Source organism: Ranitomeya imitator, chromosome 1 (assembly GCF_032444005.1).
Source record: "Ranitomeya imitator isolate aRanImi1 chromosome 1, aRanImi1.pri, whole genome shotgun sequence".
In the NCBI taxonomy this organism is placed as follows: domain Eukaryota; kingdom Metazoa; phylum Chordata; class Amphibia; order Anura; family Dendrobatidae; genus Ranitomeya; species Ranitomeya imitator.
The window spans coordinates 914,078,323-914,150,411 of record NC_091282.1 but is presented as its reverse complement, the minus strand read 5'-3'; the positions used below and the strand labels follow the sequence as shown (position 1 = coordinate 914,150,411).

The following is a 72,089-nucleotide window of genomic DNA, read 5'->3' as shown; positions in this document are numbered from 1 at the left end:
TTTCACCAGTTTTAATAGGTGAAATATTACATATCGCTCTGATTGGCAGTTTCACTTTCAACAGCCAATCAGAGCGATCGTGAAGCCAACCCCCCTGGGCTGTACTACCACTCCCCCTGTCACTGCAGATCAGGTGAAATTGGAGTTAACCCTTTCACTGGCTCTGCAGGGACGCGATCTTTCCATGACGCCACATAGGCGTCATGGGTCGGATTGGCACCGACTTTCATGACGCCTACAAGGCGTCATGGGTCGGGAAGGGGTTAAAAAAAAGACTTACCCTCCCATTCTCTTGTGAAGCCAGCAGCTGACTTAATTGTGAAAGCAACAGGAGCGTATGATATCACTGCCATGCACCCCCGATCATATGCATGCCGACGTCAACTGCTGGCCCCTGATTGGTAGTGTGTAATGCCACACATGACCTGATTTCATGCACATATTTCTGCTGGCATCAGCAGGCCTCTCAACTGCACAAGTCTGGTCACGATCGCAACCTCTGCGACAGCGTTCATTATGCCCCTGGCACTGTTCATTAATAGTGACTCCACCACTCTTCCCCTCTGATGACTTCAACTTCTCGGCATCCCAGTCTCATTTCATATCATCACCAGCATACTTGGATCACAGTTGTGTCAGACTGTGAAATGTCCTGAGCTCCATGACTCATTTCCATCAGATTTGTCTTAATTCAGATTGAGCTTGGTATTGCTATCGCCGGCATGGCTGGTGATAGCAGTACTGGTAGTGTTGCTTATGCTGTTAGTGGCTCCTACACATTGTTTTTTCTCTTAAACTACCACATCCATTGCCAGAGCCAGTCCCATTTTACCTAAAAGCAAGTAAAGAGAAATGACTGGTAGGCATACAATATAAAAGCCAGCAGGCCACTGAATTCGTGTGGTTTATATGGGTGCAATATTAGACAATTAAAAAAGTTTAAAAAAATGTAAACATGCACACTTAGACAACTGACACTTGCATTTAAATTTCTAAAATGCTGGAAATTTTCCTTTTTCTTTTTAGAAAAAAAAATAAAAAAACATATAAAGAAATGTAAAAAACAAGATGTTGTCTATGGCTTGTCCATCTCACAAGCCATGAAGCGCATATTCCACAGCAGAAAAGCTTTCGGCTGAATGTATTTAAATGACTTAACAGTGAATGATGGGCATAATTCATCATAAGCGGGTGTCAGTTCCCGCTATACCCATGATGTCTCCAAGCTGTCACTGTGTGAAAACACCTACAGGGACAGCATTGTGCCAAAAGTAGTCACTGACAGCTGCGGGGACACATTTCAGTGGTCCTCACTGTCTGATTGCTGTGATCTGTCAGTCAATCATGTGAAAGGCAGGAAGTGCTGAAAAATCAGTACTTCCCTGCATTATTATTGCTGTGAGCTCAACACATCTGAGAGCCATTCCTGACTGATTAACCCTCCACATGCCCTGATCTTTTATATCCTACGCCCAAACTGCCACCTTTTTCATACTGCGACCACCCCATGCTGCCTCTTTCCATACTGAGCCCACCGCACGCTAATCCTTTTCCATACAGAGCCCACCATGCTTTTCCTTTTTGCCATTCTGAGCCCGCCCCGTACTCCATGTTTTATACTGAGCCCACCCCATGTTGCTCCCTTTTCCACTCTGAGCCCTCTCCGTTCTGCCCCTTCTGTATTCTGAGCCCAACTCACACCGTTCCCTTTTCCATATTGAGCTCCTTTTCCATACTGGGCTGCTCCTTAACAATACTGAGTCCGCTGCCCCTTGGGTATACTGAGACTACCTCATGCAGCCCAAATGTATCTTTGACTTTATTAGCGCTTACATGCTCTTGACTCCTGTGAATTCTCCTACCCTGTGGCACTCAGCAGGTGAACTCATCAGGGAGCTACTGGGAGCTTTTCTGGTCACGCACATATACTGTATATTAGTGTCTTCTCTGCAAAGACTCCTTTTTTTATAGAGTCTGGAGGAGAGGAATGAAGATTTTAAAAACTTTTTTAAAAATATTGATCATGTTGTCGTTACTGCAACATGCTGCCCTATGCACTGAACCTCTAGTGCGTAATAATAAATAGAGAACTCATTGTAAAATATAAAAAAATGCAACTTTAATTAGTAATGTGCTCGTATTAACAAACATTTTGCAATTTACTTGTAATAAATATTACTCTCTTCATTTACTGCTCATTGCATACATTTCTGAACACCTTCGCATTCTATTTTTCCAATGTAGCTCGTGAACACTGCACTGAAGTTGAATGTACGCCTCTTGTATAATCAGTTGAGCAGTACAGTGGTTCACTCTTGCAGAAGTAGTGGAAAAGACCCATTTAAAGGATGCAATTCACAAAATATGTGACCTACATAATACAAGCTCTTATAAATTTGACAGTCAAAAAATAAAAATAAAGAAAAAGGAATGGCACTTGGAATGTGGAGATGAAAAACAAAAAATAAATAATTGTAGCAGCCATTGTTAATTGTATGTCTGATTGGAATGTTTCTCTTTTGAATTACATCAGCTTGACCTGATATGCGAAAAGTACAATTGGATTAAATTTTCATTTTCATCTCATTATTTGCTATAAAAATACTTATTGATGTTTTGTATAATAGTAAGCAATAAGCTAGGCCAAATGGGGATATATTACAGAACCTATGAATGCATAATCATTCACTAATGTTTTATGAAATTAAATCTTTTACTTTTCTTTATTTTAATGTTATTCTGGTTCAATATTGTGATATATGAAGTGCTGAATTGCCATTGCTTCCACCGATATAGCTATCTGTTGCATATAAATTGCATGTGCCTAGGAGACATTGTTTGTTGTCCAGGAGAACATTAACTTATTGAGGGAAACATCTGCTCTTATATTCATCAGACAGCTATTTTTCAGTCCTTATCACTTTACAGCGGAGGATAAAAGATACAATTTGCTCAAGTGAAAGGCACTTTAAAGATAGGTCATTCTCTTAAAAAATCAATGAATCCATGCAATGAAACAATTAATTTATGTTGCCATACTGAGCACATAAAAGTGACATTTGGATTTAAAAGCATAAAAACTGAATGTAATGTCTATCATCTCTTTAGGTTTATTTCGTCAAGACTTAATGAAACACCAGGGACTTAACACCGTTAGTTACAAAGTCTTTTACCTCTAAATTATTGCAGACATTTTTTTCTTATGTTACTTCTATCGCTTAAGTAAAAAGGTATATCTAAATAAGTGTACTAACGAAATAATGCTACCTATATTACTTAAATAAAACCTTAAATAATAGTGAATGCAATGAAACAATATAATATGTTTTCTAACAATGTTACTGTGATTTTACTCTTTGATTTTTCACTTATTTGTTATAAAAATGTATTGCTCAAATATAAATTGAGATGTAGGGCAGAGACTTTGGATATTTACAGCAAAATTGTGTTTAAAGGTGAATTAATGCATGATGCCATAGATCTAGTCAAGTTATGTGCTTAAGAAGAATTCCAAGAATTGAATGTAGCTCAAGTTGATGCCTTCTGTTATCTTAAATATCTTCAGATTCAGGACAGCACTATGCAGAGCTTTAATATAAAGGCCAACAATATACACCATCTGCTCATTACACAGCTACTGAAGCTGATTGGAGGACACAATGACTTTAGGTCTCCTCATTCTTGAGAAACTGAATAGTGTTTCAGTTAACATTTTTGGAACTGTAGTAGTTTTATGAATCACATGCAGCATTAATTTTGAGATCTTCCAACAAAATAATGAATATATACATATTAGTCCTCAACAATGACCTATATCTCAAAAGGTCACGCCCCCGGAAGAAGGATTGGCGAAACACGGCGTCGGGGTGGAACACAGCCAGGCTGACACACTGTCCAGGTATTTACGCAAGTTGGCACTTTTTGGGCACTACTAGTGAGTATGTTGCACTTGATGTATGTAGTCTAACTGGGTGCACTTCCTATTTTGTATGGAGTGAGGGACATTGAACTAGCTACTACATTTAGGATTGTATCCATGATATAGTTAGGCTGTTTGGTGCTATCCGCTCTGTAGGAAGACTGCTAAATATCTCAGATATATGTATACAGTGTGCTATCCTAGGCTGGTCTTTCTAGTTTGACTTGAGGCATCCTATATACACTTATTTTGTATGTTTATATATTTTTCATGTTTTATACTTTGAAATAAAATTGGATGATTTTATATTTACGCTCCTTGTTCCTTGATTGGATCTGTGTGGTAAAATAATGAATATGTATATTGTACATAGGTCACTTTCCCTCATTCACTTTGTACATATGTATGATGGTGCTTTTATGGGGAGCAGTAGTTGTGACCTAATATGACACATGTGATTGACAGCCGCTATTCAAAATTAATGGGCAGGATCATAGAAAACTCTGATGCAAGCTGTTTAACCCCTTAGTGACAGAGCCAATTTGGTACTTAATGACCAGGCCAATTTTTGCAATTCTGACCACTGTCACTTTATGAGGTTATAACTCTGGAACGCTTCAACGGATCCCGCTGATTCTGAGACTGTTTTTTCGTGACATATTGTACTTCATGTTAGTGGTAACATTTCTTCGATATTACTTGCGATTATTTATGAAAAAAATGGAAATATGGCGAAAATTTTTAAAATTTTGCAATTTTCAAACTTTGTATTTTTATGCCCTTAAATCAGAGAGATATGTCATAAAAAATAGTTAATAAATAACATTTCCCACATGTCTACTTTACATCAGCACAATTTTGGAAACAAAATTTTTTTTTGTTAGGGAGTTATAAGGGTTAAAAGTTGACCAGCAATTTCTCATTTTTACAACACCATTTTTTTTTAGGGACCACATCACATTTGAAGTCATTTTGAGGGGTCTATATGATAGAAAATAATGAAGTGTGACACCATTCTAAAAACTACACCCCTCAAGGTGCTCAAAACCACATTCAAGAAGTTTATTAACCCTTTACGTGCTTCACAGGAACTGAAACAATGTGGAAGGAAAAAATGAACATTTAACTTTTTTTTGCAAACATCTTAATTCAGAACCATTTTTTTTATTTTCACAAGTGTAAAAACAGAAATGTAACCATAAATTTTGTTATGCAATTTCTCCTGAATACGCCAATACCCCATATGTGGGCGTAAACCACTGTTAGGGCGCACCGCAGAACTTAGAAGTGAAGGAGCGCCGTTTGACTTTTTCAATGCAGAATTGGCTGGAATTGAGATCGGACACCATGTCACATTTAGAGAGCCCCTGATGTACCTAAACAGTGGAAACTCCCCACAAGTGACACCATTTTGGAAACTAGACCCCTTAAGGAACTTATCTAGATGTGTGGTGAGCACTTTGAACCCCCAAGTGCTTCACAGAAGTTTATAACGTAGAGCCGTGAAAATAAAAAATCGCTTTTGTTTACACAAAAATGATTTTTTTGCCCACAAATTCTTATTTTCACAAGGGTAACAGGAGAAATTAGACCACAAAAGTTGTTGTGCAATTTCTCCTGAGTACGCTGATACCCAATATGTGGGGGTAAACAACTGTTAGGGTGCACCGCAGAGCTTGGAAGAGAAGGAGTGCCGTTTTACTTTTTCAATGTAGAATTGGCTGGAATTGAGATTGGACGCCATGTCGCGTTTGGAGAGCCCCTGATGTGCCTAAACAGTGGAAACCCCCCACAAGTGACACCATTTTGGAAACTAGACCCCTTAAGGAACTTATCTAGATGTGTGGCGAGCACTTTGAACCCCCATGTGCTTCACAGAAGTTTATAACGTAGAGCCATGAAAAAAAAAATTGCATTTTTTCTACAAAAATGATATTTTTGCCCACAAATTTTTATTTTTACAAGGGTAACAGGAGAAATTAGACCACAAAAGTTGTTGTGCAATTTCTCCTGAGTACGTCGATACCCAATATGTGGGGGTAAACCACTGTTTGGGCGCACCGCAGAGCTTGGAAGAGATAGAGTTCCGTTTTACTTTTTCAATGTAGAATTGGCTGGAATTGAGATCGGACGCCATGTCGCGTTTGGAGAGCCCCTGATGTGCCTAAACAGTAGAAATCCCCCACAAGTGACCCCATTTTGGAAACTAGACCCCCCATGGAACTTATCTAGATGTGTGGTGAGAACCTTGAATGCCCAAGTGCTTCACAGAAGTTTATAATGCAGAGCCGTGAAAATAAAAAATATTTTTTTTTTCCACAAAAAAGATATTTTAGCCACCAAATTTTTATTTTCACAAGGGTAACAAGAGAAACTGGACCCCAAAAGTTGTTGTCCAATTTGTCCTGAGTATGCTGGTACCCCATATGTGGGGGTAAACCACTGGGCGCACGGCAGAGCTCGGAAGGAAGGAGCGCCGTTTTGGAATGCAGACTTTGATAGAATGGTCTGCGGGTATTATGTTGCGTTTGCAGAGCCCCTGATGTACCTAACCAGTAGAAACCCTCCACAAGTGACCCCATTTTGGAAACTAGACCCCCCAAGGAACTTATCTAGATGTGTGGTGAGAACTTTGAATGCCCAAGTGCTTCACAGAAGTTTAGAATGCAGAGTCGTGAAAATAAAAAATATTTTTTTTTCCACAAAAAAGATATTGTAGCCCCCAAGTTTTTATTTTCACAAGGGTAACAGGAGAAATTGGACTGCAATAGTTGTTGTCCAATTTATCCCGAGTACGCTGATGTGCCATATGTGGCGGTAAACCACTGTTTGGGCGCACGGCAGAGCTCGGAAGGGAAGGAGCGCCTTTTTGGAATGCAGACTTTGATAGAATGGTCTGTGGGCATTATGTTGCGATTGCAGAGCCCCTGATGTACCTAAACTGTAGTAACCCCCCACAAGTGACCCCATTTTGGAAACTAGACCCCCCAAGGAACTTATCTAGATGTGTGGTGAGAACTTTGAATGCCCAAGTGCTTCACAGAAGTTTAGAATGCAGAGTCGTGAAAATAAAAAATAATTTTTTTTTCACAAAAAAGATTTTGTAGCCCCCAAGTTTTTATTTTCACAAGGGTAACAAGAGAAATTGGACCCCAGAAGTTGTTGTCCAATTTATCCTGAGTACGCTGATGCCCCATATGTGGGGGTAACCCACTGTTTGGGCGCACGGCAGAGCTCAGAAGGGAGGGAGCACCATTTGACTTTTTGAGCGCAAAATTGGCTGTCGTGTTTGGAGACCCCCTGATGTACCTAAACAGTGGAAACCCCCCAATTCTAGCTCCAACCCTAACCCCAACACACCCCTATCCCTAATCCCAACCTCATCCATAATCCTAATCACTAACCCTAACCATAATCACAACCCTTACCCCAAAACAACCCTAATGTCAACCCTAACCATAACCCTAATCAAAACCCTAAATCCAACACACCCCTAATCCTAATCTCAACCCTAACCTCAAACCTAACCCTAATCCCTATACACCCCTAATCACAACCCTAACCTTAACCCTAATCCCAAACCTAACCCTAATCCCAAGCGTAACCCTAATGCCAACCCTAACCCTAATACGAACCCTAATCCAAACCCTAACCCTAATCCCAGCTCTAACCCTAACTTTAGCCCCAACCCTAGCCCTAACTTTAGCCCCAACCCTAACCCTAGCCCTAGGGCTACTTTCACACTTGCGTCGTTTGGCATTCCGTCGCAATCCGTCGTTTTGGACAAGAAACGGATCCTGCAAATGTGCCCGCAGGATGCGTTTTTTGCCCATAGACTTGTATTGCCGACGGATCGTGACGGATGGCCACACGTCGCGTCCGTCGTGCACTGGATCAGTTGTGTTTTGGCGGAGCGTCGGCACAAAAAAACGTTCAATGAAACGTTTTTTTGTACGTCGCATCCGCCATTTCTGACCGCGCATGCGTGGCCGTAACTCCGCCCCCTCCTCCCCAGGACATAGATTGGGCAGCGGATGTGTTGAAAAACTACAGCTGCTGCCCACGTTGTGCACAATTTTCACAACGTGCGTCGGTATGTCGGGCCGACGCATTGCAACGGCCCCGTACCGACGTAAGTGTGAAAGAAGCCTAACCCTAAGTTTAGCCCCAACCCTAACCCTAAATTTAGCCCCAACCCTAACCCTAAATTTAGCCCCAACCCTAGCCCTACCCCTAACCTAACCCTACCCCTACCCCTAACCTAACCCTACCCCTAACCCTACCCCTAACCCTACCTCTAACCTAACCCTAACCTAACCCTAACCCTACCTCTAACCCTAACTCTACCCCTAACCCTACCCCTAACCCTAACCCTACCCCTAACCCTAACCTAACCCTACCCCTAATTCTACCCCTAACCCTAACCTAACCCTACCCCTAACCCTACCCCTAACCTAACCCTAACCTAACCCTAACCCTAACCCTAACCCTACCCCTAACCCTAACCCTAACCCTACCCCTAACCCTAACCTAACCCTACCCCTAACCCTAACCTAACCCTACCCCTAACCCTACCCCTAACCCTACCCCTAACCTAACCCTAACCTAACCCTAACCCTACCTCTAACCCTAACTCTACCCCTAACCCTACCCCTAACCCTAACCCTACCCCTAACCCTAACCTAACCCTACCCCTAATTCTACCCCTAACCCTAACCTAACCCTACCCCTAACCCTACCCCTAACCTAACCCTAACCTAACCCTAACCCTAACCCTAACCCTACCCCTAACCCTAACCCTAACCCTACCCCTAACCCTAACCTAACCCTACCCCTAACCCTAACCTAACCCTACCCCTAACCCTACCCCTAACCCTACCCCTAACCTAACCCTAACCTAACCCTACCCCTAACCCTAACCCTAACCCTACCCCTAACCCTAACCCTACCCCTAACCCTAACCCCAACCCTAACCCTACCCCTAATTTTAGCCCCAACTGCTGTTCTCCTGCCGGCCGGCAGATGGAGACAGATGGCGGGCGCACTGGGCATGCGTCCGCCATGTTCTGCTGCCGGCGGCCAGGAGGAGCAGCAAGAGGATCCAGGGACCTAGGTGAGTATGCTAGGGTCCCCGAATCCCCCTATTTCTCTGTCCTCTGATGTGCGATCACATCAGAGGACAGAGAATTACACTTTACTTTTTTTTTTTTTTTTTTGCGGTCGCCGGTAAACAGTTAATTACCGGCGATCGCAAAACAGGGGTCGGTAATACCGACTCCGATCGTGCTTTTTGGGGTCTCGGCTACCCCCGGCAGCCGAGACCCCAAAGATTCTCCCGGTGCCAGCCGGCGGGTGCACTGCGCATGCGCCCGCCATTTTGAAGATGGCGGCGCCCACCGGGAGACACGAGGAGCATCGGGGGAGCTAGGTGAGTATTGGGGGGCCACCTGGGACCCCTTTTCTCTGTCCTCCGATGTGCGATCACATCGGAGGACAGAGAAATTAAAAAGAGATCGCTTTTTTTTTTTTTTTTGCGATCGCCGGTAAACGGTTAATTACCGGCGATCGCAAATGCGGGGTGGGTTAAAACCCCCCCGAATCATGTTCTCTGGGGTCTCGGCTACCCTCGGCAGCCGAGACCCCGGAGAAAATCGGCCTCTGGGGGGCGCTATGGACTTTTTCCACAGCGCCGTTAATTAACGGCGCTGTGGTTTAAGTACCCTTAGCGGCCGCCGTTAAAAGGCGTATCTGCGGTCGCTAAGGGGTTAAACATTTATGCACCACAATCAATGTATGTCTAGGTGCTGACATAGGTAGAAGGCTCCCTTTGTTACCTCACCATCAATATAGCATTCAAATAGCACAAAAGACCAGCACTCATTTGTATCCATGATACATAGGATTTATTTCATATTCTTCTCAAGCATCAAATATGATGCTTCAGACTTTAGGCTTAGCAAAAGTCTTTCGCAAACGCATCACATTTGATGTTTAAGAAAATTATTAAATAAATCATACAGTATATCATGAATACAAGTGAGTGCCGTTCTTTTTCTTTTGGATGCCATCCCTGGATATGAGCACCACTTCATCTTGAATGCCAACAGGAATTATATCTGGACATCAATATAACATTGTGACAGCCAGTATGGAGTTATACAGTATGGGCTCCTGTAGGGTATGGGCATATTAGGTGTGCTCTAACATATGCACAAGTTCTAATATAATATCATAAGCTATGCAAAAGCACCACATCAGAATAAAAAATGCTAAAATAGTTTAAAATTACACAAATAGGCAAAAGAAAAAAAATACAATATACATTTTAAAGAAATAATTTTATGGAATGAAACATTTTTAATAGTAAAATACATTCTATGTTACTATATCATTCAAAATAATCACACATATTAATTTAAATTAATACATACAATATGTGTCCTTTAAAAAAAATACAAGGTAACCAGCAAAAAATTGAAGCGACTGGTGGGAACCTTATCTGGTATTTATGGCAGAAGGAAACAGGATAAATAATTGTTACATTTTCTTCAATGGACATTTGAGTAAGTGTATAGAATCTTCTGGTAAACATGTTTTTAAAACATCATAGCCTCATGTACTAAATGAATTATTTTAAGACTTTTTAAAGGGCAATTCCATTAAAAAATATTATATATTTGGCTGGGCTTCATTGGAAACATTGGCTTACCTGTATGCTGCAATGCTGTATCAATTCTGCAGTTCAAACAAACCGTTTGCAAAAACAAAGCAAAAAGAAAAGCTGTTTTAAGAATATATAACAAAAATAAAGTAAATAAAAATATGGATAACGGACCTTTGCCAAGGAAGAAAAAATAATAACAACAACAATTTGCCTTGTCCATAAAAGTCTGATCTAGCAAAATGTAACATGATGTAATTTGGAAAGAAAATAACAAAGAATAGCAAACACAATGTCAGAATTCTTCAATGTATTGACCTGTAGAATCAGGCTGCCAGTTCATTTTTATCACACTATTAAAACAAAACCCAAAAACTATGGGGAATTGCATTTGTTTGCCATTTCATTGTACTTTCGATTTTCTTTCCATTTTCCAGTGCATTAGTAAGCTGAACGGTGTCATTCAAAACAAATCATCCTGCAAAAGAGAAGCCCTAATGTAACAAAGTCTAATTGCAACTAATCAAACCAATTTGTTGCAAATCGACCTCAAGGTGAATTCCTTTAAATTTGGCAGGGCAGGGAAGGAAGTAAAAGAGTATACAGACATTTTAGCTGGGGATCGAAGCTGATTCTTTCATTGAGATAAAATATTGTTTAAAACTAGGCAGGGAAATGTTTTATCTCACAAAAAGAATCGGCTGTGATCCCGTGCTGCATTGGACTTCAATGTAATAGTGTCTTTTGCTTCCTACCCTGCCCAGGAGATGTGGTATGTTTAATCCATGTCCCGTCACGGTCAGATACAGACATTACACAGCATATAGCAGGGACACCTTTATAAGATTATCTCAGCACAGGAACATTTTTTTAAACACATCCAATTGTGGAACTTATTTTCATTCCAAGACCAAGATCTATTGATTATATGTACTTTTTAGTGAAACAACCAGTTTAATGATATGCAAATGATGAAAAAATAAAAACAAAATGTTAAAAGTCTTGACACTTACAAGTCTTGGCATTCTGTCAATGAGGTTATTAGTTGTCTGATGAATGTTCTGTCATGCTAAGTGCACTTGTGCACACAAATCACCAAGATCTGCTGCTGGCAGCTCCCTTTGCAATTATTGACCAATAATGTCTCAGATGTGTGTAATGGGTGATAAATTAGGAGATACTGCAGGTAATGGTATAAGGTTTGGGCCACACAGTCTGCTCAAAGTAGCAATAGCCATATGCGGCCTGACGCTGTGGTATTACATAGCTCTTGGGACACATTGGGAAGTGGTTAACATGGCCTACTGCATTTCCAGACTTGTCTCCCATTAAGCCCATCTGGGACATCATTGGTCTGCAACTGTGAAGGGAGCTGCCTGCAGCAGATATAGGTGATTTGCCTGCCCAAGTTTATTCAGCTTTCACAACTTTCCTCCAATAACCTCTTTGATAGCATGCCAAGGCATGTAAATATCTGTATTTATGTGTGTGGCATTCAGTTTTTTTCTCACGTTTTCATCATTTGCATATCACTAACACCAATCGAGTGATTTCCATAATTTCACTACGTTTCCTTTTTTGGTATTGCAGTATCGTTGTTCAGATGTGCAGCTACAGAAAAATGGATGGTGATAATTGGTAGAAAAAAAAGCCTGGTTGATAACACAATCAAAAACAGGAGATGACACCATAGTGCCACATCCATGCAGGAAAAGCATATCCGTCATAGAGGAATAGTTCATCCATAATGCTAGACAACTTAATCAAAGAAATATATGTCGAATATAAATGCTGGTATTTCAGAGTGGGCAAGGTTGAGAGTAGTATTCCGAGGAAAGTTTTAAGGGAAAATATATAGTCACAGTGACACAATACTATTCAGTATACAGATACAATCAATGAAAGAAACCTATACAGGTGGAATACTCACAACTACTACATTCAGATTATAAGGTGCCTATTGCCATAGTGAAAATAATAATATATATAAATAAATATGGATGTATATATATATATATATATATATATATATATATCCAAGTGACATATGAAAAAACTTTACTGCATAAAGATAGGGCATATCCATAAATGATATACATCAGACAGTGATGTGGATAAACCAACCTGCTAAGGATGTAGGATGGAGAAGCCCCAACGCGCGTTTCTCACTTTGCTTCTTCTGAGGGCGTATTTCCTCGGAATACTTCTCTCAGCATTGCCTACTCTGAAATACCAGCATTTATATCTGACATATGTTTCTTTGATTAAGTTGTCTAGCATTATGGATGGACTATTCCTATATGATGGATGTGGCACTATGGTGTCGTCTCCTGTTTTTAATTGTTTCTATAATGGCTGTATTTATTTACTTTCTTTTATATTTTAAAAAATTGATTTGTTGATTTATACTCAGTTGTCCATTATCCTTTGGTTATCTTCCCAGTCATCTATGGTGGAGCTTGTTATTATATGCCCCTTCTTGGTTTATTGGTTGATAACACAGCACACTGACTTTTTATGCTATTTGATGTTTTTCAGTTTTTAATATGAACATTTTCCTCAGTACTTAATGGCAATTTCTTCCTGCTTTGTTTGTTAAGCTGGGCTCTGATTTACTTTCACAATGAAATGCTTTTATACAAGCTATGATATTCTCTCCTGACTGGCTGTGATCTATCACGTAGTGTGGTAGTTGCAAGGTAGCACCCAAGGTCTTATGATCTCTCTCCGGCTGATTACAATCGCAATGTGTAAAAAGGCGATGCAAGAATTGAAAAATTGTAAATTGTTTGAATTTTGTATTCTTCAGATAATTCCTAAAAATTCAACATAATTTCAAGAAGAATCAATTTTATCATCCCTGTTAAGTAAATATAAATGTACTGAAAAACATTTTATTTTTCAGACACAAAAATTTCTTAAAAAGATGCAATGGACACTGCAATTTAAGAAAGTAAAATGATTTCTTTTTCACATGTTATATGGTATGGCTATTTATGCATTATAGGCATACTATACATTATAAGCTTGGTTGACCATTAACCCCTTTACCCCCATGGGTGGTTTGCATGTTAATGACCAGGCCAATTTTTATAATTCTAACCACTGTCCCTTTATGAGGTTATAACTCTGGAACACTTCAATGGTTCCCGGTGATTCTGACACTGTTTTCTCCTGACATATTGTACTTCATGTCAGTGGTAAAATTTCCTTGACATTACTTGAGTTTATTTGTGAAAAAAAACGGAAATTTGCCAAAGATTTTGAAAATTTCGCAATTTTCCAACTTTGAATTTTCAGAGATATATCACACAAAATACTTAATAAGTAACATTTCCCACTTATCTACTTTACATCAGCACAATTTTGTTAGGGAGTTATAAGGGTTAAAAGTTGACCAGCGATTTTTTTACAACAATTTTTTTTTTAGGGACCACATCACATTTGAAGTCACTTTGAGCGGTCTATACGATAGAAAATACCATAAAGTTACACCATTCTAAAAATTGCACCACTTAAGGTGCTTAAAACCACATTCAAGAAGTTTACTAACTCTTCAGGTGCTTCACAGGAATTTTTGGAATGTTTTTATAAAAAATTTACATTTAACTTTTTTTCACAAAAAATTTAATTCAGATCCAATTTATTTTATTTTACCAAGGGTAACAGGAGAAAATGGACCACAAAAGTTGTTGCACAATTTGTCCTGAGAATGCTGATATGTGGGGGTAAACCACTGGGTGCATGGCAGAGCTCGGAAGAGAAGGAGCGCCGTTTGACTTTTCAAAGCAAAATTGGGTGGAATTTAGATGAATCGCCATGTCCCATTTGGAGAGCCCCTGATGTGCCTAAACAGTGGAAACCCCCCACAAGTGACACCATTTTGGAAAGTAGACCGCCTAAGGAACTTATCGAGATATGTGGTGAGCACTTTGAACCCCCAAGTGCTTCACAGAAGTTTATAATGTAGAGCGGTAAAAATAAAAAAATATTATTTTTTTCACAAAAATGATTTTTGCCCCCAATCTTTTATTTTTCCCAGGGTAACAAGACAAACTGGACTACAAAAGTTATTGTGCAATTTGTCCTTAGTGCTATAATACCCCATATGTGTGGGTAATCCACTGTTTGGGCGTATAGCAGAGCTCGGAAAAGAAGGAGCACCGTTTGACTTTTTCAATGCAAAATTGGCTGGAATTGAGATCAGACGCCATGTCGTGTTTGGAGAGGCCCTGATGTGCATATCAGTGGAAACCCCCTACAAAATGACCCTATTTTGGAAACTAGACCACCCACGGAATGTATCTAGATGTGTTGTGAGAACTTTAAACCCAAAAGTGTTTTACTAAAGTTTATAACGCAGAGCCGTGAAAATTAAAAATCATATTTTTTCCCAAAAATTATTTAGCCCCAATTTTGCATTTTCCCAAGGGTAGCAGGAGAAATTGGACCCCAAAAGTTGTTGTGCAATTTGTTCTGAGTACGCTGATACCGCATAGGTGTGGAAACCAACATTTGGTTGCATGGCAGAACTCAGAAGGGAAGGAGTGCCGTTTCCAGATTTTGATGGAATGGTCTGCGGATGTCACATTGCATTTGGAGAGCCCCTGATGTACCTAAACAGTAGAAACTTCCCACAAGTGACCACATATTGGAAACTAGACTTCCCAAGGAACTTATCTAGATGTGGTGTGAAAACTTTGAACCCTCAAGTGCTTCACTAAAGTTTAAAAGGCAGAACCGTGAAAAAAAAAAGGATTTTTCCCACAAAAATGATATTTAGCCCACAATTTTTTATTTTCTCAAGCGTAACAGGAGAAATTGGACCACAAAAGTTATTGTCCAATTTGTCCTGAGTATGCTGATACCACATATGTGGGGGTAAACCACTGTTTGGGTGCACGGCAGAGCTCGGAAGGGAAGGAGCACCATTTTACTTTTTCAATGCAGAATTGGCTGGAATTGAGATCGGACGCCATGTTGCATTTGGAGAGCCCCTGATGTGCCTAAACAGTGGAAATCCCCCTTATTCTAACTCCAACCCTAACCCCAACATACCCCTAACCCTAATCCCAACCCTAACCACACCCCTAACCCTAACACACCCCTGACCCCAACACACCCCAAACTCTAATCCCAACCATAATCCTAACCACACCTCTAAGCCCAAAACACCCCTAATCTCAACCCTAATCCCAATTTTAACCCTAATCCTAACCATAAATGTAATCCAAACCCTAACCCCAACTCTAGCCCCAACCCTAACCCTAACTTTAGCTCCAACCCTAACCCTAACTTTAGCCCGATTCCTAACCCTAACTTTAGCCCTGACCCCAACCCTAACCCTAATGGGAAAATGGAAAGGAACTGCTGACACCTGAACTGCTGAACGGAAATGCTGACAACTGCATATGGTCTCACAATGGGTCTGAGGATCTCATCCCAGTACCTAATGGCAGTCAGGATACCTTTGATTAGCACACGGATGGCTGTGCGGCCCTCCACAGAAAAGCCACCTCACCCCACTACTGACCCACTGCCAAACCAGTCATGCTGAAGGATGTTGCAGGCAGCAGATCACTCTCCATGGCTTCTCCAGACTCTGTCTCATCTGTCACATGTGCTCAGTGTGAACCTGCTTTCATCTGTGAAGAGCACAGGGTGTCAGTGGCGAATTTGCCAATCCTGGAGTTCTGTGGCAAATGCCAAGCATATTGCACCATGTTTAGCTGTAAGCACAACCCCCATCTGTGGACGTCGGGCACTCAGAGCATCCTCATAGTCGGTTTCTAACTGTTTGTGTAGACACATGCACATTTGTGGCCTGCTAGAGGTCATTTGCAGGGCTCTGGCAGTGCTCCTTCTGTTCCTCCTAGCACAAAGGCTGAGGTAGCGGTCCTGCTGCTGGGTTGTTGCCCTCCTATGGCCCCCTCCATGTCTCTTGGTGTACTGGCCTGTATCCTGGTAGCGCCTCTAACCTCTGAACACTACGTTGACAGACACAGCAAACCTTCTTACCACAGATCGCTTTGATGTGCCATTTTGGATGAGCTGCACTACCTGAGCCATTTGTGTGGGTTGCAGAGTCCGTCTTATGCTACTACAAGTGTGAAAGCAAAAAAAAAATTTAAAAGTGACCAAAACATCAGCCAGAAAGCATTGGTACTGAGATGTGGTCTGTGGTCCCCACTTGCAGAACCACTCCTTTATTGAGTGTGTCTTGATAATTACCAATAATTTCCATCTATTGTCTATTCCATTTGCATGACAACATGTGAAATTTATTGTCAAACAGTATTGCTTCCTAAGTGGACAGTTGGATTTCACAGAAGTTTGATTTACTTGGAGTTATATTCTGTTGATTAAGCGTTCACTTTTTTTTGAGCAGTGTATAGATAGATAGATAGATAGATAGATAGATAGATAGATAGATAGATAGATAGATAGATAGATAGATAGATAGATGTGAGGATATTGTACTCACTCAGGTGAGGCAGGAGGTGGACAAGAGTCACGTTTCTTTAAAAAAAATCTGTGTGGGTTTATTTGCTCCATAAAAACCCTAAGCCACAACAAAAGGTAAATGGCCTTTAGAGCAGGCAAGACAACACAAAATGTCCTTTGAGCCACAAACACAGGAAAGCTTCTTTCTCCCAAGACACAGACCATGTGCAAAACAACAGCCTCAATTATGTAGGCTGTAGCCACATCTACAGGTGAGGTATGTGGGTAGCCAGACCCACCCATCTCTTATAGCTATCCGCAACTGGGACCCAGGTGTGCTAAACAACATCTTAGTGCTTACGTGCACTGAAGAAAAATACTCTAGGTTACATCACATGTAGCAGCCATTCCTGTGACACATACTTCTCATTGATTACGCGGCCATTAGCCTCCTTACATACCTCTCCCTCTGCCTAAAGCCGTGGATCTTTGCACCTACCATTACCTGACCAGAGACCCTTATTGGTCACCTTTGGAAGTAAACCCCTCTTTCATAATCGGGCTTTGTCACCGTACCCTTTTGGAACAGTAGGTTATCTGACTCCATCCCCTCCTCTGATAGGGTTACCCAGTTGTCGGACCACCCCCATCCCCGGCAGTCAGTATTGTGTTGCGATTCCCTTGGCCCCATTCCTTCTGTCTGGTCTGACTCTCTGATCCCACATCCGATTCAGGGTCTCTGCCTAGGCCACTCAGTCCTGAGCTAACAGAGGAGTCACTACTTCAAACTCTTCCATTCTTTAGGGAACCCCTTCATCTCATTCCTGCATGTCCTCCTGTACTTCTACCATGCACTGGAAGAGCGAAGTCTCACCTCATTGGATATAGCATGTGATGTTCTCATCCTGAGAGTCAGAGTGTTTTTCCAATACGTCAACCTCTCTTGTGAGGCCATCTGTGTGGCAGTTCCCCTACTGGAGTTATTCCACCCTGGAGGCCACTTCTTTGGTCAGTCTCTCCAGCTCACTGTCCTTCTTTGCGATCAGATCATGAGAGCGTGGCAGTTCATTCTGTAGACTACAAAACTTGTTTTTGCGTCCATCTATGTATTTCTGGAGCTGGGCCTTAGCTTCCTGCTTAATAAGACGTAGACGTTGGCACTACTAAGAAGGGGTGGTGCTCAAGTAGGGACCCAAGCCGTAATGCATATGACAATAAACTTGGCACACACCAATGCGTAAATGCAGTGAAGAAGAGGGGTTTATTAATGAGGCAGAGTACATAGAGTAGTAGACATTTCGGTCTAATCACTAGACCTTCATCAATGTACCTCACTCTATTAATTAATAGGGTACCCCGGGTCAGTGAATGGACAGGGATATATATACACGCACATTATATATATATATATATATATATATATATACTGTACATTTGTATACATTTTGTCATATTACAAAATACATATTACAAAATACATCTAGATTGCATTTTAATTCTCACGAGACACACGAGCGCTAATCTCCTAAAAGATACCCTTAGCAGCTGGAGTCAGGGCAGGTAGGCGCCGATCCTGCTGTGCAAATACTAATGGTAATTAATAGGACTGAAACCATGCATAAGGGAATGAAACTAGAATACGTGTGGAAATGCCGAAACCCACGTGTAGATAATGTGATTACTAAAGGAAAGCTCCTAGAAGCCGTGTGGCCCCTCTCAGAAAGTAAGCAATGGTGCCAAGAGACCAATTATGGTTGCTGATACACAATGGCACACAATAGGTAATGGTGTGAGAGGCCCACTCAGAGTTAATGTCATAACCATATGATAGAGTGTAAAATGGTAAATGCAGGTATGTGCACCGATGTGCTAAAGGAGGACTCACCAGGGTCCAGGTGCAGCGATGTCAGTTGTGCGGATGCACGTTGGGTCCTGTAATGGAGAGCCTGGCGTCCAGTGAATGAATAGGTGTACGGGCAGGCAAACCTGAAAGTGCTGCAGCACAGCGGCGCTGTGCAAAGGCTACGCAGAGCCAGGGAAAGCCCCCGCCGGTGGCGTCCCTGGAGACGAGCGATGGAGAAGATGGCCGACAGGAGACTCAGCGTGTGACGTCACAGCTACGGAGCGGCACTGGGACCAGACTGCTACCAACGCGTTTCAGAGGAACTGCGTCCTCCTTCGTCAGTGTACCCTGCTATCTTCAGGATTCTCATAGGAAGGATTGGAGGGAATCCCCCCAACGCACTGACAACTCTTCACAGCGGGTGTTTCATAAGCATAAGGAAACCTCTGTTGTCCAAATAAATCCGGATCACAGAAGCATCTATCAGATATGGTATTTATAGCATATCCTTAGATGGGAATATCTGTTTAAGAGGTTAATAAACGTACTTGAGAATACAGAAGGGAAGATATGCTTTAACTTACCTTCAATGGATAATGATAAAATATGTAAGACCTATAGGTGTGTTTTCTTCTGTTATACTGTACATGCATTTGAAGCACAATGGTTTGCTCATATACTGTGTGAATCATTATAAGACCTTTAAAGGGTAATTCCGTGCAATAATATATCAATGTCATAGATGTCATTTAGAATATAAGTTTAATCACCACGCATTATACCAATGTTAGAGATGACTGAACTTTAAAAAAATTTGTGTCACCGGCATTTGCGAAATCCTGTCAACTACTTTGATTAATTTGAATAATCAGTAAATTACCAATGTGCCATAGAGATTATGATTAATTTTATAAATGCTCTTAAATTTTTCCACAACAATGACGAACTGTTCATGTACGCATTATATTCTTGAATGTGATAGGGTATTCAGGGACCCTCATAGTTTATCCACACACATATATATATATATGAATCCTTACATGACTTATGTTTCACCTCTCCTACTGAATCGCTACATTCTTTCAGTTACGTGAGCTACTGACAAACCCTGTATTGCTTAAGGGAATAATTAATAACGGTGTTGGTGGTGGGAGCTATCAGATAGCAATGATTAATGAGCGTTGTCCACCTTAATCATACTAATTATCTACTTTCTGTATAAGAACGGTACTTTTCCATGTGAGAATATGTTTTATCCAATCAATAATTTGTATACCACATTGATGTGAACGCCCTAAGGTGAAAAGGTATATAATGTGAGCTATGGAATAAAGGAGTTATGATTGTTTTCTATGCAGATACAATCTGTCTCTGTGTGAATTTATCATCCGCTCGAGCATCCTAATAATAATATTTGGAAACCATCCAATATACTCCAGTCCGCTTGAGACCACCCTAACAAATGATACAACAAAAAGTGCAGCTAAAGTAACCATCTTACAATGAAATATAGGGTTTGAGATCTGTTGCAAACTAATACAGCTACTCTTGTCTAAGGCTATGTTTACCCTGAGATTCTGGAGAAGCTTTTGGAGCAAATCCTCAAAAAAAAATCACTTTTGAAAAATTATTTCTATTGATTTCTATGGGAGTATCCAATGTGCTATTTACAGTAGAAGTGTTTAAGCATTTTTTTCCCCTGAGGATGTTTTGAAAAATGCCTCCTGAAAAATAAGTGCAAGTCTCTTCTGTCAGAGGTATCCGGATAGATTCCAATCCAATTTAGCCACTGTGAAATGAAAAGGCTGCAAAAAATGCTTGAGGAAAAAAAAATTCTTCTAAAATTCTTCAAAACTATACACAAGAGAAATTTTGTGGCAACTAAAGTGAACGTAGCACAATAAAGCCAGTTGCCTTAACCCCTTAGCGACCGCCGATACGCCTTTTAACGGCGGCCGCTAAGGGTACTTAAACCACAGCGCCGTTAATTAACGGCGCTGTGGAAAAAGTCCATAGCGCCCCCCAGAGGCCGATTTTCTCCGGGGTCTCGGCTGCCGAGGGTAGCCGAGACCCCAGAGAACATGATTCGGGCGGGTTTTTAACCCTCCCCGCATTTGCGATCGCCGGTAATTAACCGTTTACCGGCGATCGCAAAAAAAAAAAAAAAAAAAGCGATCTCTTTTTAATTTCTCTGTCCTCCGATGTGATCGCACATCGGAGGACAGAGAAAAGGGGTCCCAGGTGGCCCCCCAATACTCACCTAGCTCCCCCGATGCTCCTCGTGTCTCCCAGTGGGCGCCGCCATCTTCAAAATGGCGGGCGCATGCGCAGTGCGCCCGCTGGCCGGCACCGGGAGAATCTTTGGGGTCTCGGCTGCCGGGGGTAGCCGAGACCCCAAAGAGCATTATCGGGGTCGGTATTACCGACCCCTGTTTTGCGATCGCCGGTAATTAACTGTTTACCGGCGACCGCAAAAAAAAAAAAAAGTAAAGTGTAATTCTCTGTCCTCTGATGTGATCGCACATCAGAGGACAGAGAAATAGGGGGATTCGGGGACCCTAGCATACTCACCTAGGTCCCTGGATCCTCTTGCTGCTCCTCCTGGCCGCCGGCAGAAGAACATGGCGGACGCATGCCCAGTGCGCCCGCCATCTGTCTCCATCTGCCGGCCGGCAGGAGAACAGCAGTTGGGGCTAAAATTAGGGTTAGGGTTAGGGGTAGGGTTAGGGGTAGGGTTAGGGGTAGGGTTAGGTTAGGGTTAGGGGTAGGGGTAGGGTTAGGGGTAGGGTTAGGGTTAGGGGTAGGGTTAGGGGTAGGGCTAGGGGTAGGGGTAGGGTTAGGGCTAGGGTTAGGGCTAGGGTTAGGGCTAGGGTTAGGGGTAGGGTTAGGGTTAGGGCTAGGGTTAGGGCTAGGGTTAGGGCTAGGGTTGGGGCTAAATTTAGGGTTAGGGTTGGGGCTAAATTTAGGGTTAGGGTTGGGGCTAAATTTAGGGTTAGGCTTCTTTCACACTTACGTCGGTACGGGGCCGTCGCAATGCGTCGGCCCGACATACCGACGCACGTTGTGAAAATTGTGCACAATGTGGGCAGCAGCTGTAGTTTTTCAACGCATCCGCTGCCCAATCTATGTCCTGGGGAGGAGGGGGCGGAGTTACGGCCACGCATGCGCGGTCAGAAATGGCGGATGCGACGTACAAAAAAACGTTTCATTGAACGTTTTTTTGTGCCGACGCTCCGCCAAAACACAACTGATCCAGTGCACGACGGACGCGACGTGTGGCCATCCGTCACGATCCGTCGGCAATACAAGTCTATGGGCAAAAAACGCATCCTGCGGGCACATTTGCAGGATCCGTTTCTTGTCCAAAACGACGGATTGCGACGGAATGCCAAACGACGCAAGTGTGAAAGTAGCCTTAGGGCTAGGGTTAGGGTTGGGGCTAAAGTTAGGGCTAGGGTTGGGGCTAAAGTTAGGGTTAGAGCTGGGATTAGGGTTAGGGTTTGGATTAGGGTTGGTATTAGGGTTAGGGTTGGCATTAGGGTTACGCTTGGGATTAGGGTTAGGTTTGGGATTAGGGTTAGGGTTGTGATTGGGGGTGTATTGGGATTAGGGTTAGGTTTGAGGTTAGGGTTGAGATTAGGATTAGGGGTGTGTTGGATTTAGGGTTTTGATTAGGGTTATGGTTAGGGTTGACATTAGGGTTGTTTTGGGGTAAGGGTTGTGATTATGGTTAGGGTTAGTGATTAGGATTATGGATCAGGTTGGGATTAGGGTTAGGGGTGTGTTGGGGTTAGGGTTGGAGCTAGAATTGGGGGGTTTCCACTGTTTAGGTACATCAGGGGGTCTCCAAACACGACAGCCAATTTTGCGCTCAAAAAGTCAAATGGTGCTCCCTCCCTTCTGAGCTCTGCCGTGCGCCCAAACAGTGGGTTACCCCCACATATGGGGCATCAGCGTACTCAATTGGGCATTCAAAGTTCTCACCACACATCTAGATAAGTTCCTTGGGGGGTCTAGTTTCCAAAATGGGGTCACTTGTGGGGGGTTACTACAGTTTAGGTACATCAGGGGCTCTGCAATCGCAACATAATGCCCACAGACCATTCTATCAAAGTCTGCATTCCAAAACGGCGCTCCTTCCTTCCGAGCTCTGCCGTGCGCCCAAACAGTGGTTTACCCCCACATATGGGGCATCAGCATACTCGGGATAAATTGGACAACAACTTCTGGGGCCCAATTTCTCTTGTTACCCTTGTGAAAATAAAAACTTGGGGGCTACAATATCTTTTTTGTGAAAAAAAAAATATTTTTTATTTTCACGACTCTGCATTCTAAACTTCTGTGAAGCACTTGGGCATTCAAAGTTCTCACCACACATCTAGATAAGTTCCTTGGGGGGTCTAGTTTCCAAAATGGGGTCACTTGTGGAGGGTTTCTACTGGTTAGGTACATCAGGGGCTCTGCAAACGCAACATAATACCCGCAGACCATTCTATCAAAGTCTGCATTCCAAAACGGCGCTCCTTCCTTCCGAGCTCTGCCGTGCGCCCAAACAGTGGTTTACCCCCACATATGGGGTACCAGCATACTCAGGACAAATTGGACAACAACTTTTGGGGTCCAGTTTCTCTTGTTACCCTAGTGAAAATAAAAACTTGGGGGCTAAAAAATCTTTTTTTGGAAAAAAAATATATTTTTTATTTTCACGGCTCTGCATTATAAACTTCTGTGAAGCACTTGGGGGTTCAAAGTGCTCACCACACATCTAGATAAGTTCCTTAAGGGGTCTAGTTTCCAAAATGGTGTCACTTGTGGGGAGTTTCCACTGTTTAGGCACATCAGCGGCTCTCTAAACGTGACATGACGTCCGATCTCAATTCCAGCCAATTCTGCATTGAAAAAGTCAAACGGCGCTCCTTCACTTCTAAGTTCTGCGGTGCGCCCAAAAAGTGGTTTACCCCCACATATGGGGTATTGGCGTATTCAGGAGAAATTGCATAACAAAATTTATGGTTACGTTTCTGTTTTTACACTTGTGAAAATAAAAAAAAATGGTTCTGAATTAAGATGTTTGCAAAAAAAAGTTATATGTTCATTTTTTCCTTCCACATTGTTTCAGTTCCTGTGAAGCACGTAAAGGGTTAATAAACTTCTTGAATGTGGTTTTGAGCACCTTGAGGGGTGTAGTTTTTAGAATGGTGTCACACTTCATTATTTTCTATCATATAGACCCCTCAAAATGACTTCAAATGTGATGTGGTCCCTAAAAAAAAATGGTGTTGTAAAAATGAGAAATTGCTGGTCAACTTTTAACCCTTATAACTCCCTAACAAAAAAAAATTTTGTTTCCAAAATTGTGCTGATGTAAAGTAGACATGTGGGAAATGTTATTTATTAACTATTTTTCGTGACATATCTCTCTGATTTAAAGGCATAAAAATACAAAATTTGAAAATTGCAAAATTTTAAAAATTTTCGCCATATTTCCGTTTTTTTCATAAATAATCGCAAGTAATATCGAAGAAATGTTACCACTAACATGAAGTACAATATGTCACGAAAAAACAGTCTCAGAATCAGCGGGATCCGTTGAAGCGTTCCAGAGTTATAACCTCATAAAGTGACAGTGGTCAGAATTGTAAAAATTGGCCCGGTCATTAAGTACCAAATTGGCTCTGTCACTAAGGGGTTAATTCACTTTCTTATCTTTTTTAAATATTGGGTAACATGTCAGCCATTCTCCAATCCTTTTGCACCAACCCTGTCACAAGAGAGTTTAAGAAGATGAGATGCATTAGTCTGTCAATTAGGGTACGTGTCCACGACCAAGAAGTAGCAGTGCTTTAGACGACATCCAAAATGCTGCTTTTTAATCACACAGGTAAATTCACTGCAATTGAAATTGACATGCTGCGACTCATAAATCCTCGCCGCATGTCAGTTTCCGCGGGTGATCCACAGGTACACGTACACGTATAGTGGATATGTAATTTCTAGAAATCCCATCCACTATGCTGTAACATCTGGCTGCTTCATTTTTTTACACTACATAAATATGCAGAATCAATATTGCAGAAATTCCTGATTGTGGGCAAGTATACTTACTTGTCCGAAAGGACTGGCGTATAGCAAATGTGGTGCCAATATTCAAAAAGGGGAAAAAGCTGAACTTGGAAATTATAGGCCAGTAAGCTTAACCTCTACTGTGGGTAAAATCCTGGAGGGAATTCTAAGGAATGCTATGCTTGAGTAACTGAAGAGGAATAACCTCATGACCCAGTATCAGCACGGGTTTACTAGGGACCGGTCCTGTCAAACTAATCTGATAAGCTTCTATGAAGAGACGTGGACGTAGTGTGCATGAACTTTTGATACGGTGCCACACAAAATGTTGATACATACTATGATAACAATGCAAATAAGGGAAAATATGTGTAATTGGGTTAATAACTGGCTCAGGGATAGGAAAAAAAGGGTGGTTATTAATGGAACACACTCGGACTGGGTCATAGTTAACAGTGGGGTACCACAGGGGTCAGTATTGGGGCAGCTTCTTTTTCACATATTTATTAATGACCTTGTAGGGGGCATACAGAGTAGAATTTCAATACTTACAGAGGACAATAAAGTGTGCAGGGTAAACAATGCAGAGGAGGACAATTTTATATTACAGGAGGATTTATGTAAACTAGAAGCTTGGGCTGATAAATTGCAATTAAGCTTTAATGGGGATAAATGTTAGATCATGCACTTGGGCAGAAGAAATAATATGCATAATTATGTGCTTGATTCTAAAACACTGGGCAAAACTGTCACTGAAAAAGACCTAGGTGTATGGGTGGACGACAAACTCACATTTAGTGGCCAGTGTCAGGCAGCTGCTACAAAGGCAAATAAAATAATGGGATGTTTAGATGCTCATGAGGAGAACATAATTTTACCTCTATACAAGTCACTAGTTCGACCACACTTAGAGTACTGTGCACAGTTCTGGTCTCCGGTGTATAAGAAAGACATAGCTGAACTAGAGCGGGTGTAGAGAAGAGTGACCAAGGTTATTAGAGGCCTGGGGTCTGCATTACCAAGATAGGTTATTACTAGTGTTGAGCGATACCGTCCGATACTTGAAAGTATCGGTATCGGATAGTATCGGCCGATACCCGAAAAGTATCGGATATCGCCGATACCGATATCCGATACCAATACAAGTCAATGGGACACCAAGTATCGGAAGGTATTCTCATGGTTCCCAGGGTCTGAAGGAGAGGAAACTCTCCTTCAGGCCCTGGGATCCATAGTGAGGTGTAAAATAAAGAATTAAAATAAAAAATATTGTTATATTCACCTCTCCGGCGGCCCCTGGAACATCACCGCGAGGAACCGGCGTCCGGCAGGCTTCTTTGTTCAAAATGAGCGCCTTTAGGACCTGCGGAATGACGTCGCGGCTTCTGATTGGTCGCGTGCCGCCCATGTGACCGCCACGCGACCAATCAGAAGCCGCGACGTCATTCCACAGGTCCTTAAGGCGCTCATTCTAGGAATTAATCTGAGGAATGACGTCGCGTCTTCTGATTGGTCGCGTGGCGGTCACATGGGCGGCACGCGACCAATCAGAAGCCGCGACGTCATTCCGCAGGTCCTAAAGGCGCTCATTTTGAACAAAGAAGCCTGCCGGATGCCGGTGACTCGCAGTGATGTTCCAGGGGCCGCCGGAGAGGTGAATATAACAATATTTTTTATTTTAATTCTTTATTTTACACCTCCGATACCGATACCCGATACCACAAAAATATCGGATCTCGGTATCAGAATTCCGATACCGCAAGTATCGGCCGATACCCGATACTTGCGGTGTCGGAATGCTCAACACTAGTTATTACACTTGGGGCTATTTAGTTTGGAAAAACGAAGGCTAACGGGTGATCTTATTACAATGTATAAATACATGAGGGGACAGTACAAAGACCTTTCTAATGATCTTTGTACTAATAGACCTGAGACAGGGACAAGAGGGCATCCTCTATGTCTGGAGGAAAGAAGGTTTAAGCATAAACACAGACGCGGATTCTTTACTGTAAGAGCAGTGAGACTATGGAACTCTCTGCCATATGATGTTGTAATGAGTGATTCATTATTAAATTTAAGAAGGGACTGGATGCCTTTCTTGAAAAGTATAATGTTACAGGTTATATAAACTACATTCCTTGATAGGGCTTTGATCCAGGGAACTAGTCTGATTTCCGTATGTGGAGTCAGGAAGGAATTTTTTTCCCCTATGTGGAGCTCACTGTTGCCACATGGGTTATTTTGCTTTCCTCTGGATCAACATGTTAGGGCATATTTAGGTTAGCATATGGGTTGAACTAGATGGACTTAAGTCTCCCTTCAACCTTAAAAACTATGTTACTATGTGTTAGGGGTCGAGTTCCCGCCTCAACACAGGGGGAATCTCGGGCCATCTCCGCTGCGGTCTCCCATTTTTCTCCTGTCGCAGTGGAGCTTGCTCAGCGGAGACGTCGGTTCCAGCGTCTCGCTCAGTCTGACTCTGTGCAAAGGGTTACTGCTGCTTTTCCTGCTTCTGCCATTGAAGCCAGTGTTGGGCAGCGGCGAGCAGATGCTTTTGGGACTAAGTCCTGCTTTATCCCTTCTGAGCATGCCCAGGGAAAGATCTCTCATTGGAAATTGAGGGTCACATGCTCAGACACTGCAGCAAGACCCATTGGTTCTCCAGGAAGGTCCTGAAGTTCCTCAGGCTCTGTGGCAGCCTCTAATTGGTCCTTCTAGGAAGGTCCTGTACGTGCTGCAGCTATATAAGGTTCACATGGCCGCACAGCCATGCGCTAGGAGCAATTTATGTACAAGCTCAGCGCCAGTGTGGTCATGTTTGTATACAGTCAGGGACCCGGCGGTGGTAATAAGCCCCTAGAATGCTGGCACCTCCGGCGAGGAGTTTCGTGTGTGTGTATTCAGGGACCCGGCTGAAATAAGCCCCTAGAATGCTGGCACCTCCGGCGGAGAGTTTCATGTTTGCATTTGACTGCATGACCACCAGCTGCTCTACTAAGTAGCTGTGTTCCTCTGTGAGCCAAACAGGGCACAGCGTTATCTTTGCTAACAGACTTTGTGAAGTAACAGAGTCTGTTTATACTGCTTTTTGTACCGCCATATCTAGAAGCAGGAGCTTTCCTGCACGGTGGATCCCGGGTTGCGAACATACCAACTTCTTCTAAATAAATATATATATATTCGGTGTGTTCCGCCAACCCTAACACTATGTTACTATGTTACCTCAATTCCCTCAATATCCGTAGATGAATGCCAGCTGGCCAGGGTGATTTTTCATTATTTCATTTGATCAGTTGTGCTATTGTGCTATCCTAGTTACATCAGATGGTGAACTTTGATTTTTGCCATGTTCAATAATCCCTGGAAAAGTCAGTTCATTGGTGAAATGGATGAAAAGTGCCTGATTAATATTTCAGAATCTTTTTTTGTCTAGTTATCTTATCATCTTTTAAGGGGCTGATACCATTAGTTTTCTTCTTTTTGACATTGATGTATTTATAATTTGTTGGTGGATTTATTTTAATGTCGCTGATTTGCTTTTGTAATTGGCTTGGTGGTGGAAACACTGAGCCAAATCCCAAGGAATACCTGGAGGGGTGTGACTAGGAGCCTCACCCAATCTGACCATGGACATGCAGCAGCTAACAGCACCATGCTCCATGGAGAGACAAGGGAGGTGATCCAGGTGCTACTCCATGACTAACCTTGGATATATGGCAGCTAACCCTTAGGAACGGGTAGCTGGGATGACCCGGGGAAATGTCCAACAGATGCAGGCAGGCAGAGAAGATGACAGGAACTGCAGGTGCAGACAGGATGGTCTGACAGAGTGGTGAGAACTGGCGGGTGAAGCACATTGAGGAAAGCACTGGCGGGTGCAGCTGGCTCAGCTGCCATAGAAGGAAGCACTGGCGGGTGCACCAGGCTGAGATGCAAGTACTGGGACCTGGGAACTGACAAGCATGTTAGGAGCAAACTCACAACAAAACACAGGCTCCTCCATGTTCGAAGAGATGCTTTAAATAGTAAGAGACCTCCAGCTATTGGTTGGTGACATTTTAGAGGAATGCGCATGGCCCTTTTAAGAAAGAGGAAGTGTGCACGCGCGCTCTAAGCACAGTGCCTGGATATCTGCTAGGAATGCCTCAACTTCGGGCAGTGGCAGACCCAGAAGGAGCAGGAAGGGAGCCTAGATGGTGAGTAAGCTGATGTCTCTGCATGGAGAGAGGGACTACAGTTTTTCATTAGCTAATTTTACTATCTTGATTTCAATGACCTCATTATACTCCTGAAATGCTATTTCTGTATTGTTGGTGTGACGACACAGCATTTCTTCTTAATTATACCAGACGTAAGGCACGCTGCCGAAAAGTGCATTAGAGAAGGGGCACTATCGCTGAGATACAGGTAAATCATGTTTTCTAACTCTGCAGTTAAGCATTGTACATCTAGGTAGGGCATTATGCTTGGGCTCTCTTTGTGTTGGTAATCTATGCACTTTGCACTTTAGCACTTACTTAGTAGGATATGTTTACACTGGGACTGTGATATTTTGATCTGTTGCCTGTGTACTATGTATTAATTGGCTTGCTGCAATTACAACAAAACCTCCTGTCAGGTTGTGGTGCCAACATTTCTTGGCTCACCATCTGATTATTTTGGTTCACCTGCTTTTTAAAAGTTTTTTGTCATGTTTTGTTTGAGTTAATAAAGTACTTTATATTTGTATAAGTTCTTGTGTGTCTTTTTTCTTATATGTTCTCAGACGTAAATTGCATAGACTCAGAATCATAAATTGTTGTCTGAAATACTGACTCTTCTGGTAGGACGAAAATGAACCTACTGTATTATCTCATGCAATTTCTTTTCTGTTATCTTTGCTAAGCAATTATGTTTGCTGATATGTTGATTACATTGTCCATTCTAGACATTTTATGGGCATTCCAAACAGAGGAGTAAAAACTATGCAAATAGATTACATAATCAAACAATGCAGGTTGGCCTCATTCACATCTCTCTCTGACCTCTGGATGCTGGTTGAAGGCCAGTTGTGAACTATACACTGCGTGCAGAATTATTAGGCAAGTTGTATTTTAGAGGATTATTTTTATTATTGATCAACAACTATGTTCTCAATCAACTCAAAAGACTCGTAAATATTAAAGCTTAATATTTTTGTAAGTTGGAGTGGGTTATTTTTAGATTTGGCTATCTTGGGAGGATATCTGTTTGTGCAGGTAACTATTACTGTGCAGAATTATTGGGCAACTTAAAAAAAAAACAAATATATTCCCATCTTACTTGTTTATTTTCACGAGGTAAGCCAATATAACTGCACAAATTTTAGAAATAAACATTTCTAACATGCAAAAACAAAACTCCCAAAAATGAGTGACCAATATAGCCACCTTTCTTTATCATGACAATAACAGCCTTCCATCCATAGATTCAGTTGCTTGATCTGTTTATGATCAACATTGCGTGCAGCAGCCACCACAGCCTCCCAGACACTGTTCCAAGAGATGTATTGTTTTCCCTCTCTGTAGATCTCACATTTTATGAGGGGCCACAGGTTCTCTATGGGGTTTAGATCAGGTGAACAAGGGGGCCATTCATTATTTTTTCTTCTTTGAGACCTTTACTGACCAGCTACTCTGTGGAGTAGTCGGAGGTATCTGATGGAGCATTGTCCTGCATGAAAATCATGTTTTTATTGAACGATACCGACTTCTTCCTGTACCACTGCTTGAAGAAGTCTTCCAGAAACTGGCAGTAGGTCTGGGAGTTGAGCTTCACTCCATCCTCAACCCGAAAAGGTCCCACAAGTTCATCTTTGATGATACCAGCCCATACAAGTACCCCACCTCCACCTTGCTGGCATCTGAGTTGGAGTGGAGGTCTCTGCCCTTTACTGATCCAGCCTCTGGCCCATCAATAGTCACTCTCATTTCATCAGTCCATAAAACCTTTGAAAAGTCAGTCTTAAAATATTTCTTGGCCCGGTCTTGACATTTTATCTTATGTTTCTTGTTCAAAGGTGGTCGTTTTTCATCCTTCCTTACCTTGGCCATGTCCCTGAGTATCGCACACCTTGTGCTTTTTGTTACTCCAGTAACGTTGCAGCTCTGAAATATGGCACAGCTGGTGGCAAATGGCATCTTGGTAGCTTAACACTTGACTTACCTCAATTCATGGGCAGTTATTTTGCGCCTTTTTTGCCCAACATGCTTCTTCCGACCCTGTTGGCTATTTGACATGAAATGCTTGATTGTTCGGTGATCACGCTTCAAAAGTTTGGCAATTTCAAGATTGCTGCATCCCTCTGCAAGACGTCTCACAATTTTGGACTTTTAAGAGCCAGTCAAATCTCTCTTCTGACCCATTTTGCCAAAGGAAATCAAGTTGCCTAATAATTAAGCACACCTTATATAGGGTTTTGATGTCATTAGACAACACCCCTCCTCATTACAGAGATGCGCATCACCTGATTTACTTAATTTGTAGTTGGCTCCCAAGCCTGAACAGCTTGGAGTAGGACAACATGTATAAAAAGTATCATGTGATCGAAAAAACAACTTGTCTAATAATTCTGCACGCAGTGTATAAAGAGACTTTTTTTTTCTGGTCCAGGTAACTCTTCAAAATCTCGGTTCAGGGGACTACGGCCCCAGCTGGAAGAATACAAGACTGCTTCATTGACCATCACTGAAACCCCATAGACGTCTTAAAGAATCCAGGTTATTATTATTATTATTTATTTATATAGCACCATTAATTCCATGGTGCTGTACATGAGAAAGGGGATACATACAGAGTTATAGATATCATTTACAGTAAAGAAATTTACAGTGACAAACTGGTACAGAGGGGAGAGGACCCTGTCCTTGCGGACTTACATTCTATGCGATAGTGGGGAAAAGGCAGAAGGTAAGGGCGAGGCAGCGGCTCTGGCGATGGCGAGACGGTGGCTCTGGCGACGGCGAGGCGGCAGAATGGTTATTGCAGGCAGTAGGCTTTCTTGAAGAGATGGGTTTTCAGGTTCCGTGTGAAGGAGCCGAGGTTGGTCGATAGTCAGACGTGCTGAGGCATGGAATCCCAGAGGATGGGGGATATTCGGGAGAAATCTTGGAGGCGGTTGTGTGAAGAACGAATAAGTGTGGAGGAGAGTAGGAGGTCTTGGGAGGATCGGAGATTAAGTGAGGGAAGATATTGGGAGGTTAGTACAATCTGATCACCTGGCCATATACCTCTCTGCTCTCAGCTTCCTTAGCTTTTCGTTACCTCCTTGCTGTGGGGGCCCACCAAAATCGGGGAGCCACTAGTGGAGGTATGCGGCAATGGAAGCAGCTTAAATCCCGGCGAGTCAGCAGAAGGGTGAGACTCTTAATTTGCATCATCTTAGATATTTGTTGGAAATGTTCTTTATGCTATTGTGTGTTGATGGTTCAATATATTATTACCACACTATTTTACCTTCATCCAATGGTGTCTGAGTAATGTTCTGCCTACAGGGAGAGAGCAGGCATTCAGTGGTATGAGCCCTGGTCCATGCAGTCTTTGTCAGACATCCGGGCCAGTGGACAAGAGCACCCACTAACCTGGAACTCTACAGTCGGCCTTCAAGATCTTGAATGCTCTTTGATTTTGTCTTATTAAACTTTGTACTGCCTTATGTATTGTAGTGCAGCGGTGTCCCCGCTATGCAGTTTTGAGGCAGTGACCCCAAAAATTTCAAAGTAAAACATAGTTTTAATGTCCTAACTTACAAACTAAACACAATAGTATCCTCCGGATCGTAGCCGGGAAACAAGAAAGTCCTTAGATGTGTCCCGTTACCGAGGACGACTACACCAGTGGATAATGCTGTGGGGTGCAAGGAGTTCGCTCTGCTTGACTCTGTGTTCCCTCACACAGGCTGAGCTTTTGCAGAGACAACTGCTCTGCTTGCTGCAGCTCCACACTGACATACTTAACCCTCTGATGCAGGGATTTTTATCAAAGAACCTGTCCAATTCAAAAATAAAAGCCCAGAGCTTGCCCAAAGCTAACAGTCACTTTAATTCTGCATTGCAATCATAGCTATGCCTGTGATTGCAATGCACTCCCCTGGCCTCAATTTTCTTGTGTGCACATCTTGGGAGACACATAGGAATCCTTGCATATGACCCCAGCCATTGCCTCACATACCCCCCTCTGTTCAAACTTGTGAGTTGAACTTTTGTCACCATACAGGGGCCCCGTGACAGGGCATCCACATTTCCCTGTGACTTCCTCGCCCGGTGTTCCACTGAGAACCTAAAGATTTGTAGGGACAGGAACCATCTGGTGACTCAAGCATTCCTCTCTTTTGCATTACTCATCCTGACGAGTAAAGAATGGTCTGTTATCAACCAAAACTGACATCCGAGCATATAGTAGCGTAGGGACTCCAAGGCCCACTTAATCGCCAAGCACTCCTCCACTATGCTATTTTTTTTCTCCTCCACCGGGCTTAGTTTCCTGCTCAAGTAGGTAATTTGGTGTTCATCCCGGTTCACCTCTTGCAACAGCACCGCTCCTAGACCTACCTCTGAGGCATCGGTTTGTACGCTGAAGGTTCTCTTGAAGTTGGGGCTAATGAGGACTGGCTGTCCATACAAGGCTGCCTTCAAGGACTGGAATGCTTCCTCCGCTTGAGGATTCCATCGGACCATAACTGACTTCTTACCTTTTAATAGGTCAGTTAGGGGTGCGGATTTCCCTGTAATACTTGGTATAAACTGGCGGTAGTACTCAATGATGCCAAGGAATGCCCTTACCTGCTTGATACTCAATGACTTGGGCCAGTTTTGGATGGCTTCGATCTTGTTTACTTGGGGTTTCATAACCCTGTGGCCGATCACGTAACCTAAGTACATGGCTTCCATGAGTCCTATTGAGCATTTCTTTGGGTTTGCTGTTAACCCTGCGATTCTGAGAGACTCCAGCACTGCTTGTACCTGGTACATGTGGATATCCCTGTTAGTACTAAAGATGACTATGTCATCAAAATAGACCGATGCATATTTCTGATGAGGCTCTCTAACACAGTATCCATCAGCCTCTGGAATGTGGCCAGAGCCCCATATAACCCAAAAGGCAAGACAACATACTGATAGCGACCCCTTGGTGTGATTAACGTGGTCTTTTCTTTTACCGATGCCATTAATGCGACCTGCCAGTAACCTGTGGTGAAGTACTGGGCCTCCCCCAGTCTCTCAATTAGCTTGTCCACCTGGGGCATTGCATAAAGGTCAAACATAGATACCTCATTCAATTTCCTCGTCATTACAAAAATGTAAAGCCCTGTCTGACTTTGAAATCAGCACAATGGGGTGAGTCCACTCACTCTGTGATTGCTCAATGACTCCTAACTGGAGCATTTCTTTCACTTCAGCCATGATTGCTTGCCTCTGAGCTTCTGGCACCCGGTATGGTTTCATCTGTACCCTTACCCTGGGCTTGGCTACTATTTCATGCTGGATCAGCTAGGTCTGCCCTGGCAGCTCTGAGAATATGTCCATATTCTCTTGTACCAGTGGCCGAGCCTCCCATCGCTGCTCTTTGATGAGTGCGTCATTAATTCTAACCTGACCCCTGGCCGGTGCAAGTGGGTTCCCTGGTGGTAAGACTGGAGATGCCTCCATGACCAAACATTCTCGGTTCTTCCAGGCTTTAACATGACATGGTAAAGTTGTTCAAGTTTCCTTTTTCTGGCTTAGTACACCCTATAAATCCCTTTTCCTACCTTCTCCCATATCTCATAAGGCCCCTACCACTTGGCCATGAGCTTACTCTCTGGGGTGGGCACCAGTACCAACACCCGGTCCCATTCTTTAAAAATCCTGACCGTGGCTCTTTTATTATATGTGCGGCCCTGCGCAGCCTGGGCATCCATTAGATGGTCTTTTACTATGGACTGTACTGTCGCAATCCGGTCCTGCATGCTTGCAACGTGATAAATTATGCCTTGTGCAGTCGGCTCCTGTTCCCACGTCTCCTTAGCTATATCCAGCAGTCCCCTCGGATGCCTGCCATATAACAGCTCAAAGGGGAAAAACCTGTGGACGCCTGTAGTACATCATGGATAGTGAACATAAGATAGGGCAATAACATGTCCCAATCCCTTCAACATTGAAATTCTCCACTGCAGTTTCTTTGACCTCAACACTGCAATTCTCCATTGAAGGTTCTTCAACCTCAACACTGCAATTCCCTGCAGGTTCTTCAGCTTCTATATTGCAATTTTCCACTGCGGGTTCTTCAGCCTCAACACTGCAATTCTGCACTGCAGATTTTTCAGCTTCAATATTGTAATTCTCCACTGCAGGCTCTTCAGCTTCAACACTGAAATTATCCACTGCAGGTTCTTCAGCTTCAACACTGTAATGCTTATTATTGAAGACATTTTAACAAATTATTCAACATTTATTTAGCCTCCCTTGACAGAACAGTAGAATCATAATTGTGCTGTATCACAATACTAGACCAAGGGGAAAACAGAAATTCTTGATGCAATAATGCAAGTGCCCCACAACAAAGGTGAACTGTACTACAATGCTGTGAACAGGATGAATTGTCCAATGTTAGATGCCAGACTCCTTCAAACATCATCTAAATGCTGGTGTTCATCACCAGCGTTAAAGGGAACCGCCTTGCGCAGGCGTGTACTACGGAGGACAGAGAATAAACTTCAATCCAATATTGCAGCCAGCGGGTAAGGAAAGGGTGAATCAAACACCTGAAAACTCCGCCCATATGACCGAAAACCAGTCCCGCCAAATTCAGGTGACAGGTTCCCTTTAAACAAAAAGCAAAAAAAAATAAAATATTTTTTTAAAGAGTCTCTGGGCCCATATGTGAATTGTGAATCTCTGTTATCTGTTATTACAGTCTCCAAGTTGTGTTGGTGTCATCAGAGCTTAATCTTAAATGCAGGTGGTTGGATAATTGCTGAAGACCCTGAGGATTTAAAGAGTGCTTTTAAGATAGTATCAGGATCAACTTCAGCTGGAGAATATTAAGCAAGACTGGAGGAGGAGTTAGTTTTTCTTTGACATTAACCTTCATTCTTTGATGGGGTGTCACTTAATCTTAGAAGTATGGGCTGGTCTGATGTTATTACACTACCATACACTACCATTCAAAGGAAGATTGCATTTCAATGGTTGTCCATCTAGGTATCTGTTGCATTTTTTGTAGGCACCAACTGCATCTTCCTTTTTTACAAACACAACCTCTGCAACTCCGGAACTCAAAAAGCAGGTGCGCTTCAAGGCATTGCATATACAGAAAAGGTCCACAATACCTTCCTCTGTGACTCTTGGATGCAAATTATTAATGGTCATCTTTGTGCCTTCTAAAGAGCTAAAGACAGACTCCTTATGAGTGGGCCCTAATGATGAGCTGGCCTCCTTTGTGACAAGTGTCCGTGGCACGTTGATTAGTGACTTTGTGTGCAGTAAAGGTGCCGATTGGCAAAGAGTCATGCTGAGTAGACATGGGTGCTGTTTATGCATCATTCTGTAACACTTTAGCAAGAGGTAAAGTTTTATCTTCTTCCTGGGGTTTTGGTAAAGTTCCAAGTCGTCTTCAATACCATAATTGTCCATATCTTGTAAAGAGGAAATCAGCTGTTTCTCAGGTTTGTGGTTAACTACTTTTATTGGCATTCCTTTAACAAGGTGAAGATGAAGAACCTTGTGCCACGGGTGTGTTGAAAGTTACGGTCAGTGCACTCCTCGTTAAACTTAGTTTCTCACCAGCATCCATCAGATTGTTTGGTTTTCCTCCAACATTTATGTGCTTTGTATAATTCAGCATCTCACGACCATGTTACACTTTGCCCTTTATATGGACACGTGCGTCTTTGGCAACATATTTCTTACGGGCATCTTTTATGCAGAGCTTCAGACACGCATCTGTTACACTGATCTTCTGACAGGCATGAAACACATTTTGGTAATTGGTGGTGAGCGAAGAAACGACTAATCATTGTAGGCTGTATCCTGGATCTCATTCCTCCCTTAGCCACCGCTGTTATTAATCCTGTACACTTTTCCTGATCAATTCATCATCGGCCCGTCCGACTTGTTTTTGCTAAAAACTTGCACCTTCCCAACATCAAATGTAGGAAACCATGTTACTGTTTTCCAGGGTGTTTATGATGCCTGTAAAATAAAAAGTTTACACACTATGTTGATGTGTACCCCCAGGGGGAAATGTGTTGTGAATTCTGTGGCTGAATTCACTCCTGTGGTCACAAGTGGTACTGCAGCTTCTGAGCTTCCTCCCTCAGGTGTTCTGGTGAGCTCGTTAACTGCTTCATTACTTAACTCCGCCTGATGCTGCTATCCTTGCTCCTTGTCAATGTTTCAGTGTTGGATCTGAGCTTCTCCTGATTGTTCCTGTGACCTGCTGCTCTGTATAGCTAAGTGCTTTTTGCTTTTTTGCTGCTTTTTTTCTGTCCAGCTTGTCTTTTGTTTTGCTGGAAGCTCTAAGACACAAAGGGTGTACCGCCGTGCCGTTAGTTCGGCACGGTGGCTTTTTTTGCCCCCTTTGCGTGGTTTTGCTTTAGGGTTTTTTGTAGACTGCAAAGTTCGCTTTACTGTCCTCGCTCTGTCCTAGAATATCGGGCCCCACTTTGCTGAATCTATTTCATCCCTACGTTTTGTCTTTTCATCTTACTCACAGTCATTATATGTGGGGGGCTGCCTTTTCCTTTGGGGAATTTCTCTGGGGCAAGTCAGGCCTATTTTTCTATCTTCAGGCTAGCTAGTTTCTTAGGCTGTGCCGAGTTGCCTAGGTAGTTGTTAGGCGCAATCCACAGCCGCTTTTAGTTGTGTTTAGGATAGGATCAGGTGTGCAGTCTACAGAGTTTCCACGTCTCAGAGCTCGTTCTTGTATTTTTGGGTATTTGTCAGATCACTGTGTGCGCTCTGATCGCTAAGCACACTGTGTTTCTGGATTGCCTTCATAACACCTGTCATTGGCAAACATAACAGTACAAGGAGCCAAACTAATGATTCTCAATAGAGGGAAAGAAAAAGTTCTGACATCATTTTTTTTTTTTTTCTGCTCTGTGTTCACTTTTTTTTTTCCCCTAGACATTTGGGTGATTCTGGACACAGGTGTGGACATGGATATTCAGGGTCTGTGCTCTTCAATGGATAATCTTGTTATAAATGTACAAAAAATTCAAGATACTATTGATCAGAAATCTATGTTAGAACCAAGAATTCCTATTCCTGATTTGTTTTTTGGAGATAGAACTAAGTTTCTAAGTTTCAAAAATAATTGTAAGCTATTTCTGGCCTTGAAACCTCATTCTTCTGGTAATCCTATTCAACAGGTTTTGATTATTATTTCTTTTTTGCGCGGCGACCCTCAAGACTGGGCATTTTCTCTTGCGCCAGGAGACCCTGCATTGAGTAGTGTCGATGCGTTTTTCCTGGCGCTCGGATTGCTGTACGATGAGCCTAATTCAGTGGATCAGGCTGAGAAAAATTTGCTGGCTTTGTGCCAGGGTCAGGATGATATAGAAGTATATTGTCAGAAATTTAGGAAATGGTCAGTACTCACTCAGTGGAATGAATCTGCGCTGGCAGCTTTGTTCAGAAAGGGTCTCTCTGAGGCTCTTAAGGATGTCATGGTGGGATTTCCTATGCCTGCTGGTTTGAATGAGTCTTTGTCTTTGGCCATTCAGATCGGTCGACGCTTGCGCGAGCGTAAATCTGTGCACCATTTGGCGGTACTGCCTGAGGTTAAACCTGAGCCTATGCAATGCGATAGGACTATGACTAGAGTTGAACGGCAGGAATACAGACGTCTGAATGGTCTGTGTTTCTACTGTGGTGATTCCACTCATGCTATTTCTGATTGTCCTAAGCGCACTAAGCGGTCCGCTAGGTCTGCCGTCATTGGTACTGTACAGTCCAAATTCCTTCTGTCCATTACCTTGATATGCTCTTTGTCGTCGTTTTCTGTCATGGCGTTTGTGGATTCGGGCGCTGCCCTGAATCTGATGGATTTGGATTATGCTAAACGTTGTGGGTTTTTCTTGGAGCCTTTGCGGTGTCCTATTCCATTGAGTGGAATTGATGCTACACCTTTGGCCAAGAATAAACCTCAATACTGGGCCCAGCTGACCATGTGCATGGCTCCTGCACATCAGGAAGTTATTCGCTTTCTGGTGTTGCATAATCTGCATGATGTGGTCGTGTTGGGGTTGCCATGGCTACAAACCCATAATCCAGTATTGGATTGGAATTCCATGTCGGTATCCAGCTGGGGTTGTCAGGGGGTACATGGTGATGTTCCATTTTTGTCGATTTCGTCATCCACCCCTTCTGAGGTCCCAGAGTTCTTGTCTGATTATGAGGATGTATTTGAAGAGCCCAAGTCCGATGCTCTACCTCCGCATAGGGATTGTGATTGTGCTATCAATTTGATTCCTGGTAGTAAATTCCCTAAAGGTCGATTATTTAATTTATCCGTGCCCGAACACGCCGCTATGCGCAGTTATGTGAAGGAATCCCTGGAGAAGGGACATATTCGCCCATCGTCATCACCACTGGGAGCAGGGTTCTTCTTTGTAGCCAAGAAGGATGGTTCGCTGAGACCGTGTATTGATTACCGCCTTCTTAATAAGATCACTGTTAAATTTCAGTATCCCTTGCCATTGTTATCTGACTTGTTTGCTCGGATTAAGGGGGCTAGTTGGTTCACTAAGATAGATCTTCGTGGTGCGTATAATCTGGTGAGAATCAGGCAAGGAGATGAATGGAAAACTGCATTCAATACGCCCGAGGGTCATTTTGAGTATCTAGTGATGCCGTTCGGACTTGCCAATGCTCCATCTGTCTTTCAGTCTTTTATGCATGACATCTTCCGTGAGTATCTGGATAAATTCCTGATTGTTTACTTGGATGACATTTTGATCTTCTCAGATGATTGGGAGTCTCATGTGAAGCAGGTCAGAATGGTTTTTCAGGTCCTGCGTGCTAACTCTTTGTTTGTGAAGGGATCAAAGTGTCTCTTCGGTGTGCAGAAAGTTTCATTTTTGGGGTTCATCTTTACCCCTTCTACTATCGAGATGGATCCAGTTAAGGTCCAAGCCATCCAGGATTGGATTCAGCCGACATCTCTGAAAAGTCTGCAAAAGTTCCTGGGCTTTGCTAATTTTTATCGTCGCTTCATCTGTAATTTTTCTAGCATTGCCAAACCATTGACCGATTTGACCAAGAAGGGTGCTGATTTGGTTAATTGGTCTTCTGCTGCTGTGGAAGCTTTTCAGGAGTTGAAGCATCGTTTTTGTTCTGCCCCTGTGTTGTGTCAGCCAGATGTTTCTCTTCCGTTCCAGGTCGAGGTTGATGCTTCTGAGATTGGAGCAGGGGCGGTTTTGTCACAGAGAGGTTCTGATTGCTCAGTGATGAAACCATGTGCTTTCTTTTCCAGGAAGTTTTCGCCCGCTGAGCGTAATTATGATGTGGGCAATCGAGAGTTGCTGGCCATGAAGTGGGCATTCGAGGAGTGGCGTCATTGGCTTGAAGGAGCTAAGCATCGCGTGGTGGTATTGACTGATCATAAGAACTTGACTTATCTCGAGTCTGCCAAGCGCTTGAATCCTAGACAGGCCCGTTGGTCGTTATTTTTTGCCCGCTTCGACTTTGTGATTTCGTACCTTCCGGGCTCTAAAAATGTGAAGGCGGATGCTCTGTCTAGGAGTTTTGTGCCCGACTCTCCGGGTTTATCTGAGCCAGCGGGTATCCTCAAGGAAGGAGTCATTGTGTCTGCCATCTCCCCTGATTTGCGGCGGGTGCTGCAAAAATTTCAGGCGAATAAACCTGATCGTTGTCCAGCAGAGAAACTGTTCGTCCCTGATAGGTGGACTAATAAACTTATCTCTGAACTTCATTGTTCGGTGTTGGCTGGTCATCCTGGAATCTTTGGTACCAGAGAGTTAGTGGCTAGATCCTTCTGGTGGCCATCTCTGTCACGGGATGTACGTACTTTTGTGCAGTCCTGTGGGATTTGTGCTAGGGCTAAGCCCTGCTGTTCTCGTGCCAGTGGGTTGCTTTTGCCCTTGCCGGTCCCAAAGAGGCCTTGGACACATATTTCGATGGATTTCATTTCTGACCTTCCCGTTTCTCAAAAGATGTCAGTCATTTGGGTGGTCTGTGATCGCTTTTCTAAAATGGTCCATCTGGTGCCCTTGGCTAAATTGCCTTCCTCCTCTGATTTGGTACCTTTGTTCTTTCAGCATGTGGTTTGGTTGCATGGCATTCCTGAGAATATTGTTTCTGACAGAGGTTCCCAGTTTGTTTCAAGGTTTTGGCGAGCCTTTTGTGGTAGGATGGGCATTGACCTATCCTTTTCCTCGGCTTTCCATCCTCAGACTAATGGCCAGACCGAACGAACCAATCAGACCTTGGAAACATATCTGAGATGTTTTGTTTCTGCAGACCAGGATGATTGGGTGTCCTTTTTGCCGTTGGCTGAGTTCGCCCTTAATAATCGGGCCAGCTCGGCTACCTTGGTTTCTCCATTTTTTTGCAATTCTGGGTTCCATCCTCGTTTCTCTTCAGGACAGGTTGAGTCTTCGGACTGTCCTGGTGTGGATTCTGTGGTGGATAGGTTGCAGCAGATCTGGACTCAGGTAGTGGACAATTTGATCTTGTCCCAGGAGAAAGCTCAACTTTTCGCTAATCGCAGACGCCGTGTGGGTCCCCGACTTCGTGTTGGGGATCTGGTTTGGTTATCTTCTCGTCATATTCCTATGAAGGTTTCCTCTCCTAAATTTAAACCTCGTTTTATTGGTCCGTATAGGATTTCTGAGGTTCTCAATCCTGTGTCTTTTCGTTTGACCCTCCCAGACTCCTTTTCCATACATAATGTATTCCATAGATCGTTGTTGCGGAGATACGTGGCACCTATGGTTCCATCTGTTGAGCCTCCTGCCCCGGTTTTGGTGGAGGGGGAATTGGAGTATATTGTGGAGAAGATTTTGGATTCTCGTGTTTCTAGACGGAAACTCCAGTATCTGGTTAAATGGAAGGGTTATGCTCAGGAAGATAATTCCTGGGTTTTTGCCTCTGATGTTCATGCTTCCGATCTTGTTCGTGCCTTTCATGCGGCTCATCCTGGTCGGCCTGGGGGCTCTGGTGAGGGTTCGGTGATCCCTCCTCAAGGGGGGGGTACTGTTGTGAATTCTGTGGCTGAATTCACTCCTGTGGTCACAAGTGGTACTGCAGCTTCTGAGCTTCCTCCCTCAGGTGTTCTGGTGAGCTCGTTAACTGCTTCATTACTTAACTCCACCTGATGCTGCTATCCTTGCTCCTTGTCAATGTTTCAGTGTTGGATCTGAGCTTCTCCTGATTGTTCCTGTGACCTGCTGCTCTGTATAGCTAAGTGCTTTTTGCTTTTTTGTTGCTTTTTTTCTGTCCAGCTTGTCTTTTGTTTTGCTGGAAGCTCTGAGACGCAAAGGGTGTACCGCCGTGCCGTTAGTTCGGCACGGTGGTTTTTTTTGCCCCCTTTGCGTGGTTTTGCTTTAGGGTTTTTTGTAGACTGCAAAGTTCGCTTTACTGTCCTCGCTCTGTCCTAGAATATCGGGCCCCACTTTGCTGAATCTATTTCATCCCTACGTTTTGTCTTTTCATCTTACTCACAGTCATTATATGTGGGGGGCTGCCTTTTCCTTTGGGGAATTTCTCTGGGGCAAGTCAGGCCTATTTTTCTATCTTCAGGCTAGCTAGTTTCTTAGGCTGTGCCGAGTTGCCTAGGTAGTTGTTAGGCGCAATCCACAGCCGCTTTTAGTTGTGTTTAGGATAGGATCAGGTGTGCAGTCTACAGAGTTTCCACGTCTCAGAGCTCGTTCTTGTATTTTTGGGTATTTGTCAGATCACTGTGTGCGCTCTGATCGCTAAGCACACTGTGTTTCTGGATTGCCTTCATAACACCTGTCATTAGCAAACATAACAGTACAAGGAGCCAAACTAATGATTCTCAATAGAGGGAAAGAAAAAGTTCTGACATCATTTTTTTTTTTCTGCTCTGTGTTCACTTTTTTTTTTTCCCCTAGACATTTGGGTGATTCTGGACACAGGTGTGGACATGGATATTCAGGGTCTGTGCTCTTCAATGGATAATCTTGTTATAAATGTACAAAAAATTCAAGATACTATTGATCAGAAATCTATGTTAGAACCAAGAATTCCTATTCCTGATTTGTTTTTTGGAGATAGAACTAAGTTTCTAAGTTTCAAAAATAATTGTAAGCTATTTCTGGCCTTGAAACCTCATTCTTCTGGTAATCCTATTCAACAGGTTTTGATTATTATTTCTCTTTTGCGCGGCGACCCTCAAGACTGGGCATTTTCTCTTGCGCCAGGAGACCCTGCATTGAGTAGTGTCGATGCGTTTTTCCTGGCGCTCGGATTGCTGTACGATGAGCCTAATTCAGTGGATCAGGCTGAGAAAAATTTGCTGGCTTTGTGCCAGGGTCAGGATGATATAGAAGTATATTGTCAGAAATTTAGGAAATGGTCAGTACTCACTCAGTGGAATGAATCTGCGCTGGCAGCTTTGTTCAGAAAGGGTCTCTCTGAGGCTCTTAAGGATGTCATGGTGGGATTTCCTATGCCTGCTGGTTTGAATGAGTCTTTGTCTTTGGCCATTCAGATCGGTCGACGCTTGCGCGAGCGTAAATCTGTGCACCATTTGGCGGTACTGCCTGAGGTTAAACCTGAGCCTATGCAATGCGATAGGACTATGACTAGAGTTGAACGGCAGGAATACAGACGTCTGAATGGTCTGTGTTTCTACTGTGGTGATTCCACTCATGCTATTTCTGATTGTCCTAAGCGCACTAAGCGGTCCGCTAGGTCTGCCGTCATTGGTACTGTACAGTCCAAATTCCTTCTGTCCATTACCTTGATATGCTCTTTGTCGTCGTTTTCTGTCATGGCGTTTGTGGATTCGGGCGCTGCCCTGAATCTGATGGATTTGGATTATGCTAAACGTTGTGGGTTTTTCTTGGAGCCTTTGCGGTGTCCTATTCCATTGAGTGGAATTGATGCTACACCTTTGGCCAAGAATAAACCTCAATACTGGGCCCAGCTGACCATGTGCATGGCTCCTGCACATCAGGAAGTTATTCGCTTTCTGGTGTTGCATAATCTGCATGATGTGGTCGTGTTGGGGTTGCCATGGCTACAAACCCATAATCCAGTATTGGATTGGAATTCCATGTCGGTATCCAGCTGGGGTTGTCAGGGGGTACATGGTGATGTTCCATTTTTGTCGATTTCATCATCCACCCCTTCTGAGGTCCCAGAGTTCTTGTCTGATTATGAGGATGTATTTGAAGAGCCCAAGTCCGATGCTCTACCTCCGCATAGGGATTGTGATTGTGCTATCAATTTGATTCCTGGTAGTAAATTCCCTAAAGGTCGATTATTTAATTTATCCGTGCCCGAACACGCCGCTATGCGCAGTTATGTGAAGGAATCCCTGGAGAAGGGACATATTCGCCCATCGTCATCACCACTGGGAGCAGGGTTCTTCTTTGTAGCCAAGAAGGATGGTTCGCTGAGACCGTGTGTTGATTACCGCCTTCTTAATAAGATCACTGTTAAATTTCAGTATCCCTTGCCATTGTTATCTGACTTGTTTGCTCGGATTAAGGGGGCTAGTTGGTTCACTAAGATAGATCTTCGTGGTGCGTATAATCTGGTGAGAATCAGGCAAGGAGATGAATGGAAAACTGCATTCAATACGCCCGAGGGTCATTTTGAGTATCTAGTGATGCCGTTCGGACTTGCCAATGCTCCATCTGTCTTTCAGTCTTTTATGCATGACATCTTCCGTGAGTATCTGGATAAATTCCTGATTGTTTACTTGGATGACATTTTGATCTTCTCAGATGATTGGGAGTCTCATGTGAAGCAGGTCAGAATGGTTTTTCAGGTCCTGCGTGCTAACTCTTTGTTTGTGAAGGGATCAAAGTGTCTCTTCGGTGTGCAGAAAGTTTCATTTTTGGGGTTCATCTTTACCCCTTCTACTATCGAGATGGATCCAGTTAAGGTCCAAGCCATCCAGGATTGGATTCAGCCGACATCTCTGAAAAGTCTGCAAAAGTTCCTGGGCTTTGCTAATTTTTATCGTCGCTTCATCTGTAATTTTTCTAGCATTGCCAAACCATTGACCGATTTGACCAAGAAGGGTGCTGATTTGGTTAATTGGTCTTCTGCTGCTGTGGAAGCTTTTCAGGAGTTGAAGCGTCGTTTTTGTTCTGCCCCTGTGTTGTGTCAGCCAGATATTTCTCTTCCGTTCCAGGTCGAGGTTGATGCTTCTGAGATTGGAGCAGGGGCGGTTTTGTCACAGAGAGGTTCTGATTGCTCAGTGATGAAACCATGTGCTTTCTTTTCCAGGAAGTTTTCGCCCGCTGAGCGTAATTATGATGTGGGCAATCGAGAGTTGCTGGCCATGAAGTGGGCATTCGAGGAGTGGCGTCATTGGCTTGAAGGAGCTAAGCATCGCGTGGTGGTATTGACTGATCATAAGAACTTGACTTATCTCGAGTCTGCCAAGCGCTTGAATCCTAGACAGGCCCGTTGGTCGTTATTTTTTGCCCGCTTCGACTTTGTGATTTCGTACCTTCCGGGCTCTAAAAATGTGAAGGCGGATGCTCTGTCTAGGAGTTTTGTGCCCGACTCTCCGGGTTTATCTGAGCCAGCGGGTATCCTCAAGGAAGGAGTCATTGTGTCTGCCATCTCCCCTGATTTGCGGCGGGTGCTGCAAAAATTTCAGGCGAATAAACCTGATCGTTGTCCAGCAGAGAAACTGTTCGTCCCTGATAGGTGGACTAATAAACTTATCTCTGAACTTCATTGTTCGGTGTTGGCTGGTCATCCTGGAATCTTTGGTACCAGAGAGTTAGTGGCTAGATCCTTCTGGTGGCCATCTCTGTCACGGGATGTACGTACTTTTGTGCAGTCCTGTGGGATTTGTGCTAGGGCTAAGCCCTGCTGTTCTCGTGCCAGTGGGTTGCTTTTGCCCTTGCCGGTCCCAAAGAGGCCTTGGACACATATTTCGATGGATTTCATTTCTGACCTTCCCGTTTCTCAAAAGATGTCAGTCATTTGGGTGGTCTGTGATCGCTTTTCTAAAATGGTCCATCTGGTGCCCTTGGCTAAATTGCCTTCCTCCTCTGATTTGGTACCTTTGTTCTTTCAGCATGTGGTTCGGTTGCATGGCATTCCTGAGAATATTGTTTCTGACAGAGGTTCCCAGTTTGTTTCAAGGTTTTGGCGAGCCTTTTGTGGTAGGATGGGCATTGACCTATCCTTTTCCTCGGCTTTCCATCCTCAGACTAATGGCCAGACCGAACGAACCAATCAGACCTTGGAAACATATCTGAGATGTTTTGTTTCTGCAGACCAGGATGATTGGGTGTCCTTTTTGCCGTTGGCTGAGTTCGCCCTTAATAATCGGGCCAGCTCGGCTACCTTGGTTTCTCCTTTTTTTTGCAATTCTGGGTTCCATCCTCGTTTCTCTTCAGGACAGGTTGAGTCTTCAGACTGTCCTGGTGTGGATTCTGTGGTGGATAGGTTGCAGCAGATCTGGACTCAGGTAGTGGACAATTTGATCTTGTCCCAGGAGAAAGCTCAACTTTTCGCTAATCGCAGATGCCGTGTGGGTCCCCGACTTCGTGTTGGGGATCTGGTTTGGTTATCTTCTCGTCATATTCCTATGAAGGTTTCCTCTCCTAAATTTAAACCTCGTTTTATTGGTCCGTATAGGATTTCTGAGGTTCTCAATCCTGTGTCTTTTCGTTTGACCCTCCCAGACTCCTTTTCCATACATAATGTATTCCATAGGTCATTGTTGCGGAGATACGTGGCACCTATGGTTCCATCTGTTGAGCCTCCTGCCCCGGTTTTGGTGGAGGGGGAATTGGAGTATATTGTGGAGAAGATTTTGGATTCTCGTGTTTCTAGACGGAAACTCCAGTATCTGGTTAAATGGAAGGGTTATGCTCAGGAAGATAATTCCTGGGTTTTTGCCTCTGATGTTCCTGCTTCCGATCTTGTTCGTGCCTTTCATGCGGCTCATCCTGGTCGGCCTGGGGGCTCTGGTGAGGGTTCGGTGACCCCTCCTCAAGGGGGGGGTACTGTTGTGAATTCTGTGGCTGAATTCACTCCTGTGGTCACAAGTGGTACTGCAGCTTCTGAGCTTCCTCCCTCAGGTGTTCTGGTGAGCTCGTTAACTGCTTCATTACTTAACTCCGCCTGATGCTGCTATCCTTGCTCCTTGTCAATGTTTCAGTGTTGGATCTGAGCTTCTCCTGATTGTTCCTGTGACCTGCTGTTCTGTATAGCTAAGTGCTTTTTGCTTTTTTGTTGCTTTTTTTCTGTCCAGCTTGTCTTTTGTTTTGCTGGAAGCTCTGAGACGCAAAGGGTGTACCGCCGTGTTTGCGTGGTTTTGCTTTAGGGTTTTTTGTAGACTGCAAAGTTCGCTTTACTGTCCTCGCTCTGTCCTAGAATATCGGGCCCCACTTTGCTGAATCTATTTCATCCCTACGTTTTGTCTTTTCATCTTACTCACAGTCATTATATGTGGGGGGCTGCCTTTTCCTTTGGGGAATTTCTCTGGGGCAAGTCAGGCCTATTTTTCTATCTTCAGGCTAGCTAGTTTCTTAGGCTGTGCCGAGTTGCCTAGGTAGTTGTTAGGCGCAATCCACAGCCGCTTTTAGTTGTGTTTAGGATAGGATCAGGTGTGCAGTCTACAGAGTTTCCACGTCTCAGAGCTCGTTCTTGTATTTTTTGGTATTTGTCAGATCACTGTGTGCGCTCTGATCGCTAAGCACACTGTGTTTCTGGATTGCCTTCATAACACCTGTCATTGGCAAACATAACAGTACAAGGAGCCAAACTAATGATTCTCAATAGAGGGAAAGAAAAAGTTCTGACATCATTTTTTTTTTTTTTCTGCTCTGTGTTCACTTTTTTTTTTCCCCTAGACATTTGGGTGATTCTGGACACAGGTGTGGACATGGATATTCAGGGTCTGTGCTCTTCAATGGATAATCTTGTTATAAATGTACAAAAAATTCAAGATACTATTGATCAGAAATCTATGTTAGAACCAAGAATTCCTATTCCTGATTTGTTTTTTGGAGATAGAACTAAGTTTCTAAGTTTCAAAAATAATTGTAAGCTATTTCTGGCCTTGAAACCTCATTCTTCTGGTAATCCTATTCAACAGGTTTTGATTATTATTTCTTTTTTGCGCGGCGACCCTCAAGACTGGGCATTTTCTCTTGCGCCAGGAGACCCTGCATTGAGTAGTGTCGATGCGTTTTTCCTGGCGCTCGGATTGCTGTACGATGAGCCTAATTCAGTGGATCAGGCTGAGAAAAATTTGCTGGCTTTGTGCCAGGGTCAGGATGATATAGAAGTATATTGTCAGAAATTTAGGAAATGGTCAGTACTCACTCAGTGGAATGAATCTGCGCTGGCAGCTTTGTTCAGAAAGGGTCTCTCTGAGGCTCTTAAGGATGTCATGGTGGGATTTCCTATGCCTGCTGGTTTGAATGAGTCTTTGTCTTTGGCCATTCAGATCGGTCGACGCTTGCGCGAGCGTAAATCTGTGCACCATTTGGCGGTACTGCCTGAGGTTAAACCTGAGCCTATGCAATGCGATAGGACTATGACTAGAGTTGAACGGCAGGAATACAGACGTCTGAATGGTCTGTGTTTCTACTGTGGTGATTCCACTCATGCTATTTCTGATTGTCCTAAGCGCACTAAGCGGTCCGCTAGGTCTGCCGTCATTGGTACTGTACAGTCCAAATTCCTTCTGTCCATTACCTTGATATGCTCTTTGTCGTCGTTTTCTGTCATGGCGTTTGTGGATTCGGGCGCTGCCCTGAATCTGATGGATTTGGATTATGCTAAACGTTGTGGGTTTTTCTTGGAGCCTTTGCGGTGTCCTATTCCATTGAGTGGAATTGATGCTACACCTTTGGCCAAGAATAAACCTCAATACTGGGCCCAGCTGACCATGTGCATGGCTCCTGCACATCAGGAAGTTATTCGCTTTCTGGTGTTGCATAATCTGCATGATGTGGTCGTGTTGGGGTTGCCATGGCTACAAACCCATAATCCAGTATTGGATTGGAATTCCATGTCGGTATCCAGCTGGGGTTGTCAGGGGGTACATGGTGATGTTCCATTTTTGTCGATTTCATCATCCACCCCTTCTGAGGTCCCAGAGTTCTTGTCTGATTATGAGGATGTATTTGAAGAGCCCAAGTCCGATGCTCTACCTCCGCATAGGGATTGTGATTGTGCTATCAATTTGATTCCTGGTAGTAAATTCCCTAAAGGTCGATTATTTAATTTATCCGTGCCCGAACACGCCGCTATGCGCAGTTATGTGAAGGAATCCCTGGAGAAGGGACATATTCGCCCATCGTCATCACCACTGGGAGCAGGGTTCTTCTTTGTAGCCAAGAAGGATGGTTCGCTGAGACCGTGTATTGATTACCGCCTTCTTAATAAGATCACTGTTAAATTTCAGTATCCCTTGCCATTGTTATCTGACTTGTTTGCTCGGATTAAGGGGGCTAGTTGGTTCACTAAGATAGATCTTCGTGGTGCGTATAATCTGGTGAGAATCAGGCAAGGAGATGAATGGAAAACTGCATTCAATACGCCCGAGGGTCATTTTGAGTATCTAGTGATGCCGTTCGGACTTGCCAATGCTCCATCTGTCTTTCAGTCTTTTATGCATGACATCTTCCGTGAGTATCTGGATAAATTCCTGATTGTTTACTTGGATGACATTTTGATCTTCTCAGATGATTGGGAGTCTCATGTGAAGCAGGTCAGAATGGTTTTTCAGGTCCTGCGTGCTAACTCTTTGTTTGTGAAGGGATCAAAGTGTCTCTTCGGTGTGCAGAAAGTTTCATTTTTGGGGTTCATCTTTACCCCTTCTACTATCGAGATGGATCCAGTTAAGGTCCAAGCCATCCAGGATTGGATTCAGCCGACATCTCTGAAAAGTCTGCAAAAGTTCCTGGGCTTTGCTAATTTTTATCGTCGCTTCATCTGTAATTTTTCTAGCATTGCCAAACCATTGACCGATTTGACCAAGAAGGGTGCTGATTTGGTTAATTGGTCTTCTGCTGCTGTGGAAGCTTTTCAGGAGTTGAAGCGTCGTTTTTGTTCTGCCCCTGTGTTGTGTCAGCCAGATATTTCTCTTCCGTTCCAGGTCGAGGTTGATGCTTCTGAGATTGGAGCAGGGGCGGTTTTGTCACAGAGAGGTTCTGATTGCTCAGTGATGAAACCATGTGCTTTCTTTTCCAGGAAGTTTTCGCCCGCTGAGCGTAATTATGATGTGGGCAATCGAGAGTTGCTGGCCATGAAGTGGGCATTCGAGGAGTGGCGTCATTGGCTTGAAGGAGCTAAGCATCGCGTGGTGGTATTGACTGATCATAAGAACTTGACTTATCTCGAGTCTGCCAAGCGCTTGAATCCTAGACAGGCCCGTTGGTCGTTATTTTTTGCCCGCTTCGACTTTGTGATTTCGTACCTTCCGGGCTCTAAAAATGTGAAGGCGGATGCTCTGTCTAGGAGTTTTGTGCCCGACTCTCCGGGTTTATCTGAGCCAGCGGGTATCCTCAAGGAAGGAGTCATTGTGTCTGCCATCTCCCCTGATTTGCGGCGGGTGCTGCAAAAATTTCAGGCGAATAAACCTGATCGTTGTCCAGCAGAGAAACTGTTCGTCCCTGATAGGTGGACTAATAAACTTATCTCTGAACTTCATTGTTCGGTGTTGGCTGGTCATCCTGGAATCTTTGGTACCAGAGAGTTAGTGGCTAGATCCTTCTGGTGGCCATCTCTGTCACGGGATGTACGTACTTTTGTGCAGTCCTGTGGGATTTGTGCTAGGGCTAAGCCCTGCTGTTCTCGTGCCAGTGGGTTGCTTTTGCCCTTGCCGGTCCCAAAGAGGCCTTGGACACATATTTCGATGGATTTCATTTCTGACCTTCCCGTTTCTCAAAAGATGTCAGTCATTTGGGTGGTCTGTGATCGCTTTTCTAAAATGGTCCATCTGGTGCCCTTGGCTAAATTGCCTTCCTCCTCTGATTTGGTACCTTTGTTCTTTCAGCATGTGGTTCGGTTGCATGGCATTCCTGAGAATATTGTTTCTGACAGAGGTTCCCAGTTTGTTTCAAGGTTTTGGCGAGCCTTTTGTGGTAGGATGGGCATTGACCTATCCTTTTCCTCGGCTTTCCATCCTCAGACTAATGGCCAGACCGAACGAACCAATCAGACCTTGGAAACATATCTGAGATGTTTTGTTTCTGCAGACCAGGATGATTGGGTGTCCTTTTTGCCGTTGGCTGAGTTCGCCCTTAATAATCGGGCCAGCTCGGCTACCTTGGTTTCTCCTTTTTTTTGCAATTCTGGGTTCCATCCTCGTTTCTCTTCAGGACAGGTTGAGTCTTCAGACTGTCCTGGTGTGGATTCTGTGGTGGATAGGTTGCAGCAGATCTGGACTCAGGTAGTGGACAATTTGATCTTGTCCCAGGAGAAAGCTCAACTTTTCGCTAATCGCAGATGCCGTGTGGGTCCCCGACTTCGTGTTGGGGATCTGGTTTGGTTATCTTCTCGTCATATTCCTATGAAGGTTTCCTCTCCTAAATTTAAACCTCGTTTTATTGGTCCGTATAGGATTTCTGAGGTTCTCAATCCTGTGTCTTTTCGTTTGACCCTCCCAGACTCCTTTTCCATACATAATGTATTCCATAGGTCATTGTTGCGGAGATACGTGGCACCTATGGTTCCATCTGTTGAGCCTCCTGCCCCGGTTTTGGTGGAGGGGGAATTGGAGTATATTGTGGAGAAGATTTTGGATTCTCGTGTTTCTAGACGGAAACTCCAGTATCTGGTTAAATGGAAGGGTTATGCTCAGGAAGATAATTCCTGGGTTTTTGCCTCTGATGTTCATGCTTCCGATCTTGTTCGTGCCTTTCATGCGGCTCATCCTGGTCGGCCTGGGGGCTCTGGTGAGGGTTCGGTGACCCCTCCTCAAGGGGGGGGTACTGTTGTGAATTCTGTGGCTAAATTCACTCCTGTGGTCACAAGTGGTACTGCAGCTTCTGAGCTTCCTCCCTCAGGTGTTCTGGTGAGCTCGTTAACTGCTTCATTACTTAACTCCGCCTGATGCTGCTATCCTTGCTCCTTGTCAATGTTTCAGTGTTGGATCTGAGCTTCTCCTGATTGTTCCTGTGACCTGCTGTTCTGTATAGCTAAGTGCTTTTTGCTTTTTTGTTGCTTTTTTTCTGTCCAGCTTGTCTTTTGTTTTGCTGGAAGCTCTGAGACGCAAAGGGTGTACCGCCGTGTTTGCGTGGTTTTGCTTTAGGGTTTTTTGTAGACTGCAAAGTTCACTTTACTGTCCTCGCTCTGTCCTAGAATATCGGGCCCCACTTTGCTGAATCTATTTCATCCCTACGTTTTGTCTTTTCATCTTACTCACAGTCATTATATGTGGGGGGCTGCCTTTTCCTTTGGGGAATTTCTCTGGGGCAAGTCAGGCCTATTTTTCTATCTTCAGGCTAGCTAGTTTCTTAGGCTGTGCCGAGTTGCCTAGGTAGTTGTTAGGCGCAATCCACAGCCGCTTTTAGTTGTGTTTAGGATAGGATCAGGTGTGCAGTCTACAGAGTTTCCACGTCTCAGAGCTCGTTCTTGTATTTTTGGGTATTTGTCAGATCACTGTCTGCGCTCTGATCGCTAAGCACACTGTGTTTCTGGATTGCCTTCATAACACCTGTCATTAGCAAACATAACAGAAATGTTTGTCAGCTCATACACTTGGTGTATGGCCATTCCAAGTATAGCAGCCCCGCTCCTTTGTAACGGGAAAACATTTTTATGAGGCCCTCCTCCACATTTCTTACAAGGGGGATTAGGGTGCGTGCAAATTTGGGCCAGGCCTTACATTCACTTCATGGGCAAAATTTATGGTAGTAAAAAAAATCATAAAGGGAAATTTTGTTTCATGTGCCCATCCAGTACTTGGGTTCAAAGGCTTATTGGGGTGCATGTAATTTTGGTGCACGCAGGCCTTGCATTCAATGCATAGGCTAACAGTATGGCAGTACCAGATGAATAATGTGAACTTGGTTTTCCTGTGGCCATCCAGTACAGTTGTGGCCAAAAGTATTGACACCCCGGCAATTCTGTCAGATAATACTCAGTTTCTTCCTGAAAATGATTGCAATCACAAATTCTTTGGTATTATTATCTTCATTTAAATTGTCTTAAATGAAAAAACACAAAAGAGAATGAAGCAAAAAGCAATACATTGATCATTTCACTCAAAACTCCAAAAATGGGCCAGACAAAAGTATTGGCACCCCTCAGCCTAATACTTCGTTGCTAGTGTTGAGCGATACCGTCCGATACTTGAAAGTATCGGTATCGGATAGTATCGGCCGATACCCGAAAAATATCGGATATCGCCGATACCGATATCCGATACCAATACAAGTCAATGGGACATCAAGTATCGGAATGTATCCTCATGGATCCCAGGGTCTGAAGGAGAGGAAACTCTCCTTCAGGCCCTGGGATCCATATTAAAGTGTAAAATAAAGAATTAAAATAAAAAATATTGTTATATTCACCTCTCCGGCGGCCCCTGGACATCAGCGGGAGGATCCGGCGTCCGGCACGGCTTCTTTCTTCAAAATGCGCGCCTTTAGGACCTGTGGAATGACGTCCCGGCTTCTGATTGGTCGCGTGCCGCCCATGTGACCGCCACGCGACCAATCAGAAGCCGCGACGTCATTCCTCAGGTCCTAAAAGGCGCTCATTCTAGGACTTTAGCTGAGGAATGACGTCGCGGCTTCTGATTGGTCGTGTGGCGGTCACATGGGCGGCACGCGACCAATCAGAAGCCGGGACGTCATACCACAGGTCCTAAAGGCGCGCATTTTGAAGAAAGAAGCCATGCCGGACGCCGGATCCTCCCGCTGATGTCCAGGGGCCGCCGGAGAGGTGAATATAACAATATTTTTTATTTTAATTCTTTATTTTACACTTCCGATACCGATACCCGATATCACAAAAATATCGGATCTCGGTATCGGAATTCCGATACCGCAAGTATCGGCCGATACCCGATACTTGCGGTATCGGAATGCTCAACACTATTCGTTGCACAACCTTTAGCCAAAATAACTGCGACCAACTGCTTCCGGTAACCATCAATGAGTTTCTTACAATGCTCTGCTGGAATTTTAGACCATTCTTCTTTGCAAACTGCTCCAGGTCCCTGATATTTGAAGGGTGCCTTCTCCAAACTGCCATTTTTAGATCTCTCCACAGGTGTTCTATGGGATTCAGGTCTGGACTCATTGCTGGCCACCTTAGAAGTCTCCAGTGCTTTCTCTCAAACCATTTTCTAGTGCTTTTTGAAGTGTGTTTTGGGTCATTGTCCTGCTGGAAGACCCATGACCTCTGAGGGAGACCCAGCTTTCTCACACTGGGCCCTACATTATGCTGCAAAATTTGTTGGTAGTCTTCAGACTTCATAATGCCATGCACACAGTCAAGAAGTCCAGTGCCAGAGGCAGCAAAGCAACCCCAAAACATCAGGGAACTGCTGCCATGTTTTACTGTAGGGACCGTGTTCTTTTCTTTGAATGTCTCTTTTTTCCTGTAAACTCTATTTTGATGCCTTTGCCCAAAAAGCTCTACTTTTGTCTCATCTGACCAGAGAACATTCCTCAAAAACGTTTTAGGCTTTTTCAGGTAAGTTTTGGCAAAATCCAGCCTGGCTTTTTTATGTCTCGGGGTAAGAAGTGGGGTCTTCCTGGGTCCCCTACCATACAGTCCCTTTTCATTCAGACGCCGACTAATAGTACGGGTTGACACTGTTGTACCCTCGGACTGCAGGGCAGCTTGAACTTTGGATGTTAGTCAAGGTTCTTTATCCAACATCCGCAGGAACATTCAGGTCTTTGGTGATGGACTTGTAACCTTGAGATTTTGCATGCTTCCTCACAATTTGGTTTCTCAATTCCTCAGACAGTTCTTTGGTCTTCTTTCTTTTCTCCATGCTCAATGTGGTACACACAAGGACACAGGACAGAGGTTGAGTCAACATTAATCCATGTCAACTGGCTGCAAGTGTGATTTAATTATTGCCAACACCTGTTAGGTGTCACAGGTAAGTTACAGGTGCTGTTAATTACACAAATTAGAGAAGCATCACATGATTTTTCGAACAGTGCCAATATTTTTGTCCACCCCCTTTTTTATGTTTGGTGTGGAATTATATCCAATTTGGCTTTAGGACAATTCTTTTTGTGTTTTTTCATTTAAGACAAATTAAATGAAGATAATAATAACAAAGAATTTGTGTTTGCAATCATTTTCAGGAAGAAACTGAGTATTATCTGAGAGAATTGGAGGGGTGTCAATACTTTTGGCCACAACTGTATGCGGGTTCCAAGGCTATTTGGGGTGCATGTAACTTGCAGGCAGGGCAGGCCTTGCATTCAATGCATAGGCAAACAATTTGGCAGTACAAAATGAATAATGTGAACTTGGTTTTCCTGTGGCCATACAGTACGTTGGGTTAAAGGCTTAATGGGATGTGTGTAACTTTGGGGCAGGGCAGGCCTTGCAATTCGTATACGATGAGGTGTGGCAGTAGGAATAGGATATGATAGGCAACTATTCAGGGATTATTGCCTTATAAATTCTAAGCCTTGCTGTTGCTTTTTTCCATCGACTCATTAACCAATTAATGTTTTTTTACGGTGTTCTGTACTCATTCAAATTCATCAAAGCAGGCAAGATTAACTGATTTAATAACTGATGTAATGTGTCCATTCACAGTTTTTCTCTAGCATCTGGTTGGACACTTTACGCTATTGGAGCTGGAATTACCACTACGGAACTCTCGAGTGCTTTTTTCCATCTATTTCTGGGTGTGTTAGGGCTAGCGGAACGCACCAAATAATAAGACTGATAGTGTATGGTGCGTTCGTAGCCCGGGGTCCACCGTGCAGAGATGGAACCTGCTGCTGAGTAATGACGGACTATATGGCGGTACTCATAAGTATACTCGCGTGGGTTAAACTTCACCCAACGTGAAGGAAGCGATCCTGTTGCGTCACAGGATCGCGGTACCGCACATAGAAGGCGAGCAAGCAGTCAGCGAACTTAACCCCAACTAGGATTGAAGTCCGATTAGACCACTTGCTGACACAACACCGCAACAGGGTGTGTTAGGCAACTCTTAAAATTAGAGCACCGAAGTGCGAACTGTGCCGTGCTGGCAGGCACCACTAAGCACCCAGACGTGGGTCAGGAAGCGCACTACTGGCGCGTGGCGCCGCACTGGCGGTCACAGCAATAGACGCTGATACGTGTGTGACACGTTGAGTGATTCGTCGGGTGCTAGATAGCAGCCATACTCCATACGCGAACAGTCATACAATAGGGTAGGGGTATTTAATGAACGACTTGCACTCACAACAAACACACGTATTCAATTGTACACTAGCGCATGGCCGTGCGGTCATGCGCAGTTTATATAATTGCAGGACAGGAAGTGGCCACAGAAACTTTGCCCTTCCAGGGCCTGCCAAGAGGACCAATGGAATGCGCTGCAGAGCCAGAGCACATGACCCTCGATCTCCAACGGGAGATCTTGCTCTGGGCATGCTCAGTGTGCGCAAACAAGGACTTAGTCCCAGGGAAGTCCGCTCGCCGCTGACCAGCACTGACTTTAATGGCAGGAGCTGAAGAAGCAGCAGTAACTCTCTGTACAGAGTGAGAGCGAGCAAGACACTGGGAGCGACGTCCCTGCTGAGCAGACTCCACTGTGGCTGGAGGAGAATGGGAGACCGCAGCGGACACGGATCGAGATTCCCCCTGTGCAGCAGAGGAAACTCGACTCCTAACATTACCCCCCCTCCTAGGGCCCCCCCCTCCTTGGGCCTCGCTACGCTCGAAGGCAGCAATGAGCTGTGGGGCCCGAATGTTTTCAGCAGGTTCCCATGACCTGTCCTCTGGGCCATAACCCTTCCAATCCACCAAATAAAACTTTTTGCCGCGTACCACCTTGCACCCCAAAATAGCGTTCACCTCGTAATCGTCCGTAGACGAACCTGATGTCCCGGCAGATGACTCGGAAAACCGGGACATGTATACGGGTTTCAAGAGGGACACATGAAAGGTGTCGGTGATACCCAAGCGTGGAGGAAGAGCCAGGTGGTAGACCACACGATTAACCTGTTCGAGAACCTTGAAGGGACCCAAGTAGCGAGGAGCAAACTTAGTGGACTCAACTCGCAGCCTGATGTTACGGGCGGAGAGCCACACCAAGTCGCCAGGGGCAAAAGTCGGAGCGGGTCGCCGATGAACATCGGCGGAGGACCTCATTCTCTCCTTGGAGGCCCGAATGGCATCCTGCGTGCGATCCCAAATGTCCCGTGCCTCCACAGCCCAGTCTGCCACCCTGGGATCAGCGGAAGACACAGGCATGGGCACAGGAACACGCGGATGCTGGCCGTAATTTAAGAGGAATGGAGTCTGACCGGTAGAGTCGGCTACGGCATTGTTAAGTGCAAACTCTGCCCACGGTAGCAAGGATGCCCAGTCATCCTGTCTGGCAGAAACAAAATGTCGCGATATGTGACCAAGGTCTGGTTGGCCCTTTCTACCAACCCATTCGTCTCGGGATGATATGCCGAAGAGAGATTTAACTCAATACTGAGTAGACGACATAGCTCCCTCCAGAATCGAGACGCAAACTGGGGACCCCGGTCACTAACAATTTTGTCTGGCATACCGTGTAAGCGAAAGATATGCTTGATAAACAAGACAGCCAACGCCCGTGCAGATGGTAGCCGTGGAAGAGGCACCAAATGCACCATTTTGGAAAAATGATCAGTGATCACCCAGATAATGGTGCAATTACGAGACTTGGGTAAGCCAACCACAAAGTCCATCCCGACCATCTCCCAGGGCCTGTCAGCCACGGGCAGAGGATAAAGCAACCCAGCCGGCCGTTGCCGAGGAGTCTTGTTCCTGGCGCAAGAGACACACGCCCGAACGTACTCCGCGACATCACGAGCCATATGCGGCCACCAGTATGTCCTCGCCAGTAACTCTGATGTCCTTTTAGTACCAAAATGTCCACCCACCCTGGACGAGTGCGCCCAAGAGAGAACCTCCGGTCGCAAACTAGATGGAACAAAAGTCTTGCCCGGGGGCACAGACTCCAGCGAAACCGGGGCCACGGTTCTCAAACTCTCGGTGGGGACAATAAGCCGAGGCTCCTCCTCCTCCGCAGATGACACAACGGAGCGAGAGAGAGCGTCGGCCCGAATGTTCTTCTCCCCAGAAAGGAAATGGAGGGTGAAATGAAACCGGGAGAAGAACAAGGACCATCTGGCCTGGCGAGAATTCAACCGCTGAGCTGTCTGCAGATACACCAAATTTTTGTGATCTGTGAAGACTTGGAAGGGAAAACGTGCTCCCTCCAAGAGATGTCTCCACTCCGAGAAAGCCAACTTCACGGCTAGCAACTCCCTGTCCCCGATGGAATAATTCCTCTCTGCTGGTGTGAAGGTCTTGGAGAAAAAGAAGCAAGGATGCTTCCGACCTTGAGCATCCTTTTGGAAGAGGACTGCTCCAGCACCAACAGAAGAGGCATCCACCTCCATGATAAATGGCTTATCAACATCGGGGCGATGAAGAATGGGAGCGCTAGCGAAGTGTGACTTTATAGAGATAAAAGCTTTGGAGACCTCCTCAGACCACAATTTGGGATTCACCCCCTTCTTGGTGAGGGCAACCAAGGGAGCTACCAAAGTTGAGAAATGCGGGATGAACTGGCGATAATAATTGATGAACCCCATAAAGCGCTGCACCGCTTTAAGAGAATGGGGTTCCTGCCAGTCCATCACAGCCTGTAGTTTGGCAGGATCCATAGCCAATCCCTGGGCTGAGATGATGTAGCCTAGGAAAGGTAAGGACTCCTGCTCAAACATACACTTCTCCAACTTGGCATAGAGGGAGTTTGCCCGTAGGAGGTCGAAGACTTTGCAAACATCTCTCCGGTGGGAGTCAATATCTGGAGAGTAGATGAGAATATCATCCAGATAGACTACGACCAAGGTGGAAAGCATATCCCGGAAGATATCGTTCACAAAGTCTTGGAAAACGGCTGGGGCATTACAGAGCCCAAAGGGCATCACCAGATATTCATAGTGCCCATCCCTGGTGTTAAAAGCCGTCTTCCATTCGTCCCCCTCACGGATGCGAATCAGGTTGTAAGCACCCCGCAGATCTAATTTAGTAAATACCCTTGCTCCCCGAAGCCTATCGAACAGTTCAGATATCAAAGGCAAAGGGTATTTATTCTTAACGGTGATGGCGTTAAGACCCCTGTAGTCTATGCATGTACGCAATTCCCCACTCTTCTTCTGCATGAAGAAGAACCCTGCCCCAGCAGGTGACACTGACTTCCTGATGAACCCTCTTGCCAGATTTTCCTGGATGTACTGTGACATTGCCTCTGTCTCCGGGAGAGATAGCGGATAGACTCGACCCCGGGGAGGCTCAGCACCAGGCAAGAGGTCAATAGGAAAGTCATAGGGGCGATGGGGCGGAAGGGTCTCCGCCGCCTTTTTGGAGAATACGTCTGCATATGACCAATACTGCTTGGGGAGAGAGGAAAGATCTGCGGGTACCTCAGTTGTAGCTACCTGAACGCACTCCCTCTGACACCTACCCCCACAAGATTCACCCCATCCCAGAATTCTGCCTGAGGACCACTCGATATGAGGAGAGTGGTACCGTAGCCAAGGTATTCCCAACAGGACTTCATCAATTCCCTCTGGAATGACGAGCAGAGAAATAATCTCCTGATGAGATGGCGACATGGACAGAGTAAAAGGGATGGTCTGGTGAGTTATCTGTGAGGGCAGAGTCGACCCATTCACCACTCGTACCGTTACAGGTTGAGCTAGCATAACCAGAGGTATTGCGTGGCGTTGGGCGAAGGCAGAAGACATAAAATTGCCCTCCGCCCCAGAATCCACGCAGAGCTCTACCGAGTGGGAGAATGAGCCTATAGTAATTGTCCCCTTAAAGGACAATTTAGAGGCAAACGTCGCCGTGTCTAGTGTACCTCCACCTACGACCACTAGACGCTGACGTTTCCTCGACCGCTGAGGACATCTGGTGGCAAAATGTCCAGACTGCTGGCAAACATGACAGACCCTGAGTGCACAAGCGGTCCGGGACTTAGGTCCCGCTTGTGACACTTCCCTGGCCTCATGTGACTCAGGAACCAGGACCGGAGATTCCAGAGGTTTGGCGAAAGTAGGAGCCAGCCGAAACCTCTGCTTACACTGGGCTCGCTCTAACCTCCGCTCGTTAAAACGGAGGTCAATTCGAGTGGAGACTGTTATTAACTCCTCCAGTGTGGCAGGAATCTCCCTAGTGGCCAGAGCGTCCTTTACATGGTCAGCCAAGCCCCTCCAAAATATGGGGATAAAAGCTTTATCCGACCATTCCAGCTCAGATGCTAAAGTGCAGAATTGGACGGCAAAATGACTGACCAAGGACTCACCCTGAGTTAATGCCAGCAGTTGGAGCGCAGTGTCATGGGTGACTTGAGGTCCTAAAAAGACCTGTTTTAAAGTGCTCAAAAACAGAGGAGCACTCTGCACCACATGATCGCCACGCTCCCACAGCGGCGTAGCCCACTCCAACGCCCTGTCCGACAATAGAGACACAATAAATCCCACCTTAGCCCGCTCTGTGGGGAAACGTGCAGCCAGAAGCTCGAGATGAATAGAGCACTGACTCACGAATCCCCTACAAAATTTGCTATTACCAGAAAATTTTTCTGGCAGCGGGAGGCGAGAAAATGTCGGAACAGGGGAGGCAATGGACAAAGTTGCTGCAGCCACGCTGGCAGCCTGTACAGCAACTGCGGTAACATCCACAGCTGAGGTTGCGCTCTCGAGAGCCGCCAACCTACCCTCCAGCTGCTGTATATACCGCAGGGATTGCTGTTTGTCCTTCATCACTAGCCAGACCCTGGCGCTAGTGTAATGTTAGGGCTAGCGGAACGCACCAAATAATAAGACTGATAGTGTACGGTGCGTTCGTAGCCCGGGGTCCACCGTGCAGAGATGGAACCTGCTGCTGAGTAATGACGGACTATATGGCGGTACTCATAAGTATACTCGCGTGGGTTAAACTTCACCCAACGTGAAGGAAGCGATCCTGTTGCGTCACAGGATCGCGGTACCGCACATAGAAGGCGAGCAAGCAGTCAGCGAACTTAACCCCAACTAGGATTGAAGTCCGATTAGACCACTTGCTGACACAACACCGCAACAAGGTGTGTTAGGCAACTCTTATAATTAGAGCACCGAAGTGCGAACTGTGCCGTGCTGGCAGGCACCACTAAGCACCCAGACGTGGGTCAGGAAGCGCACTACTGGCGCGTGGCGCCGCACTGGCGGTCACAGCAATAGACGCTGATACGTGTGTGACACGTTGAGTGATTCGTCGGGTGCTAGATAGCAGCCATACTCCATACGCGAACAGTCATACAATAGGGTAGGGGTATTTAATGAACGACTTGCACTCACAACAAACACACGTATTCAATTGTACACTAGCGCATGGCCGTGCGGTCATGCGCAGTTTATATAATTGCAGGACAGGAAGTGGCCACAGAAACTTTGCCCTTCCAGGGCCTGCCAAGAGGACCAATGGAATGCGCTGCAGAGCCAGAGCACATGACCCTCAATCTCCAACGGGAGATCTTGCTCTGGGCATGCTCAGTGTGCGCAAACAAGGACTTAGTCCCAGGGAAGTCCGCTCGCCGCTGACCAGCACTGACTTTAATGGCAGGAGCTGAAGAAGCAGCAGTAACTCTCTGTACAGAGTGAGAGCGAGCAAGACACTGGGAGCGACGTCCCTGCTGAGCAGACTCCACTGCGGCTGGAGGAGAATGGGAGACCGCAGTGGAGACGGATCGAGATTCCCCCTGTGCAGCAGAGGAAACTCGACTCCTAACAGGGTGCTTCTTTAAATGTGTTTGGGGTCATTGCCCTGTTGGAAGATCCATGACCAAGGATGCAAACTCAGCTTTCATACTACTGGCACTACATTGCACATCAAAATCCTTTGGGAATCTTCACATTTCATGATGCTTTGAAAACATTCAAAGCACCTAGTGCCATAGGCATCAAAATATATTTGAACTTCACTGTAACTACTGTGTTATATTATTTGTAGGCCTCATTCCATTTGCAGATTTACAGTATACAGTAGAATTATGTCCTGCTAGCTTTCCAAAAATGCTTAGTGAGGGCTGGCTGCTGGCCCTCTAAAATTAAGGTGAGGGCCACCTGATGTCCCTCTGACAATAGTGAGGATCACCTGCTTGCACTTTAACAATAGTAAGGGCTGCTTGATGGCCTTCTACAAATAGTGAGGGTCACCTAATGGCCCTGACAAGTAAATTGTGACCTTGAGAGTTACTCCATCGTAAATTAAACAGGATGTGTCTGACCATGTCTCACATACCACATGGACAGATAAGGTACCAAAATGATAAAATTAAATTTCCTGTAGACATTTTTTCACTATTGAAAGCAATGCAAACATCCAAAAAGCATCAAAAACTCTACATGTGAACATAGCCTAAAGTGTAGAGGAGCAAGTATTTTTTTTTCTATTATTTATTTTGTCTTATTTTGAAGTCATTATCCTGAAAAGAATGTTTCTTAACATTTTTTTTAAAGTAAAATTCATTTTAACTGTGGTTTTGTATGTTTTATTATCAGTCCGTAAAAGTGGCGCAACACTCTGACAACACTGTTCGCAGCAGCGACTTGGGATTCAGAAATACTTCCAGGGGTCTTTCCCATGCTGTTACCATGTCATTTCAGGACTATAATTTCCAGCCATTTTTTGACCCCTTCCAGACCTCTGAGGAGGGCCTCCAGAAAAATGTTCGGGTTGAGCACCCGAGGATTACGATTTGCTCTACTCCAGTAGTGCGTATCTGAACATTTTATTGCTCGTTCACCACTACTAGTAAGGAAAACACAAAACTATATGCTTATGTTAATCTATGATATTGTCTTAAACCTATGCACTTATCTGCAACTAACCCCGCATTTAAAATGCAGCCCCCGCTTAACTCAATTGCCCTCGCATGGAGTCTGTGAAACTTGTTCTCCAATCAATAGTTACGGTACCACTGACAGAAACAACTCAGCCTTCAAAAATCAAGCCCTCAAACTTTATCATTGACCATAAATAAAAAAAAAAATAAAAAAAAAGATGCTTACTAGAATATGACAAATGAGAAAGCAAATATATATTTAAATACACATTTTATATGCCTCCTAAAATATTTTGTTTCTTTTTCCCATTCATAGGTGAAAAGTTTTAGTTGCAGTTTTCATTTCAATATCTTCCTTTCACTCCCATTCCCTTCTCTTTGGTTTCTTTATAAAGTGACATTTTCCTAAGGTAAAGGTCTTTCAGTATTCTTTTGACACTCTTCTGCACAAAACTCGGTCTTTTAATGTCACTGAACATTTTCATTTAAATTTTAGCTTTTTTCTTATTCTTGTGGAATGAAGCTTGAAAGAATTAAGTAGTGTATTAAAGTATGAATGTTTTTAATATAAAATATTACACAACACCAAAGTAATGGAGAACACTCTTATTTTTTAATCATCAATGAGGAAACATTCTTTATGTTTCTGGTGTCATTAAACCCTTAGCAACCGCTTATGCGCCTTTTAAGTTAAGGTTAGTTATTCCTCAGCACTGCTTTTTAATCGTGTGGGGAAATAAGGCTATAGTGCACCCCAGCATCGGAAAATGATCAGGGCCGGTTTTTACAGTCCTTTGTCAAATTATCAACATTATTCACCAAATAACGGTGTTCACAAAAAAGAAGTCCAATTTACAATTCATTTCTCTCTACTCTGATCTATCCCCTGGTTGTCCACATCATCTTCCTATGAGAGCATACACCGTGTGCACTGCTAAATACTGGTGCAGAGACTAGGTACCCAAACCGTATAGTAAAATATGGAAAAGTCTCGCACTCAACTTAAGTATTTATATTCGTAGATTTTATTTGGTACTAGAGGTAGCACTGGAAACGTTTCAGTCCAACCGGACTTTCATCAGTCACTACATAATCCAAGAAACAAAAAAACAATGTGGTATATACAAAACAAAACATATACAGAACAAAAGTATATACAAAATTTCACAAAATTTCCTTAGAGCCAAAAATGTAGATTTTATATCTCAATGCTGGTGCCACAGTGAAATCACACATAATAATATCCTCGCTAGGTGTGTTATGTGGAGTATAGTTATTATAGGTGTAAGTTTAACACACATACCGTGCTGTGCCAACTAGTGTGTGGCAACAGGTCCTATATTCAGATGCAGATAATGCGTGGTGCCTAGGGTGGCATAGGGAGGAAGTGAGGATTTTTAATCATACGCAAAAGACTGTAACAGGTCTGGTGAGGGAAAGGTAGTACTTACAGGTAGAAACCGCCTGATATAGGAACAGCGTAATAGATGAGAGGAGTATGCATGAACTGTGGAGTAATTATAAGAAAGGACGGGGGGGGGAAGGGGAAAGGAAAGAAGGGGGAGAGGGTAATTATGAATTCAGATAAACATGAGCCAGTGGGTTCCTATATCAGCAAACCCTTATGTTAATGTGCCCCCTTATCTTTATAAATACCTCATAGAAGTGTATGAAAGGCTCGAGGTAGTGACCTCTGACTGCCAATGGTGAGACAGGGGCTGCAGAAAATGAAAAATAAGAATAAAGGAAACGAAAGTAAAAGATACGTGTCAGCGCACAGAACCTGATACTTATATGTCCGGTCTACAGATGGGGAATCCATTACATGGAGAAATGCCGTTGTGCTGTATGGGAGGTCCTCTCAGACACGGAGTCCACCGCTAGTCTGAAGAGAGGTTCCCTGCGGCGTGCTTATATATCCGAGGTCTATGTTACGGTGAACGGCCGCGACCGGAAGTGACGTGAACGCATGCAGCCGTACCGGAAGTATACGGCCGTGCAGGTCACAATAGAAGGATGCGTTCCATGGTGGTAGCGCTGGGCTCAAAAGAGCACAAAATATAAAGCAGCGCATCTAGTGGATGTTGTAATACAGTGTAGGGGAGAGGGGAAAGAAATGAGTTTATTTTGTAATGAAATACAGAAACTCCGTATAGGAGCTGGGGATGGGAGGAACAAGGAGGCGGGGTTGGGGGGGGAAAAGGGGGAAGTACCACCTACGGAGTTGAGTATAATAATACGTGGGAGGGGAAAGGATGGAGACTATCTGACATGCCGATAGAGATAAGGGATATGGGATAAAGAGCAAGAGATCTGCAGACTGAGTGTGTGGAGAGATAATAAGCAGAGATACCCCGAGGGGGTCCTATATAATCACTGCACATGACAGGTGTGAGTGGAGTGCCACTGTGATGTGTTCCGATGGATCCAGGATGTGACACATATTGGATACAAGTGCCGTAGATGACTGAGATCAAAAGAGGTGACATGTCTATAGTAAGTGGTGGCATCATACAGATGATGATATACGGAAAGAGGTGATCGATCCTGTGGTGACCGTAGTTCGTGATGTGCCAACCGATCATTAATACAGACGACTCTAGAAAACAAAGATGTATGTTAGTACACATTTTTGAGAGAATCAACGTCACATAAGTCAGTCAAAAAGAAAATACATCAGCAGTTTAACAGGGCACTCAGTAGCCTTAAATAAATGCAGATAACTCGTATTCCCTATTTAGCCCCTTGGGTGATAGTGTGTCCAAAGTGTGTATCCAATATGCCTCACGTTTCTTAAGCATAAGGATTCTATTACCCCCTCTACGCTGTATGGGAACTTGTTCGAGAACTTGAAATTTCAACTGTGCGATATTGTGTCCTGATGTGTGGAAATGGTGAGGTAATGGTAACAGGAGGTTATTGCAGCGGATGGTAGATTTGTGCTTGGACACCCGATCCCTGATAGGTTGTGATGTTTCCCCCACATATAAAGGGCCACATGGGCATTTGATGACGTAAATGACATACGTGGAACTGCACGTGAAGTACCCTCTAATTCTGAATTGTTTGCCAGAATGTGGATGAGTGACTACGTTCCCTTTGAGAACGTTATTACATTGGACACAATGCAAGCATGGGAATGTCCCTTCCCTTGGTTTACCAAGAAAACTTTGTCTCACGGTGGCGTTGGTGCCAATGTCGGCCTTAACAAGGTTATCTCGTAGACTTGGAGCTCTTTTAAAACACGGGAGAAATGGGTGTTGGAATTCCACAACGTTAGGATAGGCATTAGAGAGGATCAGCCAGTTGCTACGTATAGCCCTATGTAGTTTATACATGAAGGGGTGAAAAGAATGTACGAACGGGATACGTGATGTAGTGTCTGCCCTGGGTCTGTTAGTCATGGCTCTAGAATCCTCCAATAGAGGTAAAGGATACCCTCTGGCTCGGAACTTCTGTGTCATCTCATGTGTCCGTTGTTCTCTGGTGTCGGGGTCGGAGACTATGCGTTGTACCCTCTGATACTGTGCTTTGGGTATGGACCTTTTGGTTGATGGAGGATGAAGACTTTGAAAATGTAAAAGACTATTACGGTCTGTGCTTTTAGAGTAAAGATCTGTACTCAATCGACCACCTGGGTCCTTAATTACCAGCGTATCGAGAAAATTCATGCTCCAGAGGTCAAAATTCATAGTAAATGTGATGCCAGGCCAGGAGGTGTTCAGGAATGATAGGAAGGTGTGGAGTGTTTCTACTGAGCCCCGCCATACGCAGAACACATCATCGATGTATCTTCTCCATATGATGATGTTGTCCTTGAACAAAGTGTTTGTGTATATGATACTCTCCTCGAAATGAACCATATATGCATTAGCATATGGAGGTGCTGCGTGTGACCCCATTGCGGTCCCCCTCGTTTGTAGGTAGAATGTGTCTTGGAATAGGAAGAAATTACACTTGAGTATGACCCTCAAGAGGTCAATACATAACGAAATCTGATCTACATCCATATCAGTATTCTCAAGTAAATTCCGTACCGAGTTAATACCCTCCTCGTGGGGTATGGAGGTATAGAGATCCTTCACGTCGAGGGTCACTAGAAGGGCATCCGTGGGAACGATGTTAATCTCCCTGACAAGTTTTAGAAAGGAACCTGTGTCTAGTAAAAAAGATCTAGACTTCTGTATGTGAGGAGTAAGAATTCTCTCAATAAATCTCGCTATAGGGGATAATATTGAGTCAGTGGAGGCCACTATGGGCCTCCCTGGTGGGTTCTCTAGATTTTTGTGGATCTTGGGCAATGTGTAGAAGACCGGTATGATGGGATTGGGGTTCAGAAGAAAGCTACATGTCTTCTGATCTAAAACGCCCAACTCAGTATATTTGTGAAGTATGGTTTCAATGCTTTGGCGAATTGTATGTGAGGGATCCCTATCCAGTGCCTGGTAAATGGAACGATCGCTCAGTTGTCGTGTTATTTCGGCCAGATATTTCGATTTATCCATGACCACCAGGGCACCCCCCTTGTCGGCCGGTTTCATTATAATGGATTTGTCCCCCTGAAGGTTTTTTAGGGAGTGTCTCTCCTCAGCAGTAAGGTTGGAAGGATAAAAAAGGTTACCCCTTTCTATGTTGTCTCTGAGGGATGTAAATGAATCCTGTACAAAACTAACAAAATTTTCGACCGCATGGGAACAATGTGGGGGTCTAAAGTGGCTTTTGTTCCGTAGGCCCAAACTGGAGGAGGACAGAAATTTGGGATTGTCACTGATGGTAACGGTATCTGCGGCTGGAGGATTAGTAGAAAAATACGCTTTCAACCTAATGAGGCGAAAAAATCTCTGAAGATCCATATCTAGATCAAATGTACGGCAGCGATAGGACGGACAAAATGAGAGTCCTTTTTGTAGGAGCGAATGTTCGGCCACGTTCAGGGTTCGAGATGAGATATTAATCACTAATTTGTCCATACCTTTGATCGGGTGATCCTGTTGGTATCCTGGTTCCTTCTTATGTTTCTGTCCCCGTCTGGTCTTCTTGTGGGATATCTGCGTTGTCCTAAAAAAGGAATAGTTGGCACCGAGGTAGATGGTCCAGATTCGTGATCCGATCCTGAGGTTGAGAGATCTGAGGATATGGGTTGGTTCGGACGTGTGTTGGTACGTCGAGAGTTGTCTTGCCATCTATAGACTCTGTTATTCTTGTAGTCCTCTGCGTCCCTTACAAATTTGTTTCGTTTTCTGACCTCGATGTCCCTTTTGTGCCGGGTAATACGGTCCTGGATCTCAGTCTTGAGGGCAGATAACTCCCCGGTGTACCTGTTGTAGATAACTGAACTTCAATGGTCTTAATTTTCTCAGAGGTGTCGGCAATGGCACGTTGGAGATATTCTACTGTCAGGGTAATTAAATCCAGAGAACACTTATTGAGGATGTGCTCAAATTTAGTGCAGAAGTCAGGTGAATCTTTAAAGAGTGTAGGGCGCAGAGGAACTCGTAAGCCTCTCGGAATGCGCTGTACCCGTATATACTCGGATAGAGTGGCGCAATGGAGCTCGAGGTTGGTCTGGGATCTAAGTTCACATTCTAAGTCCCTCCCATGGGTTTCACGTGGTGGGACAGATAAGAACTCGCTGGACAATTTCGACTGGGCGAGGATATTTGCGGTTTCCTCTGCTTTATATGAAAAGGTAGGATGGGTGGACATGGCTCAATAGCGTGCAAACACGTACGGGTAAGTACATATGAGAGCAAACACCGTGTGCACTGCTAAATACTGGTGCAGAGACTAGGTACCCAAACCGTATAGTAAAATATGGAAAAGTCTCGCACTCAACTTAAGTATTTATATTCGTAGATTTTATTTGGTACTAGAGGTAGCACTGGAAACATTTCAGTCCAACCGGACTTTCATCAGTCACTACATAATCCAAGAAACAAAAAAACAATGTGGTATATACAAAACAAAACATATACAGAACAAAAGTATATACAAAATTTCACAAAATTTCCTTAGAGCCAAAATTGTAGATTTTATATCTCAATGCTGGTGCCGCAGTGAAATCACACATAATAATATCCTCGCTAGGTGTGTTATGTGGAGTATAGTTATTATAGGTGTAAGTTTAACACACATACCGTGCTGTGCCAACTAGTGTGTGGCAACAGGTCCTATATTCAGATGCAGATAATGCGTGGTGCCTAGGGTGGCATAGGGAGGAAGTGAGGATTTTTAATCATACGCAAAAGACTGTAACAGGTCTGGTGAGGGAAAGGTAGTACTTACAGGTAGAAACCGCCTGATATAGGAACAGCGTAATAGATGAGAGGAGTATGCATGAACTGTGGAGTAATTATAAGAAAGGACGGGGGGGGGAAGGGGAAAGGAAAGAAGGGGGAGAGGGTAAGTATGAATTCAGATAAACATGAGCCAGTGGGTTCCTATATCAGCAAACCCTTATGTTAATGTGTCCCCTTATCTTTATAAATACCTCATAGAAGTGTATGAAAGGCTCGAGGTAGTGACCTCTGACTGCCAATGGTGGGACAGGGGCTGCAGAAAATGAAAAATAAGAATAAAGGAAACGAAAGTAAAAAATACGTGTCAGCGCACAGAACCTGATACTTATATGTCCGGTCTACAGATGGGGAATCCATTACCTGGAGAAAGGCCGCTGTGCTGTATGGGAGGTCCTCTCAGACACGGAGTCCACCGCTAGTCTGAAGAGAGGTTCCCTGCAGCGTGCTTATATATCCGGGGTCTATGTTATGGTGAACGGCCGCGACCGGAAGTGACGTGAACGCATGCAGCCGTACCGGAAGTATACGGCCGTGCAGGTCACAATAGAAGGATGTGTTCCATGGTGGTAGCGCTGGGCTCAAAAGAGCACAAAATATAAAGCAGATATAAAATCTACAATTTTGGCTCTAAGGAAATTTTGTGAAATTTTGTATATACTTTTGTTCTGTATATGTTTTGTTTTGTATATACCACATTGTTTTTTTGTTTCTTGGATTATGTAGTGACTGATGAAAGTCTGGTTGGACTGAAACGTTTCCAGTGCTACCTCTAGTACCAAATAAAATCTACGAATATAAATACTTAAGTTGAGTGCGAGACTTTTCCATATTTCACATCATCTTCCTGTCAAAAAAATGGAAGGCACATACACAGTGCACCAGCCAAGATCTGCCGGCCCGTAAATGGCAACAATTGGGAATTTGTCCCATTGTTTTATTTTGATCACTGTGATATACCTTATTACACTGATAAAAAAAATAGTAATTTAACCCCCCCTTTGTCATCTCCTTAGTTAGACAAAAATTATAAGATAAAAAAAATTGTACATTTTGTCCATTCTTCAAAGTTGGCGTTAGTGTTAGGGTTGGAGTTGAGGCTTTGTTAGGGTTAGGGTTAAAATTATGGTTATGGTTGTGTTAGTTTTAGGGTTGGGGTCAGGATTGTGTTAGGGTTAGGCATGGGGTTAGGGTTGTCTTAGCATTGGGGTTAAGGTTGTGTTAGGGTAGAATTAGAATTATTTTTTTTCAAGAGGAAAAAAAAAATGAAGATATAAAGGTTAGTGATGAGCGCAAGTGCTCACTACCAGAGGTGCTCAAGTATGCATGGAGTATTACGTATTCCTGCATGTTTATTTTGGGTGGGTGGGACTTCAGCATGTCACTCAAGCACCTGTGATATTCGGTGCAAACCCAGGCACCTGATGCAAACTCAAATTTGTGCTTATCACCAGTGTTGAGCATTCTGGGTATCGGCCGATATTCGCTGTATCGGAATTCCGATACTGAGTTCCGATACTTTTAAGATATCGGATACCGGAATTGGAAGTTCTATAGTGCAATGATGCACTATAATGGACTGTGGGCGGTGCGTGGGCGGAGACTGCGTGTCTGTTTATGTGGGTGAGGTCTGTGCGGGCCTGCTGGGGTTCTGTGCGGCCTGTCACGGGTCTGTGCGGGCCTGTCGGGGGTCTGTATGGGCCTGCCAGAGGTCTGTGTGGCCTGCCGGGGGGCTGTGCGGGCCTGCCCGGGGTCTGTATGGGCCTGCTGGGGGTCTGTGCGGGCTGCTGGGGGTCTGTACGGGTCTCTCGGGGGTCTGCGCAGCCTGCTAGCGGTCTGTGCGGCCTGCCGGGGGTCTGTATGGGCTTTTCGGGGGTCTGTGTGGCCTGCCGGTGGTCTGTGCAGCCTGCCGGGGGTCTGTACTGGCCTCTCGGGGGTCTGTGCGGCCTACCAGGGGTCTGTGCGGCCTGCCGGGGGTCTGTAGGGGCCTCTCGGGGGTCTGTGCGGCCTGCCGAGGGTCTGTGCGGGTGTGGAGGCATTGTCCGATGGGACTGCAAGTCCCATCGGGCTATGCCTGCTACAATGGCAGTGATTGACACATTAGCCAATATTGGGACAGTAGTAGTCCCATCATCCGGCTAATGTGTTGAATGTAAAAAAAAAACATACATACTACATACAACGTACAACATACTACATACATACTACATACATACTACATACATACTACATACAACATACTACATACATACTATATATATACATACAACATACGTACAACATACCTTATCCATACAACATACATACAACATACTATATACTACCTACATACATAAAACATACATACATACAACATATATGCAATATACTACATACATACAACATACATACAACATACTACAAACATACATACAACATACATACAACATACATACTATATACATACATACAACATACATACAACATACCACATACATACATATAACATACATTCATACATACTACATACATACAACACACATACTACATACGTCCATGCAACATACATACATCCAAACAACATACATACTACATACATACATACTACATGCATACTACATACGTACTACATACATACAACATACATACTACATACATGCATACATACTACATACA

General features: G+C 44.2%; 1 pseudogene; it reads right to left on the bottom strand.

The window, feature by feature from the left end:
- Window positions 1–35,866: 35,866 nt before the first annotated feature.
- Window positions 35,867–68,844, bottom strand: LOC138657541 (polymerase delta-interacting protein 3 pseudogene; annotated as a pseudogene).
- Window positions 68,845–72,089: the final 3,245 nt, after the last annotated feature.